At 34.5% G+C, this 72,089-nt stretch overlaps 4 protein-coding genes across 6 annotated transcripts in view; 2 read left to right on the forward strand and 2 right to left on the reverse strand.

Moving 5' to 3' along the window:
- The window catches only part of LOC131640441 (uncharacterized), a 3,247-nt gene extending 1,673 nt beyond the window's left edge, over positions 1–1,574 (reverse strand). The window contains exons 1-4 of one of the 2 annotated variants that reach the window (XM_058910837.1): positions 1,496–1,574; positions 822–1,179; positions 465–692; positions 1–346 (exon numbers count right to left, since the gene is read on the reverse strand). The exon at positions 1–346 is cut by the window's left edge and continues 9 nt beyond it. In XM_058910837.1, coding sequence (XP_058766820.1) covers positions 1–346; positions 465–692; positions 822–1,165 — 918 coding nt within the window. In that variant the 5' untranslated portion in view covers positions 1,166–1,179; positions 1,496–1,574. Of the gene's footprint in view, positions 347–464; positions 693–821; positions 1,180–1,391 lie in introns of both variants that reach the window. The other variant, XM_058910843.1, reaches the window with a different exon arrangement.
- Positions 1,575–12,264: 10,690 nt separating this feature from the next.
- LOC131640458 (folate transporter 1, chloroplastic-like) lies at positions 12,265–17,158 on the forward strand. Of its 2 annotated transcripts, none has more exons than XM_058910852.1 (11): positions 12,265–12,563; positions 12,657–12,733; positions 12,893–12,969; positions 13,490–13,583; positions 13,925–14,018; positions 14,530–14,603; positions 15,690–15,803; positions 16,178–16,249; positions 16,385–16,405; positions 16,505–16,572; positions 16,840–17,158. In XM_058910852.1, the coding sequence occupies exons 1-11, from the start codon at positions 12,440–12,442 to the stop codon at positions 16,970–16,972; spliced, it is 948 nt and encodes a 315-aa protein (XP_058766835.1). In that variant the 5' UTR covers positions 12,265–12,439; the 3' UTR covers positions 16,973–17,158. The 2 variants fall into 2 exon arrangements, with proteins under 2 accessions (XP_058766835.1, XP_058766839.1); XM_058910856.1 differs by having other exon boundaries at positions 15,693–15,803.
- Positions 17,159–23,267: 6,109 nt separating this feature from the next.
- LOC131640474 (folate transporter 1, chloroplastic-like) lies at positions 23,268–30,142 on the forward strand. The gene is made up of 11 exons (XM_058910865.1): positions 23,268–23,451; positions 23,545–23,624; positions 24,112–24,188; positions 25,726–25,813; positions 26,248–26,341; positions 26,820–26,893; positions 28,280–28,390; positions 29,229–29,300; positions 29,428–29,448; positions 29,553–29,620; positions 29,768–30,142. The coding sequence occupies exons 1-11, from the start codon at positions 23,325–23,327 to the stop codon at positions 29,892–29,894; spliced, it is 939 nt and encodes a 312-aa protein (XP_058766848.1). The 5' UTR covers positions 23,268–23,324; the 3' UTR covers positions 29,895–30,142.
- Positions 30,143–41,019: 10,877 nt separating this feature from the next.
- On the reverse strand, positions 41,020–44,648 carry LOC131644725 (probable methyltransferase PMT27). The gene is made up of 8 exons (XM_058915297.1): positions 43,373–44,648; positions 43,129–43,278; positions 42,686–42,956; positions 42,491–42,601; positions 42,227–42,401; positions 41,895–42,152; positions 41,615–41,809; positions 41,020–41,529 (listed from the first exon to the last, which is right to left on the reverse strand). The coding sequence occupies exons 1-8, from the start codon at positions 44,504–44,506 to the stop codon at positions 41,328–41,330; spliced, it is 2,496 nt and encodes an 831-aa protein (XP_058771280.1). The 5' UTR covers positions 44,507–44,648; the 3' UTR covers positions 41,020–41,327.
- Between the last annotated feature and the right edge of the window lie 27,441 nt (positions 44,649–72,089).

The following is a 72,089-nucleotide window of genomic DNA, read 5'->3' on the forward strand; positions in this document are numbered from 1 at the left end:
AAAGTAGAGATTGGAAACAAGGGCAGACTGAAGAATAATGGGCATGTTGGAGGTATAGAAAAGTTTGATTGGATATGAACCCTGCTGCCCTCGGGCATTTTTTGACCTTACAGGCAAGACCACACGGAAACCTTGGAAGTATATCACAATTAGGAAGATCAAGACAGTAGCAAGAAGATTTGTCACATTGGGAAGATTCTGCCGGTAAAATGCTTCACGAAGAGCACGAACCTTGTCTGTCCTAGTAATCAACAAATGGAACAGAGCAATAACAGCACCCTCAAATTCAGCTCCACGTCCACTATTAATGGTGGTGGGACTAAATGCCTTCCATATAATGTTTTCACTGTAAAATAACAAGGGAAATTCTTCTAAGCTTTCTATTAAAGGAAATTGCTATAAGACAGCATAAATTTCATAGACTAGAGCTGGATATATTTTATTAGCAGAGACTCAAAACATACCAGATATTAGTTGCTATGAATAGGGAAATTCCAGAACCAAGACCATATCCTTTTTGAAGAAGCTCGTCTAAACATATCACAATAATACCGGCAAAAAAGAGCTGGATGATGATAAGGATAGCATTTCCTACTCCAAGTTGGCCCACACTACCATACATCCCTGAAAGAACATAGGCAACTGCTTCTCCAACAGCTATCAAAATACCAAGAAGCTTTTGTGCTCCGTTTCTGCCATAAAAGGGGAACTTAACAGTAAACACAAGTGTAATAAACCATAGAGTGATATATACACTGATAATCACAATTGTAAGACCCATTGAAATCACTGACATGAGCCGAGGAAAGTTGTACACTTACAAAAGGGCTCGATCTTCTCGAACATTGTTGTCCACTTCAATGATCTTTGATCCAGCGAGAAGTTGCATAACCAACCCCGAAGTCACAATTGGAGTGATTCCAAGTTCCATGACAGTCCCACGATTAGAAGCAAGGATAACACGCATCCAATAGAACGGATCTGCACCAGTCGTCGAGTGTATCCCATATAGAGGGAGCTGACTACATACAAGGAAAATGAAAAGAGCAATGACAGTATATATAACCTTCTCTCTAAATGGCACTTTCCTGTCAGCAGTCTGAACTTCAGGAAGGAACGAGAGAAACGGCCTTACTAAGTGCAGAACCCTAAACCCACCTCCCATTTTGTCAAATTAACCTGCATCATATATTCAACATTCATAAGCCAAAATCTAAAAAAGCATAGCTACATGCACCGAAAAAATGCAATATAATCAAACCAATCTATCACAGCTTTATTCATGATTAAATTCACAGCATAAATGAAGAAAAAATCATGGAACTAAGCAATAAAATCGCATGCAATATAGGTAGATCTGATTTCATGGATTCAGAAGAAAAAATCCAAACCCTAATTTGCAGAAGAGAGAGCAACGGAGTGGATAGAGAGAAATTGCGAAATAGGAATAGATTAATTAAATTAAAAATGATAAAAATTGAGAAAAAATTAAAACCTAGAAGAAAGCAGAATGGTAAGACGGCGAAACCAGAACGAACGGAGGTGGTGTAAAAGTTGATGTGAAATACTCCCTCCGTCCCAAAATATAAGAGAAAAAAATGTATTTTTCTTGTCCCAAAATATAAGAGAAAAAATCATCTTTCATTTCTTTCAAGGTAAAATTAAATGCAAATTGCATTTAACTTATATTCTCTCTCATCATTTTTAATACCAACAACCAATTAAAAATTTTTTTACATCTTCCAAAGCACTTTATTTCAAGAAAATCATAAGTAAAATAATTGTATTTTTACTTTTCTTAATAAACGTGATTTTGTTTTTTTCTCTTATAATTTGGGACGGAGGGAGTACTATTTTGTATCTTACACACAAATGTGAATTTTTCAATTTTGTAGTCAACTCTTACAACAAAAAAGAAAAATTAAAAGCAAAAATTAAAACTTAAAAATTTTAGAGAATATATGATGAGTAAATTAGAATAATATATTAAAGTTTTCTTTTAAAATTTTAATATATTAATTCAAAAAGACGAATCTCACTGTCCATCAGATGAGGCCGTTTAAAGTCAGAACAAAACTATTAAAGTTAAGTACGAAAAGACATAAATTATATAAAATATTTTAAAAAGAAAATTATTATTAAGTAATTATTTAGGTTTATTAACTAATATTATATATATGGTCAAAATATAACTTTCTTACTTGTATACAAATGTTTTTTTATTTACTTATCTTTTTAAAAGTTCAATGTGATATTAACTATAAATTTATTTATAGTAAAAATTACTTATTAATAAAAATAATAATATTAAATAAAATAATTACTAATTAAAAATATTATGTAAAATATTGGCTAAAATATATTTTTAGTTTCTCTATAATACTTTATTCACAAAATCAGTCCTCCTATTTAATAATTAATATAAATGTTAAAAATAAATTATTTAGGCTTAAGGTCCATCTTTCCATCCCACAAACTTACATTTTTCCATGTTTGTTGATGTGAGATATTGGATCGAACTCTAGTATGGCCGAAGGGTAGCTTCTTGGTTCGACAGGGTTAAGCATGAAGTCGAAGGTTGTTCACATGCTTGTGTTGAAGATGCTAGGGTTGTTAGCATGTTAAATTAGGTTTTAGTGTTTAAACCCTAATTTGTTAAGTTAGCTTGTTTATTAAGTTAGCTTGTGTAATGGGCCTTGTGGAAAAAGCCCATTAGTTAGTATGTTAGGTTTTATTATAAATAGCATACTAGTCTCTCATCATTGCTAAGCTGCAAATCCTAATTTAGGGTGAGAGAGGTTATTTGTTATTCTTGTAAACTTGTAATCTTGTTCTAAGAGAAAGTGAAAGAATAGCAGTTATAACCAATTATTTGTGTTCTCTTCTTCTTATCTTCCCTAATTCCTATTATACTTTGTTCTTGACATCGTTTTTCACAACAAATTGGTGCGGTGAGCGTGGAGAAGATGCCTTCAACAAAGTATGAGATTGAAAAGTTCACCGGAGTGAATGATTTCGGTCTGTGGCGCTTGAAGATGAAAGCCTTACTGGTTCAGCAGGGTTGTTTGGAAGCGTTTAAGGGAGAGGCAGCCATGAATGCAGAATTGACGACAGCGGAGAAGACGAATATGATCGAGAAAGCACACAGCGCAATTTTGTTGAGCCTTGGTGATAAGGTTCTCCGACAGGTATCAAAGGAGACGACGGCATCAGGGTTATGGGTGAAACTTGAAAGTTTGTATATGACCAAATCGCTGGTAAATCGACTCTACCTGAAGCAAGCTTTGTATTCATTCAAGATGATTGAAGACAAAGTATTGGCTGAGCAGTTGGATATGTTCAACAAGCTGATTCTTGATCTTGAAAATATTGATGTGAAGATCGATGATGAAGATCAAGCGTTGTTACTATTGTGTTCTTTGCCTCGATCACATGCTCACTTCAAAGAAACTCTCTTGTATGGAAGGGAGTCCCTGACGTTTGAAGAAGTTCAATCAGCCTTGTACTCTAAGGACTTGAATGAACGAAAGGAGCATAAACCTTCGACTGTTGGGGAAGGTTTGGTCGTTAAAGGAAAACTCTTACGAAAGGATGGTAAGTTCGACAAGAAGAAAGGCAAAAGCCAGTCGAAGTCTTACAGTGGCGAAGCATCTGGCATTCGACCATTGTAAGAAGGAGGGTCACACAAGAAAGGTGTGCCCTGAACGCCTGAAATATCATGGAGGTAAGGATAATGGCAACGCTGCCATTGTTCAAGATGATTTCGAATCATCTGATGTTCTTGTGGTTTCAAGCAATGACTCTAAGAAGGAGTGGATTATGGATTCAGGTTGCACTTGGCACATGACTCCAAACAAAGACTTGTTCGAGGAATTATGTGATCAAGATGGTGGATCAGTATTGCTGGGAAACAACAAGGCTTGCAAGATTGCAGGTGTTGGATCTGTGAGATTCAAGCTCCATGATGAGTCAATAAGGTTGTTGACTGAAGTCAGGTATGTTCCTGATTTGAAGAGAAATTTGGTTTCTCTTGGTGAATTCGACAAGAAAGGATATGTTTTCCAAGGAGAGAAAAGTATCCTAAGAGTCATGAAGGGTTCGAAGGAAGTCTTGAGAGGCGTGAAGAAACAAGGCTTGTATACCCTTGAGGCTGAAGTTATAAGTGGTTCGACAAATGTTGCATCCACGAAACCTTTGTCGAAAACAGAAATCTGGCACATGAGATTGGGCCATGTCAGTGAAAGGGGTCTGGTCGAATTAGGGAAACAAAATCTGCTTGGTGGAGACAAAGTCGAAAAGCTGAAGTTTTGTGAACCCTGTATACTTGGAAAATCTTGCAGAGTGAAGTTCAACAAAGGCAAACAAAGAACACATGTATCCCTTGATTACATCCATGCTGATCTTTGGGGGCCTGTAAGGTGTCCATCACATTCAGGAGCAAGGTATTTTCTATCCATAGTAGATGATTATTCCAGAAAATTATGGGTATTCATCCAGAAGACTAAGGATGAAACTTTTGAGAATTTCAAAAGTTGGAAGACTCTGGTTGAAAATCAGACTGGCAGAAAGGTCAAGAGGTTGAGAACCGACAATGGCCTTGAATTTTGCAATGAGACATTCGACAGTTTTTGTGCTGCCTCTGGTATTGCAAGGCATAGAACCACTGCAGATACTCCACAGCAAAGTGGTTTGGCTAAAAGGTTTAATCGAACTATTTTGGAGAGAGTCAGATGCATGTTGACTAGTGCGGGGTTAACGAAGGTGTTCTGGGCTGAGGCTGTTTCGACAGCAACATATCTGATAAACAGATGTCCTTCGACCGCGTTAGATATGAAGACACCTGAAGAAGTTTGGTCGGGACATCCACCAGATCTCGACAAACTGAGAGTATTTGGCTGCGTAGCCTATGCTCACATTAGGCAAGATAAGGTCGAACCTAGAGCTCTGAAATGCATGTTCATGAGATACCCAGAAGGAGTCAAAGCTTATAGGCTATGGTGCCTAGAGCCAGGTCACAGGAGGTGTATCACCAGTCGAGATATAGTTTTCAATGAAGCTGAAATAGCTTTTAAGAAAACTGATGATGTTGATCAAAGTACAGAAACATCTGACGAAGAGTTGGAACAGGTAGAGATTCCTGTTGAGGTAGAGCATGTTGATGTTGAATTGCATATCCCTGATGAAGTCAAAGAAGAAGCAGAAGATGCTAAGGAAGTTGAGGAAACTGACGATGACTACCTATTGTCGAGAGATAGGTCGAGAAGAGTCATCAAGGCACCTCAGAGACTTGGGTATGCAGATCTTATAGCTTATGCCTTAATCTCTGCAAGTGAGGTTTTAGACGAAGAACCTAGAGACTACAAGGAAGTTATGAGGAGTCGAAATAAGACTGAATGGCTGAAAGCCATGGATGATGAGATGAAATCTCTTCATGATAATCATACTTGGGAACTGATCAAGAAACCTGATGGGGAAAGGTTAGTCAGCTGTAAATGGATTTTCAAAGTTAAGGAAGGAATTGAAGGAGTGACGTCGAAAAGATACAAGGCAAGGTTAGTTGCAAGGGGTTTCACTCAGAAAAAGGTGTCGACTTCAATGATGTGTTTTCTCCTGTTGTGCAGCATAGGTCCATTCGAATGTTGCTTGCCATGGTGGCACAGTTCGATCTTGAACTGGAACAGATGGATGTGAAGACTGCGTTCTTGTATGGTGATCTAGATGAAACGATCCTGATGAGGCAACCTGAAGGGTATGTCGAAAAGGGGAAGGAAGATTATGTGTGCAAGTTAAAGAGATCTTTGTATGGGCTGAAACAATCTCCTCGACAGTGGAATAGGAGATTCGACAAGTTCATGGCACGCGTAAGTTTCATTAGAAGTCAGTTCGACCACTGCGTTTACTTCAGATTTCGACCTGGTAATTCATTTGTTATTTTGTTGCTTTATGTGGATGATATTCTCATAGCAAGCAACAATGTTGAAGATGTGACGAGGGTGAAGGCTGAACTCAATAAAGAGTTCGATATGATGGATCTGGGAGCTGCTTCCAGGATTCTTGGAATTGACATTCGAAGAGATAGAAAGAAGTCGAAGTTATGCTTATCTTAAGAGGCATATCTACGGAAGATTCTCGAAAAGTTTGGTATGTCGAATTCGAAGCCAGTTGTGACTCCAACAAACCCTCAATTCAAGCTGAGTATTGATCAGTGTCCCAGTAGTGATGTCGAAAGAGCCTATATGAATAGCATCCCATATGCTAATATAGTTGGTTCTTTGATGTATGTTATGATCTGTACTAGACCCGACATAGCATATGCAGTAAGTCTTGTAAGCAGGTACATGGCGAACCCTGGAAAGGCTCACTGACAAGCATTGAAGTGGATTTTAAGGTACATAAATGGGTCTCTGAATAGAGTCCTAATTTATGGTGGAGCCTTGGGTGAAGATAGTAAAGCAATAATAGAAGGATATGTCGACTCTGATTATGCAGGTTGTATGGATTCCAGAAAATCTATTTCTGGATATGTTTTCACTATGTTTGGCACTGCAATTAGTTGGAAAGCAACACTTCAGAAGGTTGTTGCTCTATCAACCACTGAAGCGGAGTATATTGCCCTAACTGAAGCTGTGAAAGAAGCATTGTGGCTTGAAGGTTTTGCGAAGGAGCTAAAACTTCAAGGTCGAGGTATCACTGTTAAATGTGATAGTCAAAGTGCAATACACCTGTCGAAGAATTCAGCCTATCATGAGTGAACTAAGCACATTGATGTGAGGCTGAATTTCGTTAGAGGAGTAATCGAGCGTGGAGGAGTCCAAGTGCTGAAGGTTTCGACTGAAGACAATGCTGCTGATATGATCACCAAGACATTGCCGAGTTGTAAGTTTTTCCACTATATGCAGTTGATAAAGCTGCACGAAGAAAGCTAGTTTGTTTCCTTGATGTTGTAGAGTTAGATCCAAGGTGGAGATTTGTGAGATATTGGATCGAACTCTAGTATGGCCGAAGGGTAGCTTCTTGGTTCGACAGGGTTAAGCATGAAGTCGAAGGTTGTTCACATGCTTGTGTCGAAGATGCTAGGGTTGTTAGCATGTTAAATTAGGTTTTAGTGTTTAAACCCTAATTTGTTAAGTTAGATTGTTTATTAAGTTGGCTTGTGTAATGGGCCTTGTGGAAAAAGCCCATTAGTTAGTATGTTAGGTTTTATTATAAATAGCATACTAGTCTCTCATCATTGCTAAGCTGCAAATCCTAATTTAGGGTGAGAGAGGTTATTTGTTATTCTTGTAAACTTGTAATCTTGTTCTAAGAGAAAGTGAAAGAATAGCAGTTATAACCGATTATTTGTGTTCTCTTCTTCTTATCTTCCCTAATTCCTATTATACTTTGTTCTTGACATTGTTTTTCACAACAGTTGATAAGTGTCAAATTGTAGTTATTTTTGTATATAGTTTTGCAACACTTATCGATTATTTTTTCTCAACTTGTGCGTGAATGTCTACGTTTTTGCTATATTTGTACATAGAGTCTGTTTGGTAAAAATAGCGGTTGACTGATAAGCTAGCTGATAGTTTATAGCTTATAACTGATGGCTTATAGCTTATAGCGGATGGTTGAGACTGATAGCTTATAAGCTAGGGGTGTTCGCGGTGCGGTTTGGGCGGTTTTGACGAAAAAAATCATCTGAACCGCAAGAGAAAAAATCGTGCGGTTTGGTTTGGTTCGGTTGGCTTTTAAAAAAAATCCAAACCAAACCAAACTAATGCAGTTTGGTTCGGTTCAGTTGGTTCGGTTTTTTACAAATATTTTATTGAGCCATTCATACATATATAGATGACAACATAATTTTGTATTTAGACATTCATACACTATCAAATAACAACAAAACTCGTCATATTTTGACAATAATTTTCCATTTAATATGTAAAATAATAGCATAAAACAATATAAAATTTATTATAATGAAACAAAAAAATAGAAGAGACGAGATATTAGTGAAGGTGAAAAAGAAAAAAAAAGGTTAAGAGATTAGAGAAGAAGATGTGCGATAAAAACGAAACTGAAATACGAAACATTTACATAAAAATGAGAAGGTGAAAAAGAAAGAATATAAGAGAGTAGAGATTATAGAAGAAGAAGGAAGATGTATGTGGCAAAGAATGTGCGATAATGTTATTAGAGATTTGAGAAGATCGGGACTTAAATTATATATGTAAGGATGAGAAAATTGTTGTAATCATAAGGTTAAGGTATAATAGGTTTAAGTTTGGGTTGAATGTGAGTTAAGTAAAAGTTAGGTTGTAACATAATGCGGTTTGATTCGGTTTGGTTCGGTTTACAAAATACAAACCGCAAACCAAACCAAACCGTGCGGTTTTGTTAAAAGATGGCCCAAACTAATCCGAACCAATGCGATTTTTTGCGGTTTCAGTTCGGTTTGGTTTGGTTTGCGGTTTTCTATTGGGTTGGTTTGGTTTTGAACACCCCTATTATAAGCTAATTGAAATGTTTGGTAAAATTATTGGTTCAATTAACTTATAAATCTAAAATGACATAAAGGTATTTAATGTATAATTATTTTATTTTAAATTAAAATAAAATATAAGGGTTAAAAATGGATATTAATTAAAATAATAAGGATAAAAAAGGAAGAAAAAACAATAAGCTATAAGACATAAGTTAAAACGCTATTTAAAATAGCGTATGGAAAATAAGCTATAACCTAGTAAAATAAGCTATAAGCTCTGATGAAAAGAACGTTATCAAACGGGTCTAAATTATCATATGAGCTTATAAGCCATAAGACATAAGCTATAAGTTTGAAAACACGCCTTACCAAACAGAGCCATAATATATTTTATTTGAGTTTTTGATTCATTTATCTACCGTTTGACCATTTTTCATTCATTTAGTAGGTATTGGAGGATATTGGCGCCTCGAGTAATAAAGTGTCGAAGATACGACTTCAAATATGCAGTTTTGGAGAAAATAAAGACTAGTGGCGCTGAGCCCAATCTCTAGCACACTACCACTTTCCATTCCAGTGGTAGAGTTGAGTTCGCAAGTGCACTTAGCGCGCACTTTTGCAAACCAAGATATTTTCCTCAAGGGCGGCTTGAAGTGTTAATGAAGGAAAGCTCGCTAAGCGCAGTGAGCTCGCTTAGCGCGATTATGAAATTTGGTGTTTATATTTCCATTTCCAGCATTAGTGTTAGGTAATGGTTTTGGCGGGTTTTGTGTCCTAATTCCATTACATGTCAACTTTTGTTAGTTTAGCTTGGAAAACAACAATCGGGTCGTGCATTTGGATGATCGGAAGTGGAATTCTCATCAATCGGAGTAGACAATTCGTGAGATGTTTGGTTTATTTCTCTTCTTCTTTGTATATATTTCTCTTTTGTTGGGTTTTGTTTGTTTATTTACTCTGAACATATGTATATTTGTTGATCATGGTGTTGTATAAAATCTGTTTTACAAATCAATCTTGTTGCCTTCCTTGATCTTTTTGCATTTATGTTTGGATTTAGGATGTTGTAGAAATAGGCATCACATATTCAGTATAAAAAAATATCCTCCTTTGATCACCTTCGTGAGTAGAGTCGTTTATATTATAATTTTCACAAGTACAAGTCGTAAAAAGTTAAATAAACTTATTAGTTAATTCCTAAGTCCTACAACTCACTTAAATTATTAATTAATAACTTAATATCATTACATGCTACTTTTTTTTTTTGTTTTTTTATTATAAACTGATTTAAAAATAAATTCATAACAAATTATTAGTAGTTTTATAATGCCAACGAGTCATTAACGTCATTTTTTAAATTATATTTTCAAGTAATTATTATTCTTTCTTTTAAAAGATATTTGTTGATCATATTCATGGTGGAGTACAGGCAGATTATGTCTCACACATGGATAAAAGTCATTTTCCTCACCATAGTAAACCATAATAACAACCAAGACGCAAAAAGTTTTGAAGAAAGAAAAAAGAAAGAGTGGGATATGATCTCCAAATAGGCTTACTCCAGATGCGGGAAAGTCCCCACACCTTAGAGGCACGCCTTTTTTAGGAATATCATCATGAGGGGCATTAAATGCCACACATACCTCTTCCTTTCCAACACTCAACCTAGCCAAATCAGTTAACATCACATCAATACTAAGACACTTTCCCCAGGCCTGTCAACACGCCTAGGCCACGTAGGGACTCACGAACTCGCGTATTTCGCATTAAGGGACTCGCCCGCCACTTTAATTGCCTTACACTGAGAGACTCGCGGAAAAAGGGGGTTGCCCCATGCAATATTCAATCGTAAAATTCATTTGCAGGGCGATAGACGCCAACGAAAAGAACAATTTTAAAACATTCCGCCCTTTAGCGGAAAAGTCCTGGTACTTGAGGGACCATGTAGTATCCTATTTGGCAAAAGTCCAAGATTAAGGCGCCCATCGCATAAAAAATAAGTCGCCTGGATGAAACCCAATATAGTCGCCCATACAGTCCACCTGACATGGCAGATAAGCAAGAGTAAGTCTTTGTTGACTCCGAAAATATAGTCGGATCGTGATCTCCTTAATAAACGAAATAAATAATACCACGTCCAAAGGGCCATAAACCCTAGTTCTAGGAGAGCCCCTGTAAATACACTATCCCCCAAGAGGATAAGGACAACTCTTAAGTAACACTTACTTACTTACATCAATTCAAACACCACTCAGAGAGCACTCTGCTCTGAGTAACCTTAGCAACATCACTCCAACCGCCTGCAACCTAGCAGCGCTAACCCATGGCAGGATCTCTTACCTCACGTGAGCTGGTCCCTAAAACGACCTAAAAAACCACCATACATGACTACTTGTAACACCCGAGGCCGAAGAAGGCGAGGGGTGGTTGCACCGCATGTAACACCTGAGGTCTAAGAGGGCTAGGGTGGTCGCCACATCGGAATGAGAGGGATCCTGAGGCCGTGCAGGTATGGGACTGCATGGTTAAAGGAAAGCTTATAAGCATTGATGGGTACTACCTATACCAACAAGATGTATCTTCTTTTCGGTAGCCCGTTCCATAAGAACTCCATAGTTAAGCGTGCTTGACTTGGAGCAATTTAGAGATGGGTGACCTTCTGGGAAGTTTTCCGGAAAGCGTGCGAGTGAGGTCAAAGCAGTCTGAAAAGACTCGTGTTAGTTTGTGGGGTCAGTCGATCATCCCGAAAGCAGTATGGGGCGTTACACTACTTGCCGCCATGAGCTAACTCTCACTCCCAAACGTGTAATATGCCTACTAAGACCTCTGAATCTCCATGCCTTTGTAGGAAAAACACGCGCATACTTGTACTTTTTTTGGACAGTACTATATTTATATTCTTTTCCCGGATTTAAAATATTTATTAATTAGTTTCATTGATCAAGTATAAAAAAAACTCTTTCGATCACCTTCGCAAGTAGAGTAATCTTTATTATACTTTTCGCAAGTACAAATCGTATAAAGCTAAATGAATTTATTAGTTAATTCCTAAGTCCTACTTCTCACTTAAATTATCAAATTAGTAACTTAATATCTTTACATGCTACTCTTTCCATTTTTTATTATAAATTGTTTCAAAAATTGATTTATAATAAATTATAAGACATTTTTAATTCCTATGAATCATTAACATCATTTTCTTAATAATACTTTTAAGTAATTATTATTTTTTATTCTTTTAAATTCAATTTTCACATGACAGTTTTATAAAATTATTCATAAGTTTTCTTTTTAATACAACAATGATTATATTTTTTTAATTCATGTAAAAAAACTAAAACAATTTATAATAAAAAATAGAGTGAGAGCAATATTTCATCATTAAGTTGTTCTAATCACTTGATTAATCTACCCATGCCATTTGATTATCCATTAACTTATTGACTAATTAAACTCATGCTAATATTATGGTTAGCACTTGTGCCAAAAGAAAAAAGAAATTATGGTAGCACTTTAGCATATCAGTGTTCCGGATTTCACACAAATTGACCATGAAACTTGAGTTAGTTAGCATACAAAACCCACCATTAGCTTTAATGGATTTCCATATTTAATATAAACAAATTTTTTATAAATATACTATATTTAATATTATTAATTTTATATATTAATTAAAAATCAATTAATTCCAAAAAAAATTCTAGTATCCAAAATTTTTCTAGTTATATTGATTAAAAAAAAAATCAATTAATTGTATATGTATTTTTCTAGTTATCCAAAAAAATTGAGTATCCCAAATTTCAAGTTTCTCTCATCAAATATCGCACGTGACAAATTCCTACTTTGAGAGTCGAGAGAAGTGATCCCAAAAAAGAGAAGAACAAAACCAAATTTTAGCTTCACCTTCGCGTACTCTGAAATTCAAATCTCTTCTTAAACCAAACCAATTCAACTCTGAAATTCAAATCTTCTCTTATGTCAACGGAAGCGCCCAAGCGCGACCACTGGCAATGGGAGAACGCCATCGCCGGTGCCGCCGCCGGATTCGCCACCGTCGCCGTCATGCATCCCCTCGACGTTGTCCGAACTAGGTTTCAAGGTTCCTTCTACTCTTCATCTAAATCAATTTATTTTTTCAATTTTTCCCTACATTGTACTCAATTTTCTTCTGATGCACTATTTGATTCCGCAGTTAACGATGGTCGAGTCTCTCATCTTCCCAGTTACAAGAACACCGCTCACGCAATTTTCACCATTACTCGCTCCGAGGTTTGTGCTCTCACTGCTATATGTGCTATAACTGTTATGTGGCTTTTCAGTATCTAATTTAGATTTCCACCAGTTCTATCAGAGAGAAGCTTATGCTCTAGGTACTTTGTGCATGTCATACTAGAATGTGTTACTAATGTTCCATGATTTGTCTTACAGGGATTAAGAGGGCTATATGCAGGTTTTCTTCCTGGGGTTCTCGGGTCAACTATATCCTGGGGTTTATATTTCTTTTTGTAAGTAGCAATTTCAATCATCAAAGATAATTGTATTGAGTGAAGTTTTAATCTCTCATTTTTAAGTTCGCTTTGAGAGAGGGATACTATATCAGGATTTAGGATGGCAGGCAGACTCTTCATTTTTGCATCTGTTGTTTCTGCATGTAGTATGCATCTTCTCTGGTTAAATTTTAATTTGTTTGAGAGTGATTCTCTCTTCTCTTTCACACACATATCTTATTTTTCTTAATCAGGGCCTAATCAATACATTGTAGTCTACAGTGCGTGGTGATGGAAGATAAATATTATGTTTTTTTGTGTAAAACATTCATGACACTCATTATTCATTATTAATTGTTCATTAATGGATAAGGACTTCTTTTCAGCATTAATGTGTTTATATGACGGAACCTGAAATCGCATTGCTTGTTTTTTATTATGTCAAAGGATTGTCCCTCCTCCCATTTTTTCATTTTCTGGTTGCTTTCCTTGAAGACCAAAATCATCATTCCATCTTTTTTATTTTTTGCAACTGTAGCTATGACAAGGCTAAACAAAGATATGCTAGGAGCAGAGAGGAGAAGTTGAGCCCGGGTCTTCATCTTGCCTCAGCTGCGGAAGCAGGAGCCTTGGTGAGTGTTCAAAAATACAATGTTATAAATGGACATCCATACGTATAATTCATGTTAAGATATTTGCATAGAGAATATGTTGTTCAAACAAACCTGCTAGCATTTTGTCGGATCTAGAGTGACAAGAAATAATACAATGAAGTGCTTTTTGCAAAACTGTATTAGATATATTTCCCAATGATAGTTGTTGCTTGAATAGTATGCGAGTATGGAACTAATATGCTTAACTTTACCACTTTCTTATCTGTGTGCGTATACTTGAGATATTGTTTAGCTTTCATAGTTTGATGTATAGTGCTCCAAAACCTACAGTCATTTTGATTTCCTTCACCTATTGTCAGGTTTGTTTTTGCACAAATCCTGTTTGGCTAGTGAAGACAAGATTGCAGCTTCAGACTCCTCTTCATCAGACACGGCCATACTCTGGGCTATATGGTCTACTCTCCATCTTACATAAACTTTATATTCCGAACTGTTCACTTTGGGTTAATTTTCATTATGTTCATGTCTTTTGTACTTTGGCTCTAGAAATTAGCTATAATTTAATAGCTTAAATATTATATTTTACGTGTAGACTTTCTTAATCTCAATCACCTTAGCCAAACTGAGCTAGAAATTAGTATTTATATGTTGAAAGATAGCTCATTTTCACTGACTGGTTCAATAGAATCACAGTATTTGGTGGGGCGTTTATCCTTATTCATATAAAGGTTGTGAGAAATTTTATATTTATATCAATACTATATGTGTTATCGATATTCAGTAACTAATTTCTACTTGGTATTAAGCATACTCATTCATCCCATTCCTTTCCAATTTCAACTACCTAAAATTAAAAGCTAAACAATGATTGTCACAGTATATTTTGTATATTGTGGTTATATTCACTGTTATGCAAATTGCTAACCAGCCATAACAATTTTTTATCTGTAAAATCAAATATCAGATGCATTTAGGACCATAATGAGGGAAGAAGGATTTAGTGCACTTTACAGAGGGATTGTTCCCGGTTTATTTCTGGTATGTTGCTGCCTCTTGTTATCTTTCCTGTCAATCTTGGCCCTTAAAATTATAATGTGTGGAGTTGAGCTTAAATAAATATTAAAGGTCTTAAAAGGAAAAAGAGATAAAAGATCAATGGATAATTAACACTGAGCCAGTTGCAACTAGTCGCTACGAACTCTTCAATCCAACCTGCCAATTTAACCCATTAACCATCAGAAACCTCACAATAGATTCTTCCAGTTAGTTACTGTCAAGTTACAATCAAATTAGTTTATCATCTGATTTTCACATGGTCATTAACACATGTTAGCATATTTTGTCAATTGCGATGAACTGGTTATTATATTCTATCATATAAACACACTCATCACTATATGATTTGCTAACCATTCATGAAATTTCATCTTTTAAAATTAAAACAGTCATGCATTTAGGTCCATTATGTGGGAAGAAGGATTTAGTGCACTTTACAGAGGGACTGTTCCTGGTCTTTTTCTGGTATGTTGCTTGCTTTTGTTATTTCTCTCGATCTTGGCACTTAAAATTTAATAAAAGATTCAATATAATATGTGGGGTTGTGCATAGATAAAGATGAAAGTCTTTCTTTTTCAATCTTCAGTGAACATAACGTCAGTTGCAACTAGCCATTAGGAACTTGATTATGCCCAATTAAATCCATGGACTATCAAAAACGTCATTCAATTTCTGTTAAATGTTAAAGAATTTATTTGTCATGTTATTGTCTCATGATCACTAACTTATGTCATTGTATGGCTTGGTCTAGTCCTATCATGTCCAGCAATCACTCATATTCCATGTTAGAAATAGATTACAAACTCTTCAAAATATCCCAGTATATTTGTTAACAAGTTTTTGAGAAAAATTAAAAATCATGTGACTGAACTCACGACCTCTATCATTAACCATATCTCATTCCTAACAAGATGTTTAATAATGATAGAGGTTGTTAGCTCGGTCACATGATTTTTAATTTTTTTGAAAAACTTGATGACTGCCGGCTTTATTAAGTATTGACAAAATCACACATGTTATTGTCTTCCTGTTGTTTATAGAGAGCTTGCTTGAATTTGTGCGCTTCAGCAGGTCTCTCATGGAGCTATTCAGTTCACTGCCTACGAAGAGCTGCGTAAAACTATTGTTGATTTTAAGAGCAAGAGAAGTGAAATACAAAATCAAAACCCTGATCAACTCTTGGTAAGTTAGTGGACCTTTGGTCCATTTAAGTCTGATACCTCCCATATACTGGACTATATATTTAAATGATTGAAATATTATAACAACCATTCTTTTAGACGTTAAGGCATTATTAAGTCGTTTAAATGGATATTTTAAATTCTAGGACATTTTAAATGAGAGAAATGTAGCTTTAGGCATATCTTATATTTCATTTGTGACAAGCTCATGGCTTTTTAAGACATATTTTGAGTCTTGTTCCTTTAGTTTCCTGCTATAGTGCTCTTTGATACTTATAAATTATTTCATTTGAATGTTATGTGCAAATGCAATTACTTAAGGTATTTTCCAAGATTTACGGTTGCGATTTTTTGATATTTTTTTTGTGTACCCAGAATTCTGTTGATTATGCTGTTCTTGGAGCAACATCAAAAGTTGCTGCAATACTCCTAACCTATCCATTTCAGGTACAACTCTCTGCCCCCTTATCTTTTGAAGGAGAAAGTTTTAGACTTTAGTTTTCATGAACATAATATATCAATCCTCAAAGAAGTAGCTTTCTCATATGGCATACTCTGCCTTTTTTCCTCCTCTTGTTTCAGGTTATCCGGTCCCGGTTGCAGGTATCAGAGTGTGGTTACAAGGATAAGGATAATACATAGTGCTTATTTTTAATTGTGTATCTTTCTCAAAACTGGACTGAAACTTCTTTCTCTCTGCAGCAACGACCCGGTGGTGATGGGATACCAAGATATATGGACAGCTGGCATGTTGTGAAAGAAACTGCACGGTACATATTAAAACCCTTTTCAGATATATTTTGCATCTTTTCATTGACAAACAAGCAATTGTGAAGTGGGTTAAGAATGATAGTATGATAAATTTTATAGGCAATTGCATTTCTTAGACCTCGGCAACACAATAGCCTGACTCCCGAGTAACCCTGCCAATGTTACTTTGTGCCAATGTTACTTTTGTGCATCCATATTTGATATGCTGTTGAAAATTTAAATTTGATCCAATCTCGTGTATTATTGATTATGTTTTGTTCTTGCAGATTTGAAAGCGTCCGAGGTTTTTACAAGGGAATCACACCAAACCTCTTGAAAAACGTCCCTGCCTCTTCAATAACATTTATTGTTTATGAAAATGCTCTAAAATTACTAAAACTAGCTAGAAAGAATGACTGAGTATTTTCCTTTTACTTTATGATGATGATGATTTATTCTTTCTCTCTTTTAGTTTTTTTGGTGTTAGTCTGCTCTGATTTCATATTTATGGCATTGAATAATCACTAGTTTTTCTCATCACTTTTTAACGATGGGTTGCTACACACTACTATGTAATCCAATAATGTGAATACTTAATTTTATTAACCATTTTTTTTGTACCTTTTTGCTACATGATCTTTTCCTCACATATATCTCATAGGACCTGAAGTTTTAGCATTTATAGGAGAAATATTTCATTCCCTTTTAATCTTAGACGTGAATACTTAAAAACAAGCCAAAATTTTATGAATTCCTGTTCGTTTGACACTTTTCACATGTATTAAAAAAAAATATAATTATTGTAGTATAAAAATAAAAATAAAAATTTCTTTTATAAAATTGTCTTTCAATAATAGTATAGTAAAAAAAATTTAAAAGTATATCTCTAGAAGAGCTGATGAGGATGATGTTTAATGAGACTAACTTTCCTAAATAATTTTGGATCAATGCAGGAAGTTCAATTTGCTATGTAATGAATCGTCTCTTGATAATATCAATTCTAAAGTTTTTTTTTCTGATAAACCATATCAATTCTAAAGTTAACACCTTATGAGTTATATAAAGGAAGAAAGCTGAATATTTTTCACTTACATGTCTTCGGATGCAAATGCTTTCTTCTTAAAAATGAAAAGGATAATCTTGGGAAATTTGACAAATAAGTTAATGAAGGCATATTCCTAGAATATTCCACTTATATTTTTTTTAGAGTATTTAATAAAATAATCGTGACGATAGAAGAATTAGTACATGTTATCTTTGATGAGTCTAACTCCATGTTAGTAGAGGTAGAAGTTGTTGATTGTGCATATATATTGGAGAGACTATCTCTAGAAGATAAAGATTAAGATCAAAAGAAAGATTAAAGTCAAAGTGAAGATATTCAAGCTGAAGAAGCAAATGTAGAACATCAAAATCTTCCCAAATAATGGAGCACCGCCAAAGACCATCCGTTCTAGAATGTTATTGAAGATATTTTTAAGGGCTCACAATTCGACACTCCCATAACAAGATATGTGGCCAAATGGAATTTGTTTTCCAATTTGAGCTAAAGGAAGTTGATAAGGATCTCATTGATGAAAGTTGATCTCTTGCTATTCAGTAAGAGTTAAATCAATTTGAAAGAAACATCGTTTGGAAACTCGTTCCCAAATGCTTCAGTTAATCAAGTGATTCGAACCCACTAAGTCTTTCGCAACAAGGTTGATGAAGCCAAAATTGTTTCCCAAGATACGTGACCAAATGAAATTTGTTTCCCAATTTGAGCTAAAGGAAGTTGATAAGGATCTCATTGATGAAAGTTGATCGCTTGCTATTCAGTAACAGTTAAATCAATTTGAAATAAACATCATTTGGAAACTCGTTCCCAAATGCTTCAGCTAATCAAGTGATTCGAACCCATAATGTCTTTAGCAACAAGGTTGATGAAGCCAAAATTGTTTTAAGAAATAAAGAGAGACTTGTTGTGAAAGGATACAATCAACATGAAGACATATATTTCGATGAAACTTATGCCCATGTAGATTAATTAGAATCCATAGAGATGCTTTTAGATTTATCACACATCATGAATTTTAAACTCTTCCAAATAAACGTAAAGAGTACGTTCTTGAACATTTACATTCAAGAGGAATTTTTGTTGATCAACCTTCAGATTTTGTAAACTCTTCCTTTCCTAATCATTTCCTCAAATTGAAAAAAGGCTCTGTACAACCTGAAACAAGCTCCTAGAGCTTGGTATGACCGTATGAGCAAGTTTCTACTCGAAAATAGTTTTCAAAGAGAGAAGGTTGATAAAACTTTTTTCATAAAAAATATGAGCATGATATCTTATTAGTTTAAATTTATGTCGATGATACCATATTTGATGCTACTAATCGATCCTAGTGTAAGAGGTTTTTTGAGATGATGCATAATGAGTTAGATATGTTTATGATAAAGGAAACTCTGATACTTCCTAGGCCTTCAAATTCATTAATCTAAAGAAGATGCATTTATTAATCAAGCAAAGTACTGCAAAGAACTACTTAAGAAGTTTGACATGGACAAAGCAAAAGCTATCTCCATTTTGATGAGTACCTTATGTAACTTGGATAAAGAGGAGGGAAGAAAGCAAGTTGAAGAAAGAAGATACTGAGGTATGAACACTTCTCTCCTTTATCTCACTGTATCTCATCATGATATAATGTTTTTTGTGTGTCCTTGTGCTCGTTTTCAAGTAAACCCAAAATAATCATATCTTGTTGTGGTAAAATGCATTATAAGAGATCTCACTAGCATACCACTAAGAGGTTTATGGTACCCCAAAGGGGCACATTATTTCTTAGCTGGGCACTCTAACTCTAATTTTTTTGGGTGCAGATTGGATTAGAAAAGTACTAGTGATATGTGTCACTTACTCGGTAACTCACTTGTATCATGGCACATCAAAAAACAAACAAGTGTAGCACTATCCTTTACGGAGAAAGAATACGTTGTTGTAAGTGATTGTGGAGTTGATCTTGGAGCTGTCATGATAAAATGCGACAACACTAACACTATTAGCCTCACGAAAAATCTAGTACTTCACTCTCGGACTAAACACACTGAGGTTAGGCACCATTTCATACGAGATCACGTTGAAAAAGCGGATTGTGTAATTGAGCATGTGTCTTCATCTAACCAAGTGGCTGATATTTTTACTAAACCTTTTACTAAAGAAAGTTTCTTTTTCAAAGAACTGAGCTGGACATAGTAAATTAATCATTAATGGATTAATATGTCCTAGATGCATTTTCTCCTTCTTATTATTTCCTTAACCTATCTATTATACATGATCTATATGTTAGCTTTGTGATATTTCTTGCCATTTTGATTATGAAAAGGGGGAGAAGAATACTCTGTATATTTTCAGGGGGAATTTAAAACTTCAAGCAATTATATATGCTTGAAGATTTGTCCACCTACCCAAGAGACGCAGTGTCATTATCAAAAATAGGGAATATGTTTGCAGGTGCAATTATCTGTAGATGATCTTGATGGCAGATAATCCCGGGGGTTTTGATGATGCAACACCTAATGTCAAGTGACATTCGGTGGAGTCCCTAAAAGGCCATCGTCAAGAAAATTCTAATGATGGTATCTACCAAATAGACTTTATCAAGCCTTATCAGATAGAAAAAGTCAAGTCATATATGAAGTGTTGAATCAATGATAAATCTAGCCAAGAATCTTGAAGTTTCACAGTTCTAAAAGATAGTAAGTGTGAAAGCTCTCTTGGTCTTGTGTCTGAGTAATTAGTTTATTGTAAAAGTATAAGAGTATCTCCCAAGATACTAAGGAATTTATCACAAACATACTAAAATATTTTGAAGCATGTCTCCTTTTTATAAAATTACTCAAAAATATTCTATGCACGTACCTAGTTAGTTACTAGCTTGGTTAAACCTTTAGGAGTGTTCTTTACACTAGATAATCAGCTAACACACTATGTTTAATTGATTATCTCTTTCCTACCACCTCCTAATCATTTAAGAGTACTTCTAATTGATTAGTAATTGTAAATTTGAAAACCTTTCATATTTGACTATATAATCGATTAACCCTAAGTCATAATGGATTATATGCATTAAAAAACTCATGGTTTATTTTCCTTTTTGAGCTACATTTTCTCCTATAAATAGAGTGATTCTCCTCATTCCATAAACACACTAGAATTCATTTTGAATCTCTCTTTCTCACTTTATACTCTTTTCTATTATTTCACTAAGGTTGTCTTAGTGTCTTGTGAGGGAAAAATACTTGTGAGAGTTTGGTTGTACTGTTGTTGGTGCTTATGTGTTCTTCATAAAGAGTATGATTTTCTTGTTTGATTTTTTTGGTTGTTGAGATTGTCTTGATAAATTCTCTATTTGGTTCTTGAGATTTTCATAGTAAAATATTTGTTTGTTTCTTGAAATTAGTGAATAAAATCTCTTTTTGGTTCGTGCACTTAGTTGTCAAAAGCTCCATTTGGTTTGGGGGATAAGCCTGTGCAAAATCTATCATCTGTTGTAATAAGCTTCATGGGAATATCCTTAAAAGTTAAAGACTTTTTATTAGTGGAGATCTCAAAAAGAAATTCTTGGGGGCATTAGTAGGCCACGTGGTTAGGCAAAACATGTGTAAATCCTGGTGCAATTTCTCTATCCTTATCACTTTATTTTCAATCATTGATTTTTATTTCTTCTCTATCTCCTTTCTTTCTATTTTCCAGTGCTTTATCTCTGCGCTTACATAAATTATTTTTAAGGTAAAAGATTTTTTTAAAATTAATCACAAATTTTGAATATCACAATTCACTTCCCTCTTGTCTTTGGAGTCATTTGTTCAACAATTATGTTGAGCAATTTCATAGAATCGATATGAGTCCAAAACATACCTTGAACAATTTTTTAATCGTCACACACTCAGTACATAAATACGCAATGATTATCATCCAATAATTTTAACAATTATTGCATTTTAGATCTTAGATCTCTTATCGCATTGTTGTTTCGGTTTTGAACATTGTATACTTGCCGAATATTTGAGACACTTTTGGGTCTTTTCTTTTTCAAATTTGTGAGTATGTTTTTGGGATGAACTATGTTCAATGTCAGGCCAAAAATAAGTTTCTTCTCTTCATCATTCAGGCGACATACAATCAGATGATCAACTAACTTCTGATCCAAACCATGATTATGTACACCATAAATCATATTAAATGTCCATGTATTATTCACCCTCTGGTGCCCGTAAAAGTAAAAGGACACCCACATTTCCATGTTCCGATGTCATCGCGTTTCAACATCTAAATATGTTCTTTATACTGATCACTTCTTTCGCGTCTCAATATAACAAATGCTTGTCTTTTATCAAAAGCAGAATCTAACCTTCCAATACCAATGCCAAATCTTAACTTGACAATCTCTGTGAGGAACGATTCAAACATATGTTCAAATAAAGTAAATTCCTGTTTATTGGTAAATTATTTTTGAACATTAACGTGGATAACAACATGTTGGAGGTAATTTGAGATTACCATCTTTAGATGCATTAGCTTTAATCACAATACCAGAATGTTTGATCATTCATTAGGGTACACTATAACTACAACCAATAAAAAAATAAGACATGTCTCGAACCAAGAACAACACCTACGACAAAGTCATTTACATCACACATTAGTTAAAATAGTTTGTTTTAGTCCGGGGCAAACACATGTGCTGATGTTAATGTTTTTTTTTTCAAGATTTCAAATGAATTCAAGCACTCATCAATGAAATCAAATGTTTTGTCAAGTTACAATTGACACAGTGGTTTGATTATTTTTTTGAAAAATCATTAATAAACCTCATGTAAAAGCCACAACTACTAAATAAGCTTTTTACTCGTTCCGTTGAGTTAGATGGAGGATAATTTTTAATTACCTTTACTTTAACTCAATCCACTTTTAAGTCTTTATTGGATACTTCACGATAAATTGATATTTCTTCCAAATTAACGTCAAGTTGCTCTCTTCACAACATCTCATATCTCTTATATGTTGTCTTTTAAAATTTTATGTAAAATTTAAAAAAAAAAACTAAAAATAGTAAAAATAATACTCCTCCTTTTTTTATGCATGACAATAATTTATTTTTAAATTATTTATCATTTTTAAAGTTTAATGCAAGACAATATGTCTTTAGTTAGTTATTATAGAGAGAGAATTAGATGAAATTAAATAATAAAGAATTAAAAATATTATAGAAAAAAAATGAAAAAGAGAAATAATAACATTAAAATTAATAAAATTTATTAATTATATAAAAAGTCTAAAAATAAAGTGTAAAAAAGAAATACAGCTTCTATCTCATATATAAATAAATATTTTTTCTTTCAAATTTATTAAATAATAAAGATCAAATTTATCAGTAATTTAATTTTTTTTTATAAATTGAACAGAATACTATTTATTTTTAAGATGTAAAAAGGATATAGTACTTCTTACAAGAAAATGTAAATTGTCCTTTTTCATACAAGTTATTTATTTATGGAAGTGAAATTCTAACAAACTTAAAACCGTAAATAGCAAGAAAGTGACGTAGATTTGAGTTTGTTTAGACAGTTAGAAGGTGTGACCTATTCTACTGGCCTATCCGGTTACCAAGCATTCATAATAGTTACTACTTGTGAGTGAGAGTGAGAGTAGTCTTGATTTCCGCTTCACCGTCGCGTACCTCGTCGTGTTCTCCGTCGCATTCTCCATTTTTCTATTCTCAAACCTTCTCACATGTCAACGGCACCACCGTCCAAACGCGATAAGTTGCAATGGGAATATCCTGTTGCTGGTTTAATATCTGGATTCGCCACCTTAACCGTGAAGTATCCCCTCGACCTTGTCTCAACTAGGCTTCAAGGTTTTTCTCTCTTTTCATCTTTATGATCTTTGATTTCGTTTATATCTTCCATACTCTCTATTCAGAATTTTAAACTATGATTTGATTTCGCAGTTAACGATGGTCGACTCTTCTCTCAATTTCCTAGATACAAGAACACCGCTCACGCCATTTTCACCATTGCTCGCTTCGACGTTTGTGTTTTTCTTAGCTCATTACTTGCAATTACTTTCGTCATTATATTAGCAATTTTCTGTTTGCAGGGTTTTTGAATATGAGTATATATTTTTTTCACACTTGCTCTTACTTTTATGAGAGTAACCTTGTGTCCATAGCTAGGATCATAGGCTTTGTTTCCGCTTATAATTGTGGTGTGAATTAACCACAATTTGTTCTTTTATAATAGCGGTGATGACGGTATCCGCACTTGCCGAAACCGTTTTTTCGTAGACCGTTTTTTAAAACCCTGGCGTGCCGCTATACCCTGTTCTTCATAATATTTTGTATTAAATACCACATCACAGAAAAATAGAAATTTACTCAAATTTCTCTATGCAGTGGGGTTATAGCACCTCTATTTAACAACACTAATTAATATAGGAGAGAGAAACTTCTAGTTTAGGTACTTTGTGCATGTCATACTATGAATGTTCTACTTATACACTATGTTTTATCTTGCAGGGATTGAAAGGCCTATATGCAGGCTTTCTTGCTGGGATTCTTGGGGCAAGTATTTCATCTGGTTTAGCACTCGTTGGGTAAGTAGTTTAAATTTTAACCTTTCATTTTTATATCTGTTGCTTACTTGGAGGGAATGATATTATATTAGGATGGCAACTTTGCATTGTGATGTCTGTGCATGTAGTATATAGTATGCATTTTGGTTAAATTTCAACCTGTTTCAATAAGTACGATTCTCTCATTCTGTCTGTCTCTCTGTATCGCATGCACAACTTATTTCTTAGAGTGAAATCAATATCTTGTAGTTGTCGGTATGTGACGATGGCAGGCAACTCATTATTTATCTATCTAAAACATGAATGACACTCACTATTTATTAGTAGCTAGGACTACTTTTCAGCATCAATGTGTTCGTATGATGGGACCTTGTATAGAACTTGATAGTTTCATTTGGTGCCAAGTTTTTCAGAAAATTGCATTGCTTGTTTTTTATTATGTGAAGGCTTGCCCCCCCTCCCCCCCATTCTTTGACTTCCATATTAGAAATTATAAATTATCCTAGGGAAAGAATTTGAGAGAGATCAGAGATGATTATTCTCTTTTCTGGATTTTCAATTCAATCATCGTCACCATTATAGGTCATAGTGACCTATTTATAGATTCACCACTAAGGGTTTGTTTGGTTGGGAGTTTGGAGGGGAGGTGATGGAACCCGAGAGTTCATAATAGAGAATCTATTTGTATTAAGTATGAAAAGGGAGAAAGGCTCACTTGTAATAATGAATGAAAGAGATTAACATGAGTTCAAGAACGCCTAGCCAGAGCACTATGCTCCTAACTAGAGAGAAACTCTCATAACAACTTTCTAATAAAACAATCCCTATCCCTCTTATCAATGTTCCCATCCTAAACAAATCTTTCCGCATCACTACTTTCTCCATTCAACACACCAACTGGACTAAAGCCCAAATCCATTTTTCTATCACTAACACTCGCTAGATAAATAGTTTTGTCCTCAAGGCTAAGAAAATGACACTAACCTGTTGAATACATCCTATCCTATCTTTTGCAGCTGGTGACATGACCATGGTATGAACAGCTTGCAAGAGATCAAGGAATTTAGGCACAAGCGGCTTCAACAAAATAACTTATGCATTGAACTGTTCAAGAACCCTCTCTGTGTTGTAATTAAGAATTATTGCAAATCACATCCTTTCCCCCAAGAACCTGTTGTTGGTGGAAGCATAATGATCCTGCAAGAGGCGACTGATCATCAATAAACGGATTTTGCTAAAACAAATGCCCTCACTCCATAACCCATCAGACTAATGCCATAATAAGTTTCAGTCTTTGCATATCTTCTAGGAAATATCCTGAAGGACTAAAAAAGGACAATAAAGGGGTTTGTGATAGCGACCAAATAGGGGTCATATGGAAAAAGGAAATATTATGTAATAATGAGTGTGGTAAGGATATATGATAAATAAAGAGTGAGTTTGGATTTCTCGTTGGCAGGTTTGTTATGCCTTAGTAGTATAAAGATACACATTTTTGTGCTTAACATGCTGGTCCATCTTATTGCTTCATTTTCCTTTTTTTCCCTTTCAATTGTAGCTACGCAAGAGCTAAACAAAAACATGCTGAGAGAAAAGAGGAGAAGTTTAGTCCAGGTCTTGCCTCAATTGTGGAAACGGGAGTTTTGGTGAGTGTTCAAATATACAAAATATTATGAAAAGATAACCACATTTATAATCATGGTAAGATATTTGGATAGATTATATGTTGTTCAATCCTGCTAGTGTTTTGTATTTATTAGTTGTTGCAACTTTGAGTAAAGTTTCATAATCTCCCTACGTTTGCATTTTTAGCTTTTACTTCTATTAGGCCCAAATGAGTAGTGAGAAGGGATACAATGAAATATTTTGGTGAAACATTATTAGATGATTTTTATTAACTGAGGAATGAACTAACATACTTTACTACTTTTTTATCTATGTATATACTTGAGAAAAGTACCTAGCTTTTAAATATTTGGATGTTTAGGGCTCCAAAACCAAACCATCATAGTGTGGAACATTCATGAATGGTGTCAAAACTGAATTAACAGTCATTTTGGTTTCCTTCACCTGCTATCAGGTTTGCTTGTGCGCAAATCCTGTTTGGATAGTGAAGACAAGATTGCAGCTTCAGACTCCTCTTCATCAGACACGGCCATACTCTGGGCTCTATGGTATGCTTTCCATCTTAAATTAAACTTATATTCTGAATTTTTCACTTTCAGGTTAATTTTCTTTATGTTCATCTCTTTTATACTCTGGCTCTAGGGGTTAGCATAGATCAATAGCGTAATTATCATCTTTTACACACAGACTCTTTTAATCACAATTAGGATATAGCTCATTTTCACTAACGGGTTCAATTGGAGTCATGATATTTGGTGGAGGTTTGTCCTTCTCACCCTAAACAGGTTGTTGGAAATTTTATATTTAATTATCCACTTTATGTATTCAACTATTCTACATTCAGTCATTAATTACTACTTGGTAATGTATTAAGCACACAGATTCATTCCATTTCTTTCAAGTTTCAACTACCTAAAAGCTAAAACATGATAGTCACAGTATAATTTTCTTATTGTGGTTGTATACATCATTATACCCGTTGCTAACCTGCCATGGCATATTTTTATCTGGATAATCAAATATCAGATGCATTTAGGACCATAGTGAGGGAAGAAGGGTTTAGAGCACTTTTTAGAGGAATTGTTCCTGGTTTATTCCTGGTATGTTGCTGGCTCTTGTTATTTTTCCTGTCAATCTTATGCACTTAAAATTATAGTTAAGCATTGTAGTGTGTGGAATTGAGCTTAAATAAAGATAAATTGACACTTAATGTGGAGCTAGTAGCAACTAACCGTTATGAACTCTTCAATTCAATATACCGATTAAACTCATCAATTATCAAAAGCCTTACATTAGATTCTTCCAACCAATTATTGTCAAGCTACAATTGGAGTTAGTTTATCATGTGATTTTCAGATGGTCACTAGCACATGTTAGCACAATTTGTCTGTGATGAACTAGTTATTAACTTATTACTACCCACATCGTTATATTGTTTTCTATTCACTCACAAAATTTCATTTGTTAAAACTAAACAATCATGCATTTAGGACCATCTTGAGGGAAGAGTGACCTAGTGCACGTAACAGTAACAGAGGGACTTGTTCCTAGTCTTTTTCCGTTATGTTGCTTGCTTTTGTATTTTTCCTGTAAATCTTGCCACTTAAAATTTTAATGGAATATTAAATACAATATGTGCAATTATGCATAGAAAAGGCCTTTCTTTTCCAATCTTCAATGAACATAACCGAATAGAACTAGTTGCAACTGGCCATTAGAAACTTAAATCCACCAATTAAATCCATTACAAACCTCTTAGTGGATTCTTCATTCAATTTCTGTTAAATGTTACCGAATTTATTTGTCATGTTATTGGCACATGACACTAAGACATGTACTAGAATGAATTAGTCATATCGTATTCAACAATCATTCGTATTGCACATTAGAAATAGATTAAAAGCTCTACAAAATATTTCTCGACATATTTGGTAACAAGTTCGTCAAAAGCTAAAAATCATGTGACCTAGCTCCCAACCTCTATCCTTATCAAACACTTTGTTAGAGAAATAAAATCATTTACGACTCCCCACCTAACAGTTTAAGGTTTGGAGAGTTGGTCCATGACATCGTATTAGAGCCTTTGATACTCAACTATTTATATACATGAAAGATATATAATTTAAATCGGAATGTAATCCTATCATAAACCCAAAGGATACTAACAAATCCTAGTATAATAAATATCAATATCTCAACAATAAATATCATAGGACTTTGTAACTTATAAGGACTTAAATAACATGTCTGCAAGTTGATTATTAGGTCTGACAAAGGAAGTCTTGATGATACTAAAGATAATCTTCTCTCTAATGAAATGATATGAAATAATAGTCAATCTTTATGTGTTTAGTCTTCTCGTGAAAGATTGGATTTTAAATCTTGATGGCTACTGGCGATATTAAGAACCGACAAAATCATGATTTTTATTGTCTACTTGTTGTTTATAGAGAGCTTACTTGACTTTGTGGGGGGTGTTTTGGCAGGTCGCTTATGGCGCTATTCATCTCACTGTATACCAGGAGCTTCATAAAACTCTTGCTCATTTGAAGACTAAAGGAAGTAATATACAACATCAAAACCCTGATAAAATTTTGGTAAGTGTTGAACCTTAGACCATTTAACTTTGAATTTTCAATTGTACTGAACTACTTACATTTCATAAATGATTTTTTGGTGATTGGCCTTTTTGGTTACTTGTATGGCACTAAGTTCTTGTTTTATGATAAGATATTCTTGTCACTTGAACTATGCAGTTGGGTTCACCTTGTGGAAAAGACTTTGTTGTTGTTATTGTGTGGTATAATACTTGTGTAGAACATATTGGCTCTTTGGCTCGTGCATCAGACCATATTACAATTTTATTTAATAAGTTCAAATTAATGCATTAAAATATTATACCCGTCACTCCTTCAGATTTTAAGTCTTTGTTAAGTTGTTTAAACTATGTTGAATTCTGACATTTTAAATGAGACAAATATGTGAAAATTGAATAATATATTTCAAGTGTAAAAAATTGTACAAACATTAATCATTTTATATCGACAAACTATTTGAATAAAGGTCTGATTGTGAATTACTACTAACAATAGTAAAAATAACTACAATAAAAATAAATTGTTTATGATACTCTTCCTCAAGTTGGTGAATGAATATCTATCATTCCTAGCTTGGAAACAATCTTTTCAAAGTTATTGTTGTTTAGTTAGAAGATCTACCGTGTAGCTTGGAAAGAAATATATGGAGTGCAAATAAAACCACTATCTAATTTTTCCTTGATGAAGTGTCTATCAACTTTAATATATTTCATATGTAGTTAAAGAGACTCATCTTCTTTACTAGTTTCAATCTCAACTTCCTTTTTAATATTTTGTAGTTGAAGAGACTCATCTTCTTTACATATGCAATGTTTTGATATTTTATTCCTTTCTCTAGAATTCTGTTGATTCTGCTATTCTTGGAGCAACCTCAAAAGCTGCTGCAATACTCCCAGCCTATCCATTTCATGTACAACTCTCTCTCCCCTTGCCTTTTGAAGGAGAAAATTTTGAACTTTACTGTCAAACATAGTATATCAATCATAGAAAAAGTTGCTTTCTCACGATGGATTCTGTTTCCCCTCCTCTTTTTTCAGGTTATACGGACTCGTTTGCAGGTAACAGAGCGCGGTTACAAGAATAGGGATAATACTTAGTGCTTATCTTTTAATTGTGTATCATTTTGAATCTTAGTTGGACTAAAACTTCTTTCTCTCTGCAGCTACGACCTGACAGTGATGGGATATCAAGATATAAGAACAGTTGGCATGTTGTGAAAGAAACAGCACGGTACATATTAAAACCCTTTATGATCTATTTTCCATCTTTTCATTAACATATAAGGAAAGGTGAAACTGGGTTAGGACTTAGGAATGATATAAATGTTTTTTATACTTGAGTTACTTAGAACTTGTTGACTATATTCTGTTCTTGCAGATTTGAAGGTGTTCGTGGTTTTTACAAGGGAATCACTGCAAACCTTTTGAAAAACATTCCTGCTGCTTCAATAACATTTGTTGTTTATGAAAATGTTCTAAAATTACTTAAACAGGAGAAGGAATGACTGAGTAAGACAGTATCTGGATATTCAAGGAGAAATCAAAAAATGATCCTCTACCTCAAACAGAAAACTCAGAATTGAGGACGAATCTCAATGCAAGAAATAACAGTGATAGAGAGAAATAGTTAGTTGTCGGAATATCTTGTGTCTTGCTTCATTTTCCCATCATAGAGCTAATGTACTTTGTTGCAATGAGCACATTACAAGGCTAGCTCATCAACTCTCTTAACATAATTATGAGTGGAATAAAGTGTGACCTCATAAAAGTGAAAACATAAAATGGAAAGATAGAATTAACCAAATCTTGCATTCTCCACTTTGATATCTATTATTTACTCTATGATTTTCTCACTCACCTTGCTAAGCACTCTTTTAAGACTTCATGACTTTCTCTTGGGTATTCTTTTATCCTTTAAAACCTTAACTCTTGGCCATGTCTTCTTTTGACTCAATTATAGTGGTGTTGGGAGTTTTTATTCGACATATTCTCAAGTTTATGTCAAAAATATGTGTTTAAATATCTTGGTCATTTATTCCCCATCCAAAACCATTTTTCCTTCATCCTTTACATTCTAATGTAGGTGATGAGCTAATATTTAATGGATCTTGTATGCGTACTGTCAAGTATAGCCACCTTTCTGTTGTTGAAGATTGTCTCTTCACCAACCAACTGATTATTTAGTGTGGTTTTCTTAAGTGGAGACTACCAAATGCCAACTTTGAAAGAATTGGGATATTGTTGACACAATCATACTCTCTAGGGTAGACATAAAGTTTTATATGGAAAAATTATTTGATATGCTCGACTACTGATATGTAAGTGTAAACTCTTTTATTTTTCCTTGGGGTTATGAGGACCCCCACATTTTCTTGGCGTGGCTTTCGTTCTTGGCTCGCATGTGTCCCTAACCTGTGACACCCTCGTCCCTAAGAGCATCCACATCCACCATCCTCACATGTGTTCTTTAAATGGGACCCATTCAATTTTTTATATTATACTACACTTTCACATTTTTTAAACAACCCAACTACATTTTTTTAAATATTCACCCAACCCATCAAAAACCCTAAAATAGGTCCTACCAAATCTCACAATATACCACACATTTAATTTATGTAGCATTTTAAAAAAAAATAAATAAAAATACAGTTAATAAAACATAAAGAGCGTTGGTTAGTTTGTGACCGTTGTACATGTAAGAAATGTGATAATTGTCAGATATCCAAAACATTATGTAATTTGTTTATTAGAAGCATCTTGTAATACACACTTGTAATCAACATGGTTGATTAGATTCCTTGGGGGACTAAGTGCTAGTCAGAAGCCTTGAGAAGACTGTGGCTGCGGTCATAGTGGTTTCACGATAAGGATCAACTGAACTTGTTAGGGTTGCTAGCAAGGTTGATCATAAGCTTATTATGGTTGTTTTCTTGAGAGACTAGGTGCTAGTAAGGAGTCTCAAGAAGATAGTGGTTGCGGTCATTGTGGTTGTCTGTAGTCAGTTTGGTTATAGTGGATTAATTCCTTATTGAGAAGGCAAAATCACCTTGGCAGGTGGATTGGAGTAATTTAGTTAACAGTGAACCAGGATAAAAATAAATGTATTCATCTATTTTTATTCACTTGAACCATCGGGGTTTTTCTCTTAGTCGTAGGTGTGACTGGATCAGGGTTGTGTTTGGAAGTAATTTCAAGTTCCTGCAAAACATTAAGCATATAGTCAATGGTATCCATGTTTCTTTATTGAGAAAATAAGTACAACACCATAGGAGTTATAACAATACCGTAAGTACATCACATTCATCAATAACGATTGCCTCATCAACACTCTCCTTAATCTATAAAATGTGGAAAAAACCAAGAATTTGAAATGAGTCGCGAGATGTAACATATTCATTACATTTGGAAATGCAATGCAGATGTAGGATAGATAACGGTAATACTGGTTTCCTACAAAATCCAAAAGTAACATTAATAATGTTGCTGCTACGGTAATATTTGTAATGAGTCGCGAGATGTAACATATTTATTGCATACGCTACCCAGAGGGTATAATTAATAATGTTCTTGCTACAAAATGCGAAAGTAACGTTAATGGAATTAAAAAATATCAGGGATGCGTTAAGTGTAAGCTTATTGTGCAGTTGTGAGAAAATATGCATCCCCCCAAGTCTCGCAAGACCAAGTTGACCTGCTGCTTCTTACCACCAATCTGATATTGTATGTACCCTATTTCATCTACCATTCCGATTATATCTGTGAAAATAATGGTAAATATGAATTGGATGAAGATAATACATCAAGATATTCATTGAGGAAAGAAAGAAATAGGGTTACCAATCAGAACATCTTTTTTCCACCTGCTGGTAATAATATCACCTAAAGGAGTTAACTTGATTTCCTTGTCCGGTATTTGATGCTTATTTTACCAATTGTGGTTCCTCCAGTGAATTTTATAAAATAATTGTGGGGTGAAGGTTTGAAAACTAAATCATTCAGTTGAACTTGAAAGTTTGCTATTGTGCAAGTGTCGTTTAAAGGAAATCGAATGTTTGCCTATACATTGCGAGTACAATGACATGTATATCACTCCTCTGTTAATGAAAAGCCAACGAAGATAGTTAGATAACAAAAATGGATATAATATGTCTGAAAGATGTCAACAATATTATTACAAATGTACAAAGTATTGTTAACCAAAAATCTAAACATATAGTCCAAATATAACATAAAGATAAAAAAAAATGTATACAACATTTTTTAACAAACAAAACAGAAATGAAGGAAAATAAGGGAACATACATTTCTCTGTAAAATGAAAGAAAAAGAAAATAAGGAGACAATAATGAATTTATATTGAAATTTAAAAATTGAAATTCACATAAGGATGGTTTGGGTAAATGAAAAAATGAGTTAACTTCCTCTTTTAAGTAGTTAGTTGACTTATGTAAAATGAATAATTTATTTTTAGTAGTACTAACTATCTTTTCAAATGCATTTTTTTTGTAAGTTGCATAAATTTATAAATTTCAGACGAACTAGTATCAAACCCGTGCGTACGCATGAGTTCTAGTCTGGTACGCGCATTTATTTACATGATATATTTATTTTAAATAGAAGGTTAAAAAAGAAAAAATATTTAGATCATTAATATATTTTTTGTATATAAAAATATTTAAATAAATAATACATTTTTCCCGTATATCAATTTTGGATCATAAATACCATCTTTTGTATATAAAAATATTTAGAACAATAATAGATTTTACAAATATTATTTATATTTAGGTATCATTTACAAATCATTGATAGTCTGCTCATACAGTTATACACCAAATCCAAATAAAATAAAAATTAGACAAATTCACATGAATCATCTCAACCAATAATCCAAGAAGGCTTGAAACAGTACCAGCTGAAGAGAGATTGTAAAGAACATGAGTAAACTTCAAAGCACTATTAGTAACAACAATGGTTGGAGTAACATAAACGTGGTGCACATGAGCACCGTCAAAACCGTAATAGTGAATTAGTACCTGACAAAAGTAATATAACTAAATATAATTTGGAAATGACACAGAAGGTGGTGTGAGATATTCCTAAACTGATCCAACATTCAATTGCAAGGCCTTTTAGAAGAATATTGGCACCAAACTGTTATCTAATTAAAAGGAAATGACAATAGAATTTATTAGAGGACAAATAGAATAATTTTTGTGAGGAATAAACACCATGTTTGGTTATTTTGATCAATTGCATTTGCTTAATCATAGAACTTGAACATAAAACAAAACCCCAAAATAATTATATAAAAAAAGGAAAATAAATAAATCACACGTGGAGAAAGCCGCTTACAATGACCACCTTAAGATCTAGAACAGAGTGATAAGTAAAATAGATTAGAATAAAAAACGATGTATCGAGCATTAACGTCAAAAAATAGCATATTCGAAATATACCACGGAAGAGATAACACAAAAGAGATAACAGAAAACACAAAATCTGCGATTCATCATATTATTCAAAGTTTTCAAAAACATAAAAATGAGAAAGATCTACAGAAAAGTGTACGAAACCAATTTTTTTGATGGAAAGCTGTAGTGATTTACAAAACCAGTTAGGTCTGAGCAGAGATTTTTTATAAACAAAATAGCTGTATACGAAACCAAAACTTGGATGCCTTACGTCTCAGCCAAATATTGGTTATCCCAAACACTTTGTGATGTTTTGGTTTTTGAACGATAACATAAAATCGGCAGACTTGAACATTTTCAATATCAAACAATATTCAAAGTAACCAACATGAACTGTTTTAAAAAAACCTAAAAATAAGAAATCTCATCCCAAATTAAAAGTGAAAATACAGTAAAAACGAAATCCCACCTCTTTATCAACCAGAAGAGTTTCAAAGTGCTCTTTAGTCTTCGATACAACTGACCATTTGTGATGGATTTTGACCACAACCTTCCAAAGCTCCTTACTTTCATTGACGTCCTTCACTTTCTCAAAAGGCCTTGCCATGTTGATGTGTAAATCGAACAAAATTTTGGAAGATGAATCAGTTAGGGGTTGAAGCAGAGAAACAGATCTTGAGAGAAATGCTTTCGTTGAAACTGATTGGAGAGAGATGAAAGGCAAAGGTTGGAAGGAACAAAACATATGAAATGATAACATAAGGTTTTGCATCAGGAGCTGTTCATGGTAGCAGGGGGAGTAGGCTTTTTCAAAAAGCAAAATAGGGTTTTCTGATGGAAGAGAAAGAAAAGGTTAAAGTGGAAAACGTAAGTTGCTTTTCAACGATAAAGAAAAGATAGTTGGATTTAAACATCCATAAAAAAGGTAATATAAGTCATCTGCTAAATATGTTTCACGTGTTTCAATTGGTTTCCATGCAAATACCCAAAACCAGAAAAAAAACATTTTTTGTCACAAAAATATTAATTTTGCCTAAGAAAAATAAGGGTATTATTGTGAATTTCAAAACATCAATTTTTCTTATATTATATATTGAATTCGAGGCCGGAGTATCATAATTAGAAAAAACCTCAAAATCAAACAACATTTACAAAATTACTCACTTCTACTTAATATAAATCTATGGTTGTCATGATGACAACCCTAGACAAAAACCCTAGTCTTCGCTTATGTGTCATCCTCACATAGCCTCATGCTTATGTGTCATCCTCACAAAATTCTACAAAATTCTACCAATTAGTAAAACCTCATTTCTAATTTAATACATGAAGAAAATAAATTATAAAAATATTAGATAAAAACTTATATATATATATATATATATTAGATTTATTAAATTAACATTAGATTAATAATTATTAATAATATTAATGATTATTATTATTATTATTATGAGAATAATAATAATAAGAATAAAAAAATATAAATATGTGGTTGTCATGATGACAACCCTAGACAAAAACCCTAGCCTTTTCTTATGTATCATCCTCACATAGCCTCATGCTTATGTGTCATCCTCACATAGCTTCATGCTTATGTGTCATCCTCACATAGCTTCATGCTTATGTGTCATCCTCACAAAATTCTACAAAATTCTACCTACTAATAAAACCTCATTTATAATTTAATACATGAAGAAAATAAATTATAAAAATATTAGATACAAACTTATATATATATATATATATATATATATATATATATATATATATATATATATATTAGATGTATTAAATTAACATTAGATTAATAATTATTAATAATATTAATTATTATTATTATTATTATTATTATTATTATTATTATGAGAATAATAATAATAATAAGGGTAAAAAAAATAAAAATATAATATTGAACCACCATATTAAATATAATAATAATAACAATTCTATTTTCATCTTCTAATTTTTTTTATATATTATACAATTCTATATTATTTTCAAATATAACTTAAATAAATTTTACCTAAAAAAACAGTCAAATAAATTTGCCATTAATTTTTATAATTTATTTAAATAATATATTTTATATAAATAATTTACATATCCTTATAGTTATAATAAAGGCACCATATTAAAATAAAAAATACACAACTCTAAAAAATATTAATATATAAAAATTTATTCTATTAATATAGATCATATATTAATATACCAAATAAATATTTTAACTAATTTTATTTTTCTTTTTTTTAACTCCTATTATATAGTAATAATGAATAGGATAGTTATTTAAAATTACTTTTGTAACTCCTATTATTTAGTAATGAAAAATATAATATTAATGAATTGAAATTAATTAATAACTTTTTTTGACAAGAAATTAATTAACAACTTTAAACCTCCTGAGTCCTGACTAAATACGAAAAAAAACAAATAATAAAGATTGAGAAAGGTCAAATAATTAAAGTAAATATAATATCATATAATTTTTTTGGTATATATTATAAATAACTAAAAAAATATTCTTATAAAAGAAATTCTTCCAAATTACATAAATAATTTTTTTTTGGTATATATTATAAATATTAATTCTATTAATATTAATCATATATTAATATAACAAATAAATATTTGAACTACATTTTTTCTCTATTTTGTATCTCCTATTATATAGTAATAATAAATAGAATAATTATTTGAACTTAGTTTGTAACTCATAATATATAGTAATATATAGTAATGATGAATAAAATAGTAATGAATTGAAATAAATTAATAACTTGAAACCTCCTAAAAATATGAAAAATTAAATAATAAAGATAAAGTAAATATAACATTATAATATTAATAAAATTTTATATAAAAATATTTTTTCTATCAAATAAATTCTTCTAAATTACATAAATATTTTTAATATAAAATTCATACGAGACTAAATTAATAAAAATATTTTTTTATAGTTTATAATGGTAATAATGAATTAAATAGATTTGAACTGAAGTTCATGAAAAACTTTAATCCCTGGAAAATATGAAGAGAAAAATGAATAATAAAGATAGTGAAAGATTAAAAAATTCGAGTAAATATAATATCATAATAATTTGTCCTTCTATTCAAAAAATTAGAACATAATATAATAATAATAATTTAAAAATGTCATTAACATAATTTTAAAAACTATATATCTTCTTCTATTCCAAAACTCTTATTATTTAATTATTATTTATTATTACTATTCATTATTTAATTTTGACTATTCACTCACTTAATATATCAATGTAAATTTAGACTAATAATTGTCTAAATTTAATTAGTTATTATTTTATACTTTTAATTATTGTTCTATGCATAATCACATCACATATATATAAATATATGATACTAATTTATTATCATTTCATTTATATTTTTATATTTTATAGTAAAATATAGTTAAAGGTTAAAAAAATAAGAGGAGATAAAATATCATAAAAATAATAAGTCAAAAATATAATTGATAAAATAAATATATATTAATATACCAAATAAATATTTGAATAATTTTTTTTTTTAATTTTGTAACTCCTATTATTTAATTATGGCAATTCACTCATTTATTATATTGATTGAAATTTTAATCTTTAATTTGATTGCTTATTATTTTTGTTATTTTGTAACTCCTATATATGATATTGAGTTATCATTGTTTCATTCAAACAAATCATTGATGCTCTGGTGGTACTCTTCACAATTTTTATAATTGTTTTTGCTTAACTTTACATATGTCTTGCAATATAATAAAAACTCAACTTATTCTGTTATTGTTAGTCTCCTATCTAACTATTTTTATAATCTTTTGTTAGTTGATGACTTTATTTTATGTGAATTATAAGAAGATCGTGATAAATTGTATTACGTTATTGTTGTTTGAAAAATCTAATATTCGTTCTGGTAAGTAGATGTCTCCTATCTAATTATTTTTGTTATGTGTATGAAAAGAAGAGGATAAAGAAAACTCATATTGTTTCTACTTTTGCATTCTTGCTACTTGAAAATCATGAGAAAAATTGTAGCTCATGTAAATATAATTTTAACAATAATCTTTGAGACAAATGTGTATTTGATTTAAATTATTTATTTAATTGTTTGAGATCTTCCATAAAAATATAATAGTTCGATATGAATCTACTTTTTATGTGAACTCCCTCAATTATTCATGCATTATTATTAATGATTTTTTGGCGGTACAATTCATATTTCACTTGGAACAAAACTTTGGACCATCTAGAGTATCAAAGATATCTTATTTGAAAACACTAAAATTATCCATATCCTCTTTGAAGACAAATTAAATTGTAAATTTCATGGCAAAGCTCACATCTACTAACAACAATCTTTTGATCACAACTCTCTTTCGTTGGGAAGAAATTTATTTTTATGTTTATAGTTTTTTATCTCTCTTTTTTAAGCATCATAACCAATAACATAATTAATTTTTGTTAAACATCATTTTAATAATATTGTCTTTTTATAGGAATAATAGGTATGATTTCTATTTTATTTTATACATCAATTAAATCCTATAAATTATATTATTTTTAAATTATTATTATTGTTATTTTAATTTGTATTAATAAGATACTAATATCAACTATCTTTATATATTCTTTAAAATTAAATAATTATTTACGGAAAGTAAAGTTGTAAAATAAAATTTAGTTGTAAGTTATAATTGATTTAGTTTGAAGTTACTAAATTCTGAATATTATTTAAAAGTTATGTAATGATAAACTATTTGATTTATCATAATATTGAAATAATATGTATTATAAATAATTGATTTATTTTACTAAATGAAAGAGAAATATGAGAAATAATCTAAAATTTTATCATAAAATTATATTTAAGAACCTAAATATTACTATTAATAAAATATTTAACATAGTTTGGCTAAAAAAGTTAATAACTTAAATTAATAAATATTAGAATCATCAATTATAAAATTGAAAAAAAATTATTTTAATTTTCAAAATCATTTTTTCGTTAATTTAATTATTGATGTAAAAATAAATAATTTATTCAGATAATTATATAATGTTTTTCAATTCATTAATGATATTCATTGATCCATGATAAATAATAATTGTATATACCTCATGAAATAACTAATCCATTAATCAAATCACAACATATTTCTTCCACAACAATAAATAAATAAAATCATGAAAATATGAATGAACTTACTAAATTAACATAAGAACTCCAAAAAGATATCAATATGATAAAATATAATATAATTTAAAAAATTAATTTTTTTAGAAAATATAATTAAAAAAATTCTAATCAAAATTTGCTACTAAACCCTAGATAGACTATGGGAGTCAAACACAAACCTTATCTTCCGCACTGGATTTCGAAAATCTAATCTAGCAGTAAATTTTTTTTATGGCAGTTATAAAAGGTTGCCAAATAAAGGTATTTAAAAAAAAAAGCAATAGTAAAAAAAACGAAATCAGGGTTGTATAAAAAGGCCACGAGTGGTTCCTATCCTAACATTCAACAATAGGGTTGTTACAAAGATGATTTGGTGGCGGCGCCATTCATCACCATGAGAACAAGCGCTTACGATTTCACACAAAAACTCTTCCCTCGAAACACCATAGCCACCACCACCACAAACCCTCGCCTTCAAACAACCTCACCCTATTTCTTCCTCCAACCCTATCGCATGGCCGAACCCGTAGGAGCCTCCAATACACCCGCGCCGCACCCGATTCAACCTAAACCTGATTCTAACACCGATAAGAAGGAGATTCCTCCGCCGCCGGAGAAACCAGATCCCGACGATTGTTGTGGTAGCGGTTGCGTTCGTTGTGTTTGGGATGTGTATTATGACCAGCTTGAAGAATATGATAAGCTTTACAAACAAGGGGATCCTAACCCTAAAACCTAATTTAAGAATTTCTTTTTGTAAATCTGTAATAATAATATCTGTTTGTATCTAATTTTTTGTTTAATACTCAATTTTACAATAAATTAATTCATTTTAATTATTATATATAGTTTATTATTTGACAAATTCTAATGCTTTAGATCTGAATTTGTAGTTGTTTTAGCATTGCTTAATTGATTGATCCATGGCTCAGTACATATGGGTTTAGTGGAAGATTTGTCAATGCTTATATAAATCATTAGGAGTTTTTAGTTCCTTAGAACTCTTATATAGTTCTTGGGGTTCGGGAACTCCTACAATTTTTCTCTTATTGTGCTTTATTGAACAAGTTTATGATTTTTCATTTATTAAGTCTTTGTAAGGTTGTATTTTTGTAGGTAGAAACGATTTAGCATTGCTTAATTGATTGATCTCTAGCTCAATTCATGAGTTTAGTGGATGCATTTTGTCAATGCTTATATAAATTATGAGGCGTTTTTAGTTCCTTAGAACTCATATATAGTTCTTGGGGTTCGGGAACTCCTACAAGTTCATTTGAATTTATTGATGAATTTAAAATTTAATAGAATAAGTTTATAATTCTTAAGGCTGTGTAAGTTTATGCTTTTATATGTAGAAACGATTTAGCATTGTTTACTATAATTCTTTGGCTTAATACGTACGGGCCAGTGAATACATCATTCAATGCTTATATAAATGATTGGGAGTTTTTAGTTCCTTAGAACTCAAACATAGTTCTTGGGGTTCGGGAACTCCTACAAGTATTTTCCCCCTTTTAATATTTGCATACTATATAATTCAGCTTGAGATATTCTTCATTACTCAAGAATTTGTGATCTCTATCATGTGAGAGAAAGGAACAAATGATGTGTTTGAAATTTGACCCAAAATCTTTTGTAGGTTTATGCTTTTTATTGGTAGGAATGATTTAGCATTGGTAACTTATTTTCTCTGGCTTAATATATATGGGTCAAGTGAATTTACCTTATGCTTATATCAATTATTAGGAGTTTTTAGTTCCTTAGAACTCATATAGTTCTTGGGGTTCGGGAACTTCTACAATTCTATTATTCATCAGTATAGTGTTCTTCTACAATTCCCTGTTTATTTTGTTATAGCATTGCTCACTTATTTCCCAGCTCAATGCATATGGGTCAAGTGGGATGCACTGGCAATGCTTATATAAATGATTGAGTTTTTAGTTCCTTAGAACTTCTATAGTTCTTGGGGTTCGGGAACTCCTACAAGTATTTTAAGATAAAAAATATTTCTCTCATTATTGTATTGCACAATCTATCACATAATTTTCAAGCGGTTACAAACTCTCTTACAGAGCTATAACATTTTGCCAATGTTTCAATTATTTAACTAAGCGTATTACAGATCATTGGACATTTAAAAATGACAAATTACAAATTCTGCTACTTCTTGACCCTGTATTACATCATCTAATTCTTGGCAATTTGAATGATTAGAAGAGTAGACTGTTCGACTTAACTATTCTGCCATTAAAGGTCAATGACCAAAAAGAACCGCATATTACAGCAAGTGCTTTGTTTGTTTGAAAATGTTAATCTGACTGAACATTACGAATCGGGTCGCCAAAAGCTTTTCTTTGCACAGAGCATCCCCTCTTGGTTTTTGGAAGTTTTGGAGGTTATTTCCCAGTTAATAGATTTGATCAAATTCTCCACTTCATCGACAACACTAAGATCATCCCGGACAACAAAATGACCACCTGGTCTAAGTACTCTATCCACCTCTGCTATAACAGGAATAAGTTTGCACCTGCAAAGCCAAAATATTGTAAGCATACCAAATTAATATGGTGCAAATTCTCAAGCCTACTGAAAAATAGTAGAAAAATGAATACCTGGTCTTTAGATTTGAGAAAAGTTGATCGGCATGCAAAAGATCATAAGTTCTTGGATATGTGCTGAAGGATTCACACCAATCATGGTACATTCCAATAAGACCTCGTTCATAGATGATTGGAAGTGTATCTCCAGCATCTACATTTACCACATTAAATACCCATAGAGGAAGGTCCTTCAAAGCTGCTGCGAATCTACACACACAACATAACTGATAATAACCCTTCATGATCTTAAATCATACTTATAATAGTTAGCTCAAGATGAATGAATACTTACCCTCCATATGTAGCTCTCATGTCCATGACATTTCTCACATTTGGCCAGTCAACACCCATAACTCTAAGCTCGAATACAACGTTTTTCCAACGTACACTATCTGCTGCAAAATTTTGAGTAGATAATTTTTCACCCTCTGCATCATTTAACCAATATGGAGCTTTTTGTAGTCTCTGAGGCCAAACTTCTGGCCATTTAGCCCCTCTTTCTGTCTGGTCAGCAGGCAGCTTATGCATGCAAGCTTGTAGAGGTACATACCTGTCAAAATGACTGAACCGTAACCAATATGACACTTTTCATGTACGTAACAGTTCTTAATGAGAGGGATTTACCAGGCAGCATTTGGATCATCATCATCTTTACACATTGGAGGTTGGCTTTGCTCTCTCTGCTCATAACATTCATTGGAAGAAGTTTTGCGGAAGAAGGCAGCACCAACTTGGTTCAGAGTATCATTTTTTATGGTCACAAGGTCCCAACACATGGACTTGGTTAACGCTTTCATTTCTGAATGAAAATAAAATATGTCAACACCTATAAAAATTCCAATTCATTACTTCATAACAAATATAAGATATGTTATGTATTTATCGTACGCTTCCATATCTCCACATCTTCCTCGAGAGTTTGGTACACAGGTGTAGCAGACCATACAAAATAACCACCTGGTCTAAGAACTCGGTTCAATTCCAAAAGCAGCATACCACCTGCAACATAGAAAAAAAGAGTTGACGCAATTAAGAATTATTGATAAGTTCAAAGAAAGAAAAAAATGTTGTAATGGAAACAACCTTCTTCATGCCAAGGTACTCGACATCGCGCGCAATGTATCAGATCAAATACACGACTTGGGAATTGCAACCTTTGAGTGCCCATGACAGCAGATATGGCTGGTATTCCTCTCTCAAGTCCAAACTGAACTTGTGCCTCATGTTCATCTTTAGGAGCAAAAGACATAGCAATAACATCTCTTTCAAATAAGTAACCTCCAAAACTACCAACTCCACACCCAACGTCCAATATCACCCTTGTATGCTTCCCCCATGCAATGTCTGGTTGAGCCTGCACAATAATAGTTAACTAGTTAACCAATTATTTTCAAGTGAAATGAGTTCAGTAGCATCAACATCTCTGAAAATGTCGGTGTACCCGTCTATGTCAATGTTTCATAGGAAATGAGTACTTCTTTTATATCATATTTGTAATACATACCTAGCTAGAAAATTAATATTACCTGTTGAAGAAAATCAATATAGTGTAGAGCACCGTGAATGAACTGAGTGCCACCTCCAGGGAATGTCAAGAACTCACCCATCAACTTCACCCAATTTTGATGTCCTTTCACCTCAGCTAGCTTAACGTGTGGTACATTGTGGTACCATATCTATGGAAACGTAGAAAAAGGTTGTAATTTTGAGAAACTCATTATCATATATATACCAATAGAGTAAATAGTTGAAGGGTATATATGAGAGAACCTTATCTCTACTACCAGGCCATGGAACATGTATTTTGTATCCTTGAGGAAGTGAGACCAGACAAGTTGGTGCATCCTCAGGGCAATGCCTCTCTCTATGTTCAAAGTGTTTTCTATGTGAAGTCTTCAGATACTTTTCATTATCCAAACATGGAATATAATCAGCACCAGATGTTACATTACAGATAGTCCACTTGAAATCTTTCCCTTCTTGATCAACAACACTACTACTAGTACTACTACTTCCACCTGATTCATTGACGTTTTGTCTCTCCTTTTCACCTCGAGACTCGTCTGCTTGTGTCGACCATTGTTTCTTCAATTCCTTCCTCGACTTCCTCCTCTTCCTCTCGGGTTTCGGCTTCTCTACTGACACCGCTTCCTCATGACTCTCATTTTCTTGTTCTTTTGGTTCGTCGACTTTAGACATCTTGACCTCGCTTTCGCCTTTGTCTTCCTTTAACTGCTGTTCGTTCGCATCATCTTGCGCTTCTTGTTGCTGATCGCCCTTTGCATTCACTTCATCTTTCTCTGTCACAATGATTTTCTGATCATTGTTTGAATTTCTCGGCTCCTGATTTTGAGCGAACGAGCTTTTATCTTCTTGTTTTGTTTGTTCATTGTTGTTTGTATTAACAACATTGTTAGCATCATCGTTTTTGATTGCATCATCCGGTAGATTACCTGGATTGTCTCCAAACACAGTAGTAGTTTCCTTCTGATCTTGGTTCTTTGTGCTACTTTCTGACGTCAAACCATTGTTCGTAGTTTCTGATATCGAATCGTCAATATTATTATTGGCATTGGTTGTTCTTTCAGATGTGGTCGAATCATCTAAGTTATATTTGGCGTTGATTCTCTTTTCAGATGCCAATTCATCCGAGTTATTATTGTTATTGTTGTTGTTATCGTCGTCATTGTTGTTGTTGGCCGTGGTGGTTTGATCATTGGAAGAAAAATCATTGGTGGTGGAAGTATCAACAGCCGAATGTGTTTTCGGCGAAACGACCGAGTTTGAAGTTAGCATCCACACACCTAAGACACATAGTGCAATGAAAACTAATGTTGTTAAGGTTGATGTGTAAGATGATGATGTTGATGATCTTCGATTACGTGACTTGATAGGAGGTGCCATAGATTATTTGTTGTTGATTGTGAAGAAAGTGGAAATGGTGAGTGGTGTGAGAGTGAAATTGAGTTATTTTGAGTGATGTTTGTGGAGGAAAGGAAGTGGAATGTGATGTTCTTAATTTGGAAAGTTGGAAATTATCAATGATCCAAAGGAGACGGAGTAGGGAAGTTGTTTAAGACATAATTGGTTGCTATGTTTGGGAGTATGTAGAAAATACAAAGAAAAAACATATGGTTTATTTTGGTCGCTTCGTCTTCTATTACATCTTTTAATGTCTTCTGTTTTTTTTTTTTTAATTCTTTTTATCAGTCGTCTGCTTCTCAAAGTATATAAAAGAGTGATACAAATAATGTGAGTAACTCTATCTTCTTAGTAATATATTATCCAATTACTTTATTTTTCCTATTTTACTGCATTTATTTTTCATTTCTCTTTTATTTTGTATACTTGAAATAACAATAGTTATAAATTACTCGAATAATAGTCATAATTTGGACTTATAAGTTCATCGATTAAAAACTTCAAAAAAAATTTAACTTGAGTTTTAGATTGATCATCATGTTCATTTATTGAAAGTTATTTATTTTATTGGCAACAAATTGATTAATCTTTGAAATTATCTTCTTTTATGCTATCTACTGATGTGTCATCAAATAAAATTGATGTAGGGAGGTTAAGATTGAAGCATTAACCGACAAATTTGAATAGAAGAATGTAGAACAAGAAATGATTAAACAAATGATGGAGCATTGTGAGCGAATATTTGAAAGTTTTAAGCCTAATATTAATCCAAACTCTTCACTACAACTAGAAGGATAAGACGATGATGAAAATGTTGATACGAGTAAAGATGAAACTTGTCAAAAGAGAAGGTTGGCAGAGTGAAGGTGCTTGTGTTTATGAATCTTTTCATTTCTAAGGAGGTAAATAAGGGCCATTCGGACTATCTTGATCTTCGCGTGTCTTAATGTTGTTTTGTTGGTGGGTGGTCGTACTATTAATCTCATTAGTATTAGTCAACTTTGTGATAAGGAATTAAGTGTCAATTTTACTAGAGAAGAATGCAATGTAACAGACAAACAACACACTCAACTCCTAAATGAAGCTAGATCACAACTGTTACACGTTGTCACCCTCTATTGGAAATCAACTTAAATCCTGTCTAACTCTAAAGCTGAATAAAGTAAGTTGTGGTTCAAGAAGCATGGTTGTCGAAATTTGAGAAGTATGAGGAAGATTAATGTTGAAAAGACTATTGTGGACATACCTGATTTTAAGATTGAAGAAAGGAAAATATATGGAGATTGTATGGTTGGAAGTAAAAGAAGCTTCTTACAAGATTGTGTTTCGTACCCCAATTTTTCCCCAGGGTTTTGCATTCATCTACATCATTGCATCATGACCATTTCATTTGGCCATTGACCTTCATCATCATTCATACATGCATTGTCATTCCAATAGTCCATTTGATGTTCATCTTTTTCTTTGAAATTCAGAGAAGAGACAAGTGACATTTGGCTTAACCTTGAAGCTGGAGTTAGGCTAAGTAATGTTGAAATTCATGTCAAAAGGAAAGTCATTACATGTTTACACATGATCATCTTTGAATATATTTATTTTTTAAAAGTTGGTTGCATTTGGAATTTGATTTCACTTATTTGGATTTTCAAAGAAAATTACTACATGGTCATCACTTGTCCACTTTGCCTTTAGAAATAATTTTTGCAATTGGAATTTGAATTAAAGTTGCATTTGAAACTTGATTTCACTCATTTTGAATTTCAAAGTAAATTGCAACATTGTCTGAATGCACCATCATATACTAACCATGCATATCATTAGGAGTTGTTAATTTAGTGCATTGTTATTAGTAGGTTTTGGTTATTAAAGTGGTTTAACATGATATCTAGACTTATTTGAGCTTTTGATAAGGCAAAGATTGAGAATTTGAGTAATCAAGTCTTGAACAAGATAAAATGTGTTTATTCTTTGAATAAGGGGACTTGATGTTTACGGTGATTTCCGGTAAACAACCGCTAGTCTTCCAAACTATAATAAATATGATTTGGTTACTTGCAGGATCGACTAGATTGATCCTAGGACACATAGTCAAGAAGATTGTTATCAATGTTTATTTGAACCGTATTCATTATTTGTCTTCTTCAATAAGCGTTGTTCGATTAAAGAACAAATAGTCTTGACAATCGCTTTGTTATATATAAATGTGACTTCAATGGAAAGATAAGTAACATAACATAGAAAATTAAAAAGACTATTGAAAAGTAAAGAATCTTAAACTGCAGAAATGTAAAAGACTTTGAAAGTAAATGGCATGAAAGTAATTCGAAAGTAAATGACGTTAAAGTAAAGATACAGAAATGTAAATGGCAAGAAGTAAACGAAATGCAGTAATTCTGGAAGATAAAAACAAAAGATAATACACATGTATTAAAATGGTGGTGTCATACGTACATTTTCTCAGCGAACTCTTTCTCTTAACGCTTGATACTTGAGTAAATATGTGAGTGATTTGTACAAAATGAACACACGGAATCCTAACATTAAGACTCCTATTTATACTAGTTTCGACCTTAACGGTCCTATACTAATCTGCTGCCACGTTTCTCATCAGAACTTCCAGTGAAGCCATCTGTTGTTGAACGGTTACGAAACCGTCTTCGAATTTCAAATCTTCCCGCCTGAGTCTGTCTTCGACGCGTGGCAGTGTATTAAACAAACACTACTAAAAAACACGCTAAGTAGTAATACTTGAATATATTTACAAATTCGTCTAAGTCCCCGAAGACACATACTTTTCACTAGCTTTCAGTATTCATTATCTTCATAGTGAACTTAGAAATATTTACTCTCGAATCATGACCATCAGTAGTCATTCTTTTATTTTTAAGGGATGGCCATCAGTAACCATCTTTCCTTCGATTTTCTACCTCTTCGAAGGATAAATACTTCAAAACGAAATCTTCAGCTAACAAATTGCCCCCAATAAATGCCTGTTTCGAGAGTCAACAGAAATAGGCGTTTCTTGTCATTATAAGATTTCGTTTTTTATTGATCTTTGAGAGTTCCAAGACTGCTGACTAACGTCATAATCACTGATAACACTGTTTCTGAAACGTCTTGTCATTTTCAAAGATGTCTTCTCATAACTTACATTTCCACGTTTTAACCTTACTTCCTGATCATTACTCCTACATACTAGGAGTGAAGCTAACTCATTCGACCGCCGTTGGATTAAATCACCAGCCGCCACGTGTCTCTCGGGTTTTACCCAAAAGATTTAAAAAGGTTTCCGTTAAACCTTTAAATACTTGATCTTGTGCCTCTATACCGCCTTTCATTCATCTTCTTCACCGAAAAATTGAAACATCTTCACTCTTTTTTAGAATCTTGTTCTTTTAATCAAAAATTTCTCCATGGCTTCATCTTCAAATGTTCTTCAACCTGCTCTGAAGCTCCAATCAACAATACGGTCTGGGGAACGAGAGTTCGTTCCAAACCCTAACACTGAAGAAATACGCGCTATTTACGCTTCCCAGGTAATCATTCCCTTTGAACTCTCTGGAAAAACTCTTGCCTTTATGGGTCCGTTACCGAGTGAAAATATCTCATCTCTGAATAAATTCTTCCCTGCTTATTACAAGACTAGACCATTAGTTAGCAAAGTTAAGATAGATGAAGACGGTCGTTCTCCTTTAGGCAAATCTGCTAATGTTGAGGAAACTTCAACTGCAACCCCTTTAGCTTTAACCAAAATTAGGTTAAACTATATGACCAATTCTGTAAAAGTGTTTAGGTCAATCCCTTTAGCCAAAGATCCTGACTTGTACTATGCCTGGCTAGAAAAGGTAGAGAAACAAAAAGGATCCTTCTGGAAAACATTAGGAATATACGATTTGATTCAACTGTCAAGAACGGGTTTAGAATACAACCAACCCATGTTAGTAGCAGCAGTTCATTTTTGGGATGCTTCTCACAACACCTTCCATCTCCCATGTGGAATGGTTACCCCCACGCTTTTCGACGTGGCCGCTATTACAGGACTTCGACCAACTGGTGAAACCTTCAATCCCAATGAAATGGATAATGACACTATTGGTTTTAACGATTCGCAAGTCACTTATACGGCATTCATCCAGAAGCATCATATTACCACTGAAGCGACAGTATCTGATGAAGAGCATATTGCTTTTCTAGCATTATGGCTTTCACGATGTGCCTTCTGTTCAAGGTCTATCCAAGTTGCGAAAAGGTACCTTTGCATGGCTAATCAATTGCATGCTGGAAAAAAGCTCAACCTCAGCCAACTACTTCTAGGGTCTCTTTATGAAAACCTTAGTGAAGCTGCAAACCTTACCAAGAATTTCAAATCTGGTAGTTTACTTTACGCTGGTCCTTTCTGGCTATTGCAACTGTGGCTTAATGCTACATTCGAAACTCATCTTCCCTTTCGAGGAGATGTCAATGAGGAGGATAGCACAATTAAAAATCGAACTATAGAGGGGACCAGGTTAGCTTACCTAACTCCAAAGGAGGAAATGGGAAAGCTTCATGAACATTTCCTGGCGTATTCGATGATGTTTGCTCGGCGTGACCAGTTCGATCCTTCTATGGCCCCATTTGTACACAGAACAATAGGTCCTGAATGGTTTACTCGAAAATTTCCACCAGCTTCTCAAGATCAACAAATTGAATCTATGGAAATTTGGGAAGCCTTTCTGACTCCAAGATTATTTTCCCACCGTCTTCGACCATCAAAGGGTCAATGTATCCTCATGTGTTATCAACCAAATTTGGTCTCGAGACAGTTTGGGCTGGTTCAAATAAAACCCAAGTGCTTATATGAGAAAAGGAACCATATGTGTTTCCACACTTTGTATTTGACTGAAGAAGAATGTGAACAAAAAATCGACAAATACATTGACGTCACCAATCTTTCTCCTATTCCTTTTGAACCTTCTTTTTACTCTACACCAGATTTTCATCAATGGTGGACAGAGTATTATAGCTCTCAAATTTTTGATGCTGATAGCCTTGCTCAGGAACTAACTGCAGCTTTCAATGATGTGCAGGAGAACTTCCAAAAAGGTACTTCCACTCATATTAAAGAAATCCAAGCTTTTCAAAAATTCTTTGAAACTATCTATAGGCCTGATGATCTTAGTCGGACCGTTCGTGAGGCTGCAGTTATTTTGCGCGAAAAGTTTTCCGCCAAACTGGATAAGTTGAAATTGCCCTCGTATGTTCGACCAGAACTACGTTATGAAGTGGCTTTCAAACTTAATCCTCCAAAATTCCCTCCACTACCAAGTGCTGATTTTGGTGTGGCTCTAAGTCCTCCTTTCCCAGACTGGTTCGTGTGTGGGAATGCTCTCAAAATTCTTCAAGAGAGTACCAAAAAACGCGCTGAACGAGTGGTTCCGACTAAGCACACCTTGGATACCTTCAAAGGACATCTTCATATAGATCTTAAACATGTTCGTGTCCTGACCCCAATACCTGAAGGTTTGGATTAAGACAATCTTTTCGACTGACTTTTCTTTTCTTTGCTGATATACTGATTTCAGTTTCAACTACAGCTGTTGCACGAAGGAGGAAGATCAAGGAAGCTTCTGCCCAAAAAGATTCTGGGACATCTCAGAGCAACAAACCAAGTGAAAGTGATTCCATCGTTACTGGCAAGAAGCCCACGGTACATACTCATCTCATACTCTTGATTTTGCACAATCTGTGAGTAGTATCCATCTTACTTATTGTCTATTTGCCAGAGCTCGAAACCCCCAACAGGTTCGAAGCGGAAAGCTTCCCCAACAACTGCCTCAGATGGCGAAGATAAATCTCCTCCCCAAACTAGACAAGGACAAAAGAAGAGACACAAAGCTGTTACCCCTTCAAGAAAAGGGAAAAAGGCAAGCCCTTCCAAAGCTGCTTCCCCTGGTAATAAAGCATCCTCTGAGGAATCTCCTTTGAAGACTGCTAGCAATGCTCTTGTTGTGGAAAGCCATAATTCAAGTCCAGACAACATTCCACCCAAGGTATTTTGGGTTTGTCCCACATATTATCTTGTGATTTTAACTAAATAATTGTACTGACATTTTACCTTGTTATTGCAGGATGATGCTGGCACTGCTACTTCTGGTTTTAAAGACCCTGGCCTCACCATTGATGTTGACAAACTTTACAGTAATTGTCAAACTTTAACTTTCGTTAACTAAACTCCTCAAAGGCTTATCCTTATGACTAACTTTGCTTTGTTTAACATAGGTACCTCTCAAAATCAAACTCATGTTCTTTCGCCAGTCTTTGAAGACGTTAGGCCAATTGCTACCATATTGCCTAATGAACCAGTCGAAGAAAGTCACTCTACTGACGAATCCCCACCTACTCATCAAGGCAAAAATTTGGAAGAGGATCATCCATTCTCAGGCAGCGACAATGTGAACCAGCAATCACATGACAACGAAGATTCTGCGTCGGAGAAAGATGCTATGGAAGAGATTTCTCAACCTGAAAAACCAGTTTCTCAAGGAACTTCGACTCCTGATGCAAAAACCATTCCTGAGACGACTTCGAAACCTACCCCTGCAAAGCTTACTCCTTCAGAGCTTGAACACCTTAAGCAAACTGATCCTCTTAGTTTCTTAAAGGCCATCATGGATGCGAATACTTCTTCGCCTTCGGAGCTTAATGTCTCTCCAGTTGCAACTGTGGAATCTGGTGATAAAGAAGACATTCCTAGCCTCCTCCGACAAATAAAGGAGAGATTCTTTGGGGTCAATCTTGTAGATGTCCTCAACCGGGAACCTATTAAGAGTCACAACTTAAATCAACTTCTAAAGAAGGTAGATTTGCTTCAAGTTTCCACAGAAGTTTCAGAGGTAATTGTTCTGTTAGGCTCTCTACTCGAGCAACTCCAGGCCAACATTCTTCGAAGGCAAAATGTTGAAAAAGAGCTATCTGAGACAAAGGCCTCTCATGACTCTTCATGGAACTCTGCTGTAGACGCAACGAAGCAAGGTGAGGCCCTCAAGCTCAAACATTCAGAAAATCAGAAGGCCTTTGATGATTATGAGAAGAACATTAACTCCTGGAAACAAGAGATAAAGGCACTCGAGGGTAAGATAAAAGAAGCTGAGCGTTGTCAGGCAGCCATACAAAAATCTAACCAACAAGATTTGCTCGAAGTGGTGCAGTCGGGCATTAGACATTTCGAGACTGCACAAAAATTAGTGCCAAAAATCGAAAGTTTGAAGAAACAACGGGCACTAATCGAGCTTCGTATGTCTTCGTGGGAGACTCAATACTTGAAGATCAAAACGGATCTCCCTGAAGATTTTAACTAGATGTTTTTAATCCTGTTACTTGTTGCACCTTTGTTTTGTTATCGAGACTACTGTAGACTCATAATATTTGTATGCTTGACTCCCATCTATATCTATAATGTTTGCCAGCATTTCTTTTTAGCGAATCTAAACATTTCTGCCAAAATATATCTTTAGATCCTCTACAGTGCTTTTTATTTAATTCAACATGTAGAATCCTGAACATCTTTCGCAGCGTTCTTGCCTCTAGACTTGACGTTTCCACTTCTTCTAGCCATAATCATTATTAAAAAGTGACGTCACTTTCTCCAAAACGTCGGTTTTAAGACGTGCGTGCATCAGTTTAATGATTACTTCTCAACTTCCAAGGGCGGGAAACGGCGGAAGCCATAACTTCTTTCTTTGGAAAACCAACCGCAGTCCAATCACTCATTAAAAATTGAAACCCACCCTTCAGTATTCCCAGTCTATATAAAGGGTCAAATATTGGTCTTCATTTCTCCATTCATGCGTTTTCTCTCCAAACCAAAACACAAAACAAAAAGAAAACCCACAACTTTTTCTCTCAATACCACTTTTCCTTGAAATGGCTGGAACTCTCTCTTTCAACGATATCAAAACTCTCATCAAGGGTGAGTTCAGACTCTGTGAGGAAGAACTCGTTCGTCACTTCATTAATCTTGAAACCCTTTTTGCTAACCAGGAACTGAACTTCTACTTTGAGGAAGTCCTGGAGGGTGCCATCTACCCTAATATGGTGGCAGAGTTTTGGATGAATGCGTCTTTACGCATAGACCCTGAAGGTAGAGCCACCATTGATTCATCCATTCGACATGCTCACCTTAGCATCACTCCCACTACTATTGCCAATCTCATAAGATGCAATAACTCCGGAGTAACTTTTGATGATAATGTTTTCAGCATGACCACTCATATCATGTTGAGAACACTCATGGACAATGATCGCTTCAGTGCAAAAACCATCAGGATCTGGCACCAAATGCTCGTAGGCAACTTCCAACCTCGGGTGATCGATGAGAACAATATCATGGTTGAAGATCTGGAGTTCATCCTCTGTGGTCTTCGAGGGAGGAAAATTAACATTCCTTTAATAATCTTCAAAGGTGTAGTGAGGCGGTGTGACTTGTCTTCCCTACGGGAGACTCCTTAGTTACATTTTTCTGAAGAAAGGTGTAGTGAGGCGGATGCGAAGCTCTGGAGCCACGGACATGTTCGAGGCTGAACCTTCTCCTGTGTTGTCTTTGGACAATTTAGACCAAAGGATTAACTAGCAAGTTTTTACCTTAGGTTTAATCTTTTTATATATATATGCCTTCCTTTCTTTTTGTAATCTCAGATCCTATTCTTGGATCTTTTTGTAATGAATGTATTTCTATGTTTGAAATGAAAAGAATATTTTGGTGTCTTCTTTGATTTTTCTTTCCATAATTCTTTCTGATTGTGAAGCCATTTTGATAAATGTGAAGCATATTTTTTGACACATACCTGACCATTTTGGCTTTTCGTAGCACCCTGAGTATCTACGTCTTTGCAATCCTTACTTCGTGCATACTTGGTTTATATCTCTTCAAATATTTCCCGTTTACTCTCAAGATCCTATGATCTTATGCTAATTCTTCAATTTCGTAAGCATTGTTCGAGAATACTTTTAAGATTCGAAAGGGTCCTTCCCAATGTGGGGACCATTTACCAAGTGCCTGATTCTTTCGATCTATAGGTAAAATAACTTTCCAGACTAAGTCATTATTAACAAAAGTTTTACCTTTCACCTTTTTATTATAAGCTCTGGACACTCTTTCCTTTTGCCTTTTTATCATTTCCAGTGCTCGAAGTCTGTCTTCGTCCAAATCTACTAACTCATTCATCATTAACTCCCAGTATACGTTGGGAGGAATGTCTGCTTGTCTTTGTATCCTTACTGATTGCAAACATATCTCAATTGGAAGTACTGCGTCATGTCCAAACGTCAACTGGAAAGGAGTTGTATTTGTAGCTTCTTTTGGAGATGTTCGACAAGCCCAGAGCGCTTGATCTAAAGTCTTATGCCAGTTCTTAGGTTTCTTTCCCACATGTTTCTTAATAAGGCCAATTATTATTTTGTTTGCTGCTTCAACCTGTCCATTTGCTTGGGCGTAATAAGGTGTAGAAGTAAATAACTTGAAACCTATTTCTCTGGCAAAATCTTGCATTTTTCGTCCAGTAAAGACTGATCCCTGATCAGTTGTTATACTTTCTGGGATTCCAAACCTATATATAATGTGTTTCTGAATAAACTCAATCACAGCCTCTTGATCCACATTTACCAGTGGTATTGCTTCGACCCATTTTGTGAAATAGTCTATTCCTACCAAAATGTATCTTTGACCTTTGGATGACTTGGGGTGAATTTCTCCAATCAAATCTAGTGCCCATCCTCTGAAAGGCCATGGTTTTACTATTGTACTTAATTCGTTCGCTGGAGCGTGTTGGATACCTGCATGTTCTTGGCACTCTTGGCACCCTTTCGCAAATTCTATGCAATCCTTTAACATCGAAGGCCAATACATCCCATAACGAAACAAGAGCCATTTCATTTTGTGCCCTGCTTGATGTGCACCACATGCCCCACTATGTACGTTCGACAGAGCCAAATATGCTTCTGCTTCTCCCAAGCATATCAACAATACCCCTTCAGGAGTCTTCTTGAACAATTCATTTCCCATCAGAAAATATGACAGGGCTCTATACTTGATTTTTCTGTCTGTATCCGTCGAAGGATTTTTCAGATAGTTAATAATTGGACTCCTCCAATCTGTGTCTGCCAATGAATCTATATTTAGTACCTCGAATTGTTCTTTGTTGGCATAACCCAATTGTGAATCCTCCAGATCACTTGGCGAAAGTTTAGTAAACATTGCTCTTCCTCTTACTTCAATCAACTCTTCCAACTTTTCTTTTGATACTTTATATCCCGAAGCTAATTGTGCCAAGTCGTTTGCTTCCTGGTTATTCACCCTTGATACGTGTTTTAATTCCACGTATTCGAATTTCTTGAGTAGCCTATTTGCGATGATAAAATACATGATCAAATTCTCTTTGATGCACTTGTACTCCTTTGTCAATTGTTTGATGACCAATTCGGAGTCTCCTTTAATTTCGACTCTGGTTGCCCCCAATTCTAACAAAGCCTCAAGTCCAGCAATTAATGCTTCGTATTCAGCTTCATTGTTGGAGCATAATGGACCTTCGATTTTAAAATTGAGCTTTGTTGGAATTCCATCAGGAGAAATTATCAATATTCCAACCCCAGTACCCTCTCTATGCGCTGAACCATCGAAGTATAACTTCCAAGGTTTTAAGTCTACATAATGCTGATGATTCTCAACCACTGCATGGTCGACAATGAAGTCTGACACAATCTGACCTTTCATTGCCTTGAGAGGCTGAAATATTAATGAATATTCAGTAAGGGCCAAAGCCCATTTGCCAATTCGACTATGTAGTATTGGCTTAGATAACATATGTTTAATAACATCACAATGAGATGAAACGTAAACATCAATTGGCTTTATATAATACTTAAGTTTGATACAGGAGAAATACAAACAAAGGCAGAGTTTTTCTATATCAGTATATCTAGTCTCTGCATCATTGAGTACTCTACTTAAGTAATAAATGGCTCTCTCGATGCCATTCTCATCCTCCTGGGCAAGCATGCTGCCTATTGTTTTATCTGATGCTGAAATGTATAGGCGCATGTGCTTCTTCCCATTTGGGGGAGACAGAATCGGTGGACACGTCAAGTATTGCTTTATCTGATCGAAAGCTTCTTGATGTTCTGTACGCCATTCGAACCTTTCTTGCTTAAGCCGTAGTAAGGGCGAGAAAGCTTGCGTGCGTCCACTTAAGTTAGAGATAAATCTTCTTAAGAAGTTTATCTTGCCCAATAATGATTGTAGTTCTTTCTTCGTGGATGGAGACTTGGTTTCCATAATGGCTTTTGTCTTGTTTTGGTTGATTTCTATCCCTTTTTTGTGGACTACGAAACCCAAGAAATCACCTGCCTGCACAAAAAAGCACATTTAAGGGGATTCATCTTCAAGCCATATTTCCTCATTCTTTCGAATGATTGGCTCAGATGATCGAGATGACTCATACCCGAGGTAGATTTTACCACAATGTCATCTATATATACTTGCATGAATGTTTCTATAAAGTCATGAAATATAGAATTCATTGCTCTTTGATAAGTTGCCCCAGCGTTTTTTAAACCAAAAGGCATCACAACCCATTCGTAAGTGCCTATTGCCCCTGGGCAACGAAATGCTGTTTTGGATACATCATCTTCTGCTATAAAAATTTGATTGTATCCCGAATATCCATCCAACATGCTCAAATACTCAAAACCTGCGGCTGAGTCTACTAGCATTTCCGCTATAGGCATGGGATACTCGTCCTTCGGAGTAGCTGCATTAAGGTCACGAAAGTCTATGCATACTCTTAATGAGCCATTCTTTTTAATTACAGGTACTATATTAGCAATCCACTCAACATACCTTGTAGTTTGAATAAATTTACAACGTAAGAGTCTTTCGACCTCCGCTTTAATCTTCGAGTGAATCTCTGGCGCGAATCTTCTGGGAGTTTGCTTTATTGGCTTCTTCCCTTCTTTTATTGGTAACTTCAATTCGACTAAGTCTCTTCCGAGACCAGGCATCTCATCATAATCCCAAGCAAAACAATCTCTATTGTCTTTCAACATTTTGATGACCGTTGCTTTCAATTCTGGTTCTAGTTTCGCGCTGATATATGTTATTCTCTTTTGATCATTGTCTCCAAGATTTACTTCTTCAAGTGGATCTTGGGCCAACATCTTTATGTTCGACGCCATCGGGTCTTTTTCGAATCCCAAAGGTTCTTCGTCGTATATTGCATCTAACTTTTGACTTGGTTCTTCTCTTATGATCTCTTCAACTGGAACCGTATCTTCAGGGAGTTCGAAACTCGTACGTATTTCCAATTCTGATATTCCTTCTTTGGTTAGAACTGTATCTATCTTTGTACTTGATAGTTCGGCTTCGAGAGCCGTTTTTCTTTTGTTCTCGGCCACATAGGCCGAAATCTTTTCGAAGAACGAAGACTCAGACATGATTAATGTCATCGTCCCAGCCTGTTGGCCGTACTGTCGGATAATTCTCCAATGGTGCTATATCTGGTGGACCATCCATGATCTCTCTATCCCATTGGAATCCATTTGGGTGTAAAGTTAAATAGTACAATGCATTTTTGTTTGGGGTATACATCTCTTCAGCAGCATGACAAGGGCCTATGTTTGCCAAGTTCCTATCGAAGTTGGTTTTATTCACCTGGTTGACTTCAGCCATGTAGTAACTCTGATCACCTTCGATATTCTCTACTATACCATCTTCTCTCCAAATTGTCACCCTCTGATGCATCGTTGAGGGTACAGCTGCTACCCCATGAATCCATTCCCTACCAAGCAAAAGGTTGTAGTTTGCCTTTGCTGGTATAACCATAAACATGGTTGGCCTGGTAACTGAGCCTACTGTCAAATTGACTTGAACTACTCCCAGTGTTTGTCCTATTTTGCCTTCGTAGTTAGATAAAACCATGTTATGTGGCCTTATATCCGTATCGAACATACCAATTCTTTTTAGCATGTATTGAGGCATTAGGTTCACTGCTGCTCCCCCATCAACTAGGACTTTATTTATGCCCACGTTCTCAATCTTAGCCCTGATATAGAGTGGCTTCAAATGATTTCGCATACCCTCATCAGGCCTTTCGAAGAAAGCATTCTGTTCTTCTACTGCACCATTGTTCAGCACATAGTAACACACAAGTTTGTGTTTTGTCATTTCTTCGATATCAGCCTCTTCACAGTCTTCTACTTCAGTTTCCTGATTAAACTCGTGAGGGAGTACGGAAACAACATTGCAATTCAAGTTTATAGATGACACTCCATCAGAATCGAAATCATTTGTCATTCTATCCTCTTCTTTCCAAGAGTTTGAACGCATCTTTTCTTCTTCATCCAAGAGTTTTTCAGCTTCGAATAATCTGCGTTCTACCGGAGGTTTGTTTGACTTTGCCCCCTGGTATGGGACTTGGTTGCTACTAGATTCTCCAGCTTCTCTTGGCCTGTATTCCTTCTGAGCCTTTTTTATTCTCTGATGCCTTCTCCACTGGGACCGAGACATAGGATTTTTTCCTTTATAATTCTCCAATCGATACGCCTCTCGATTTGATCTTTGAAATTGTTTCCTATATGCCATTGCAGTTCTACCACCTTGGTCCCAACTTCGCCATTTGTTGGTTCTTGCATCAGCTTGTACCCACCTATCCCTTGGCGCATCTGCAGGGATTCTGAAAGTTACCCTTCGAGTTCTGGGGTGTGGGCTATCAGGCCTCTTTGTTGGAGTCTGTATGTCGAAACCGTACAGGTTGGGACGTAACCCCTGAGTTTCTTGACTCATGTAGCAATACACACGTTCGAATGATCGTGCTAGCATTTCGTCATAGACTGCCCCACATCTTGGGCAGAGAGCAACTTCAGTGTTTTCTTTGTGGCATCTGACCAAAAATCCTACCAAGCTTTCCTCCATCTTTGGGTACAGTTGTAGTAGGGGATTTGGCTCTCTTCCTGGGTGTTCCCACCTTTCGCGTCGAACCCTTTCGAAGTTGGCTTCGACCCTTCGATTCAGCATGATCGAACACCTTGGACACATCCATTGCTTACCACCATTTTTCTCGTGGCAATTCCAGAGATATTCTTTGAGGCTTTCGGTTCTTGGAGGAACTTCGATGCCCCCATTTTTCCTCGTCAGCCGTGTCTCTAGTTCGCCAAATTCAGACACTGTTCGTCTGGCGCTAACCATGTTAACCGCTGCTGGAGGAACTTCAGAGATCTGGATTTTCTGGAGTTTCATCCTGAGGTCTTTAGTGGCCTCACTGTTTTCTTCAGTTATTTCTGTCTTGGGAGATTCTTCAACAACAATGTTGAAGACTGTTTCACCTTTTAGGCTTTCAGTAGCCTGCTTTCCATTGAACATTGCTTTAGTCTCCACAACTTCGACTTCAGAAACCTCCACCATGTTGATATCTTCTACCTCGCAGAGGCTAGCGTCAGCAATGTTCAGGGGATTGGTATCGACCCTCATATGACTCTTGGTCTTGTCAGCAAACTTCAACCTTCCATCATTGAGAGCATTTTGAATTAGATCCCTGAAAAGAAAACATTGAGAAGTTTTATGGCCTAAAAACCCATGATATTTACAAAAACCTCTTTTCTTCCGTTGTTCCAACGGAGGAGTTTTTGAATTTGGAGGTAGTATCATTTGGCCATCTTTTACCAATAAATCAAATATTTCATCACACTTGGTAATGTCAAATGTATAAGTTTTCTTAGGGAACCTATCATTCTTATCGTTTTCTACTGGATTTTTTCCATTGGCAGGATTTAGCAGTTTGCAGGCGTAAGGTGGCGCTTCTTTCAATTCAGCCAAGTCTATTTCGACTTCTTCAGGGCTATATGAGTCATCGAAAGACTCATCCTCAGCGTCCTCGGCTTCGACGTACGCTACTCTTTCTTTCTTATAACTTTTATTTGCCCTAGCTTTTTCTGCCTTCAGCTGTTCGACTTGTCGAACCCTATCTGCTAATTGGGCCATGTCCCTAAGGTATTGGGTATCTAGTTTCTTTCTTATTGAATAATCTAGACCACCTGCAGCCATTTCAACAAGTTCATGCTCTGGGACAGTTGTAAAACACCTTGATTTCAACAGACGGAACCTATTTAAATAATCATCAATTGTTTCTGTGAATTTTCTTTGAACACTGGCCAATTCTTTCAAACTTATCTTAGTTTGACCCATGTAGAATTGCTCATGAAAAAGTCTTTCCAAGTATGCCCATGCATCTATCGAATTTGGTGGCAAAGTAGTAAACCAAATGAAGGCATTTTTTGTCAGCGAACTAGGGAAATACTTGATCCTTAAATCCTCGTTTCCCGCTAAGTCTCCTGCTTCTGTCAAATATCTAGCAATATGTTCCACCGTTGACTCATTAGTTTCGCCTGAAAATTTTGTAAATTTGGGAACCTTAGTTCCCCTAGGCAATTCTGTCTGCATGATATAGTCTGATATAGGGGACGTATAATTTGGACGTCTAAGTCCAGTACTAAGGCCATTATTAGCCATAACCCTTTCTATCATGGCAGTTAAATTATTTTCTGTGGCCAGATTTTCTCTTCTGACTCTTTGAACAACCTCATCTGGGTGTTCGTTCCTACCCACAATCCTTAATCTGGGTCGCTCCTCCTCCGTTTCTTGTCGAACGGGGACGGTTCTTTGATTCGAAGCTTCTAAGTTAATTATTGGAGTTCCTTCGAACATCTCTGTTCTTCGTGAGGGGCCTACATCCCTAGTAGCTGTTCTGGGTGGCGGGACTATATCTTGTACACGCTCCAAAATAGGCCTCTCTTCTTGATTCATGGGCTGTTTGTCTTTCCTTTTAGGTGGTGGTACTCCCATGAATTCTGCCATTCGATTCATTTGAGATGATATCTTTTGGAAAGTCTCCATGTTTTCTCTATTTGTAGTAGTAACATTTGCCATTAGTGGGCTTAAAACTGAAGTCAATTCTCTGGCCAAAACCCCTACCATATCATGGTTGCTTGCATCCATTTCTTGACGAAATGCTGCTTGGTTATTTGTGGTAAAGTGAGGCATCTGGGTAGAGAAACCAGTGTTATGTGCACTTCGACCCACTGAACTAACATTCGGTGAAAATGTCGCATTGTTAGTTGGGGCATATATAGGTCCTGCCCCTCGTACGCCTGTTCCATATGGGTATGGCATTCCATATGAACTGTTTGGTCTCCATTCGAAAGCAGAATTCGTGCCTTGACCAAACGAATTATTTGCAGCATTTGTCGAGGCAAACAATACGTCCTCTGCGCTTGTGGATGAGGGTGCGGTTGTCGACACTGAAACTGGAATAGTCCCTGAAGGCCCTGTATTATTTTCAGGCAAAGCCTGGGAATTATCTGCAGGTCTCGATCCATTTGGACCCGTTGCATCTCGTGTTTCTTGAGTAGAAGTCGAATTTGCCGCTCCTGATCCTGAACCTTGTGGGGGATCTCGACCATCCCCTGCACTGGCCGTAACGACCATTTTCTTGTTGTACCTTCGTTTGGGAATCAGTTGTGCACTGTTCTTTAATTTACCGTTCCTAAGGTTCATACAAGATCTTGATTTTGTCTAGACAAAAATAAAGCACTTGATTTAGACAATCTGCTTGACACTGTCCCACTGGGCGTGCCAATTTGTTTACGGTGATTTCCGGTAAACAACCGCTAGTCTTCCAAACTATAATAAATATGATTTGGTTACTTGCAGGATCGACTAGATTGATCCTAGGACACATAGTCAAGAAGATTGTTATCAATGTTTATTTGAACCGTATTCATTATTTGTCTTCTTCAATAAGCGTTGTTCGATTAAAGAACAAATAGTCTTGACAATCGCTTTGTTATATATAAATGTGACTTCAATGGAAAGATAAGTAACATAACATAGAAAATTAAAAAGACTATTGAAAAGTAAAGAATCTTAAACTGCAGAAATGTAAAAGACTTTGAAAGTAAATGGCATGAAAGTAATTCGAAAGTAAATGACGTTAAAGTAAAGATACAGAAATGTAAATGGCAAGAAGTAAACGAAATGCAGTAATTCTGGAAGATAAAAACAAAAGATAATACACATGTATTAAAATGGTGGTGTCATACGTACATTTTCTCAGCGAACTCTTTCTCTTAACGCTTGATACTTGAGTAAATATGTGAGTGATTTGTACAAAATGAACACACGGAATCCTAACATTAAGACTCCTATTTATACTAGTTTCGACCTTAACGGTCCTATACTAATCTGCTGCCACGGTTCTCATCAGAACTTCCAGCGAAGCCATCTGTTGTTGAACGGTTACGAAACCGTCTTCGAATTTCAAATCTTCCCGCCTGAGTCTGTCTTCGACGCGTGGCAGTGTATTAAACAAACACTACTAAAAAACACGCTAAGTAGTAATACTTGAATATATTTACAAATTCGTCTAAGTCCCCGAAGACACATACTTTTCACTAGCTTTCAGTATTCATTATCTTCATAGTGAACTTAGAAATATTTACTCTCGAATCATGACCATCAGTAGTCATTCTTTTATTTTTAAGGGATGGCCATCAGTAACCATCTTTCCTTCGATTTTCTACCTCTTCGAAGGATAAATACTTCAAAACGAAATCTTCAGCTAACACTTGAATAAGATAATATGAGTACATGAAAAGTCTTGAATTAAGTCACCATTGAGGGACCACTTAGTTTCTAGAAGATCATTGTTAGTACTATGGTTTTAGGATTGACAACATTTTTTCTAAAATATGGTTCACAATAAGATGTTGGAGAGATGTTCTAATATGTTGGTCAGGTTCATTGAAGACATATGTTCTAAAAGATGTTGTGACATGTTGTACCAGAACATTAATACAAGTTATTTTAATTCTTGACATATTTGATTTGATTTTGTGAGATTCTTTTTGGATATATCTCACTTATTTTTGCAGGTCAAGAATATTTAATCTATAACAAGTGATTTGATATCTAACTGTACATAAGTTTCTAAAATTGGATATTAAGACAATTTAGGAAAGTTAATGTTTTGTTCGAATATTTAAGGATATTTTTCTACATAATTGGTGCAGCTCTCAGCTTGTGGATCAAGTAATATTTGGGTGAAGATTTCAAAGTCCATGGACTGCTAAGTAGTATTTAAAGGGATACATAAACCTAATGTAATCAAGTTTTTCACAATTGTAAAATTAGGGGAAGCTTAGAGTCTTAAGTTTTGAGAGTCTCTTGTGTTTTTATAAGTCACTCATGTATCTTTTGATACAGTGAGGTAGACAGATTGTTACTTGATAGTTTGTCAAGTTATTGTTCTCACTCTTGAAGCTTTTAAGCATAGAGTTGAGGATTGTTCTTAGTAAAAAGCTTTTAAGCAAATCTGATTTGTTTTGTATTGGAAGTGTAATCTTCTGTGTTTAGCTACAATCACTGGGATTGTGACTGGTTTTTGTCACTTGGATTATGACTAGTTTATGTCGGGATTGTGACTGTTTTATCACTGAGGTGATTGTTTGTAGGAAGTGAGAGGGGGATCTCATATCTAGAGGGTTCTAGGTAACAGTTGCACAAGGTAGAGATTAGGAGAGAAGTTGTAAACTGAGACTGTTTAGGCTTTAAACTAAAACTATCATAGTGAATTTCTTTCCTAGCTTGGTAGCTCCTAGAGTAGGGGACGTTGCACCGAACTAGGTTAACAATTGACTGTGTTATTTACTATTCTGAAATTTATTTCTACATATTTTACAGTCTGGTTTATTGTGTTCTGTCACTCAGCAGGTGTCGTAACATCTGTCTTGACATTATGCTCTGATGCTGGGACATCAGTATTGATATTTTTTAAAGTGTCAGAATTTCAATTGGCATCGGAGCAGACATTCTATTCTGTTTATTGGGTGAGCTCCTGGGAGATGATATTCTGGTACTATATGTCTCTTGGAAATCAATGGACAGCAAAATCTTAAAGTTTGTCAAGATGGGAGAATCCTGGTACAAGGATATAGAAGGGAAGAGTATGAATTGTCTCTTTGTAACTCTGAAGCTGTTAATGCCATAATCAATGGTTCTGATAAGCACTTTTTCAGATTCATTAGTACATGTGTTGTGGCCAAAGATACTTGGGAGATTATCAAGTCCACTCAAAAGGCACATCTAGGTGTTTTGGGAGAAAAGAGTTCATAAGAAAGACTGATCAAGATGAATATAATCAGGTCTCTACATTAGAGATTTGGCATGAAAGGGACAACCATTGAAAAAGCCAAAGATATCAACAACATGAAAGTAGTGAACTTGTTGGGTCACTTCAATTTTTGAGTTGCTTTAAAATAACAATTCTAAATAAAAGAACAAGAGCATGCCTTTTGTCTCTAATTTTGTAGGAGTTCATGGCCTGATTTTTGATGAAGGGTTGTTTAATGCTAGTGTGCATTTCAACCAGGTTCTAGAAAAGTGGAGAGAAGGTCAAAGCCAAATGCCAAGAACATTAGTTTTGCCATCAGTAAAGATCTATGATGATTAAAGAAAAGTTGGATCTACAGTAAAAGCATTTAGTGCAATAGATTTGAAGGCTTTGGACTTGTTATGGCTGAATGTGCTACCTACTTTCAAGAAACAACCGAAGGGGATTTCTGTTTCTTCATCTGATCAGGATGGTGATCCTGATATTGAACTTGTCAAGACAAGAAATTGAGGTTCTTTTGTAGACTCATGCAATGAAGAAATAACTCATGATGAGCTAGCTGCTTCCTGCAAATATTTGTGCATCAAGTGAAGAAGTATGCCAACAAGGAGAAAAAAATGTAACTGTTTCTCAACTACATGTTGTAAAAGAAAATTGTTTGTATACTATCTTTAACCTGCAGGATGAGGTGACCTCCAAACTTGAAATCATGATCAAGTATGTGAGGATGATGAACAATTGGTTCCAGTATGTTTGAGAAATTCTTCAAGATTGGAAGATGGCTGAAAACCTAAAAGGGATAGGGTTCAATGTTCAAGGTTTTAAAAGAAAGAAAATCTTAAGTGACACAAATTTGCTTCCATTCAAAGACAGAGCTGATTCAATGATATCAAACAAAATGTCTCAACATCGTGTCAGACATCACAATTACCAAGCTAATGACAGGTGATTGCACTGGAAATGTCACTTTTGTGGTAAAAGATATGCATATCAGGCCACTTTGTTTCGAGTTGTATGGCTACCCCAAGGTACAACTCAGCCCAAGGTTGACCAAGCAGTGGATAAAACTCAAGGAAGGTGATAACTATCTTATTACTCATATTTCTCTTAGAGTTTTTTTTTAGCAAAAGAAGATTGGTATATCTTTTTTGACATTGGCTGTTCCATACACATAACTGGAGTAAAGGAGTTTCCGGTGGACTTTAAGTATCACTCCATCTTCCATGTTATTTTGGTGATAGTTCCAAAAGTGTAGTTAAGGGGATTGAGAAACTGGATGGAACAAGATTTTCTAGTCCTGATAATATTTTTCTTGCTAAAGGACAGATGACCAGTGTGATAAACATAAGCTAGTTGTGTGATCAAGGTCTGAAGATGAGTTTCATTAAAGAATAATGTCTGGTCTCTAATGATATAGATGAAGTCTGGTGAGAAGGTTAGGTCCTAAGGCCTTTTGTTAATTGGTGCTACCACAAGAAACCACTTGCTCATCCACATGCTTAAAGATCAAAGGAAGATAAAGTCCAGATGTCATACCAAAAGTGGTAACATCAGACTGATGACCAAGTTCTAGAACTTCCTATTATGGGACTAATGAGGTCAATATAAGGTGGGAGTCTTGGCAAATAAAGGCTTGTCTATGAAGCTGTTGATGATTTTTCTAAAATGATCTGGATGAGTTATTGCAAAGAAAAATCTAGATCTTTATCAAAATCCTTCAAAGATACCAGAGGGATGTTTCTGATTTACTCTACTGATAGCATAATTTATGTATACTCCAGAACCAAAGTCAACGGTTCAATCATTGAGAAAGGGACTGGTGCCCAAGCAGATGTTGGAACATCATCTAAGCAGATTGACACTTCAAGAATGAGGCTATTTCTACAGAGCTAGTAGGCACTAAATCAGATAACTCTTAAGTCAACAATATTTTCTCTAGAGCTCAGTTAATTTATACAAGAGAATTCATTATTTGGATTTTGTATCAACTATTATTTCAGAGTTGAAATATCTGATTATGGTGAATTTAGTAGTAAAATTATTGGCCAAATCTGATGGAGATAATATTAATGGAGAATGTTTCTTCTTTAGAAAGAAGTTTTGTCCCTTGGATCAACAATGAGCTAATCCTGGTCTTCCACAAAGGCGAAGTATTATGCTGAAGGAAGTTGTTGCCCTCAAATTGTTTTGGATGTTAAAGGAATACAATGTCCAAATGTTATGACAATGTAATGTGAAAAGGTGATTTAAGTCTAGATACACAAGAATGCCAATTTGCATTGCAAGACAAAGCTCATTAATATTGATCATCTCTTTGTTAGGGGCATTGCTACAGACATTAATGTTTCTCCTAAGTAGAAGACAACAACATGTGCATGTTTTTCGGACCAAAGCTTGCTTATTTTTTTAAAAACTAAAAACATATTTAAAACTTAATAATAATAATATAAGTCAGATTATTAAAATAATACATGTCAGGATAAAACTTAATAATATATAAGTCACATCATTAAAATAATAAATGTCATGATAAGATCGCGAAAATAGTTTTTAGACAATTTAAATATTTAAGTTAAAAAAAGGGTCTTGTTAACCAGTGCCCAGGGCAATGGTTAACCATTCCAAAAAAAGAAAATATTATATAGAAAGTTTAATATTTCAATTTTCAAGACATTAAATATGCAGATTATCGAGATAAATTTACTATTTTAGAATGCTTAACCATTGCCCTGAGGGCACTGGTTAGCATTTCCCTTAAAAATTTTTTATCTTAGTTGAACTTTTATCTTAAGTATTGTTTAATTGAACTTTTTAATTTTAAGGCATTTATTCCACTATCCACTACTATAACTATACATGTAGTTTTATTGAAAAATTGGAGATTATCAATCAAAATAAAAAATGCTATTTTAATTGTCTAAATTGGTTTTAATGTGTTCTTTCTCTTTTTTATTGAAACCTTAATTAGTTTTATAATTTTGATAAAAAAAAACTTCTTATCAACAATGATTTGTCATCTTTTGTTAGCTTAAGTGAACATCAATGATAAAAAAAAAAAAAACTCGTGACATAAATTCTCAATAATTTATAATGATCAAAAACTTATTTGATTTAATTCTCTATTCTTCATTAAATTTAATTAAAAACATATTTTGCCGGTGCTCAATGGAGATTTTGGGAGCTTTGACAACAACATGTACACGTTTTGGTATGTAGAAGATGGATAGCTGGATTCAAGTGTTCAACAAATCATTTGGTTTTATGTCTGAAAAGTAGGGCAAAGTAACTGAAATTATGTCGAAGAATTCAAAAAATACGATGAAAATAGCAATAATAGACTGTAGCATGCATATATGGGCAATATTGTTTGTATTGACAATCCAATAGCAATAATAGACTGTAGCATGCTTATATATGAGCATTGTTTGTATTGACAATCCAATTCAAATATGAGAGGATGCGAATGTTTTATTGAGACATATGGAATTGCTTGAATACTTATATGAAAACTTTTATTATCAATAAAAGATTATGGTAACAGAGATTATAATGGTGCTTATATAGAACCATAAACTAATCTAAAAGAATATAGGAAAGCAAACTGAAAATATCTACCTAAGTTACTCTGAAAAGAAAGATTAAGAGGTTATAGTAAAATCATCTTATCAAATAATTAGAAACTAGTTTATATTCACAATACTCTCTTGAAGTTGGACCATGATAGAATTAGAGTTTGACCTAACTCATCCCTATAAAACCGATTTGTAAGATGATGTGTATTATTCTATAAAAATCTTTTGTATGAGCTCTATCTTTAACCAACGTGGAACTTAGGTTTTTTCCAATACATCCCTCACACCCAGCATTATTGGGCTTGGTATACATGGATATAAACGGCGGATGACCCGAATTATCGATATGTGGGATTTAGTTTTTCTAATACACCCCCTTGCTCCAAGCACTATTGGATTTGGTCACAAATAAGAGACCTACTCCTCTCCCCAAGAATTGATACTGAGAGTTTCCATTAAGTACTTGGGAGCTTTTAGTAGGTGAAACTCATGAACCCCCTTATACAAGGAAATGGTGGTTGACTTACAACAATGTGTTTATACAAGACGGAGGAACTGATCGATTGCGTCTTCTCCTTTGAAACGCTGAGACTGAAGTGACCAAGCTTCCTTTCCAATGGTAGATTGAAGCGGTGAAATTTCTCTCTACAAAATATTTGAGCTCAATATGGTTTAACAAGATAACCTAATGCCTATTATGATTTTAACAGGCTGATGAAGGATAGAAAAACACTTAGAAAGGGGGGGGGTTGAATAAGTGTAGTCTAAAAACTTGAACGATAAAAACAAATTGCACAGTTATTTTTATCCTGGTTCGTTGTTAACTAAACTACTCCAGTCCACCCCCTTGGAGTGATTTACCTCACCTGAGGATTTAATCCACTAATCTCAACAGATTACAATGGTTTTCCACTTAGTCCGCGACTAAGTCTTCTAGAGTATCCTGATCACAACCTGATCACTCCATGAACAATTGCTTAGACACAAGCTAAGACTTTCTAGAGTATCCTGACCACCACGTGATCACTCTAGTTACAACTGCTTAGACACAAGCTAAGACTTCCTAGAGTATCCTGATCACACTTGATCACTCTAGTTACTTACAAATTAATGTAATCAATTCTAAGAGTATTACAATGCTTCTGAAAAGCTATAATCACAGCAGTGATATTTCTCTTAAAGTTTAAGCTTAATCTCACTAATATATTACAACAGCAGTGTAGTGAGCTTTGATGAAGATGAAGTTTGTGAGCTTTGATTTGAACAGCGTTTCAGCAAGTTAATTATCAGCAGCGTGGTAACCTTGCTTCTCATCAGAACTTCATATATATAGGCACTTGAGAAGATGACCGTTGGGAGCATTTAATGCTTTGCGTATTCCGTACAGCATTGCATTTAATGTTTCACTCTTTTGTCAACTACCTCGAGCCTTGTTTACGCTGTGTCTACTGACGTTGCCTTTAATAGCTTCTAACGTTCCTTTTGTCAGTCAGCGTAGCCTGCCATCTTGTACTTGCTTCTGATCTGATGTTTGTGTATACAACGTTTGAATATCATCAGAGTCAAACAGCTTGGTGCAGAGCATCTTCTTGTCTTCTGACCTTGAAGTGCTTCTGAGCGTGATACCATGAGAACTTCAGTGCTTCTGCTTTTGATCTCAAGTTCTTCTGATGCTTCCATAGACCCATGTTCTGATTCTGCTTTGACCATCTTCTGATGTCTTGCCAGACCATGTTCTGATGTTGCATGCTGAACCTTCTGAGTCAAAGCTTCTGAGCGCTGATTTGTGCATACTCTTTATATATATTTCCCGAAAGGGAAATTGCAATGTATTAGAGTACCACATTATCTCATCCAAAATTCATATCCTTGTTATCATCAAAACTAAGAATATTGATCAGAACAAATCTTGTTCTAACAGCTGATAATCTAACCCATGATTTTATACAGGCTAACCATGAACCTAATGGTAAGATCATCAATATCGAAGAACTTCATCCTTTGAATGAACAAGGCTTTATAATAGCCTTAAGGGAAGTTCAACCATATTAACGTTCTTCAACCTAACTAAATATTGAGAATTGATCACACAATCTCCAACCAAAGTTTTTAGCGGGTTTAGCTTCTAACACATATTTTTATCCCTAAATTGAATGTGTTCATCCAATGTGCATAAACAACAACCTTGAAGAACTTTATACATTGCTATCCATCCAGAATTACATGAACACCTCACTCACAAAAGAACTTTTCTCACAAAAGCATTTGGCTATAAGAACTAGTGAGAGAAAGTGAAGAACAAAAACTAGAGAGAGAGAGAGAGAGAAAGAGTGTGTGTGTGTCAATACCCAAATGAGTCCTGGATGAAATGAAATGAGAAATGAGGCCTCTATTTATAGGCTTTAAATCCTCTAAAAGAGTAAACCTCATTAAATAAATTTGACCGTTACTAATCAATTGGACCAATCTATTAGATCATTTAAAGGTAGTAGCTATGAGTTCCAAAATAGGTAAGAGTTGATATATAGCCATTGTTAATCGTTTAGGTACATTCAAACAACCTTAATCTTCAAAAACGCGCAAATCTAATCGATTGGCATGATCGATTAGATTAAGTCAAAATATATTTTTGGCTTTTTGAATGTTCCGATTTCTTTCTATGCAACTTCTATATATCTTTCTCGATTCATTTCTTTTAGAAGGACATTTTAAAAAGGTTTTTAGTATGTGTGTGCTTATAGCCACCTACTTCTATGAAGAAATATTTTTGCGTTTACAACAATTTTCACTCACTTACTAAATTGGGATAACTTCCCTAAGCATGTGTCTGATGTATCCATTGTGTTGACATTTTGCTTTGAGATCTCTTGAGGCTTTTGAAGTATTCTGTTTGTTTGCCTTTTTTTGAATAACCTTTGACGTTTGAGGCTTTATCTGAAACTCTGTCAATTCTTTATCAAACCTATGGCTTGCATTATTGACTACTTAGTGCATTGGTTGACTTTCACAATGGTTGCATCTTTATTATGCTGAATGTTATATCGTTTTGATCTTTTATAGTTGAAATTATCTTGCATCTTTATCATGCTAAATATCTTATTATGTTCTCCGTGGTAGACCAGATGTTGATGTGATCTTTTACAATTCTTCCTAGTTGTCTTCACAGTTGTCATCATCAAAACAAAAAAATCTATTACATGCAAAACAAGGTTCTACAACTTGTTCTCTCTAAAATCATAGGGGAAGCGGGTTTCCTCTTCGACTTATTCCTGCAGTAAGTTAATGATTGGACACCTAATCAATTATGCATGGTAAGTGAACATATCGCCTTAAATAGAACAAGCCCAAAAGGGCGGTCTATCGCCCTACTGTTGGGAGACTTCTTTCTCATTCCGGACAACCTATTACCTCGTAGTGAGTGTGTTGAATGTGGTAAAGCGGCAAGCAAAAGATTTGGAAGTATTCCGGGTTTTATTGTATCCACAGGGATCGGTTCGGGGGAAATTATGCCGTTCAACAATCTCAACATTTTTGAGCTTGGGTCGAATGATTTAAACGTATAAGGTAAAAATAGGAAAATAAGTACATTCTTCGGAGGGAATAACTTATCAGGCATGAATATACACTTACTCGTCACAAACTTAAACCTATCAATCAATAGCACTCAATCTACAGTACTCGTCATTATCATCATGTATCTCTCACATCAGTGTCTATTTCTAAAACTCCTATGAGACGCACCATAACCAATGTCATCTCTAACGCAAAGTTGTGAGAACATCCGTATTCTCGCCTCGACGATCTCTCGTGCGCAACAAAAACACAGAAGGATTAAGCTTAGACACACAAGTGATTGTCAGCTCTAAGTCTATCTCTAGAGACCAGAAACTAACAGAAGTCCATCCATAATCATAATCTATGAGGTATATCTCTATAACAACACAAATCCTAACATAAATGCAAAAAGATTAAGGAAGGCAACAACAACGATTCGTAAAGCAAGTTTTATACAACGCCATGGGCGATAAATATACATGAATTCAGAGAAAATATACAAACAAACTCAACACAAGAGAAATACACAAAAAGGAACAGAGATAAACCAAACATCTCGCGGATTGTCAGCTTCGATTGATGAAGAATCCACCTCCGATCATCCAAATGCAAGACAAAGTATTATTTTCTAAGCTAATCTACCAAAAAATGAAATTGATGGAGTTGGGAGCAAAAAATTCTCAAAACCATACCCTAAAAATTCTGAATGAATCTATTTATAAAAAATTGAAAAACACATACCGCGCTAAGCGCACTGCTCTTTATTTATCAAACCTCCTTAGAGCGCGCTAAGCGCATAAATCTCTTTTTAGTTTTAGTTATAGGGCACGCTAAGCGTGCTCTACAACACTTATTTTCTTCCCAAACTCACATCTTGAAGCTTAATTTGATCTCCAACGCTCCATGCTTCAACCATGCGATAAATACCTAGAAAAAGACATGAAAACTATTAATTTATCCAATATTTACACGAAAAACACGATTATACTATTATTCACACAAAAGTCAAAGTTTTACTTATTTATACACAAAAACATAATGATAAGTGCGACGAAATGTAGCTAAAAAACACGACATTTTGGGACTTATCAACTCTCCCCATTTTAAAATGTTGTTTGTCCTCAAACAATGGTAAACAAAACTAAAGAAACAAAAGTAATTACCAATAATCATGAATCAACAAGTTTCAAAAAACAAAAACAAATATACGGTTCACACAAAAACACACAAACAAAGCAATAC

The sequence above is a fragment of the Vicia villosa genome, linkage group LG1 (genome assembly GCF_029867415.1).
Source record: "Vicia villosa cultivar HV-30 ecotype Madison, WI linkage group LG1, Vvil1.0, whole genome shotgun sequence".
Classification (NCBI taxonomy): domain Eukaryota; kingdom Viridiplantae; phylum Streptophyta; class Magnoliopsida; order Fabales; family Fabaceae; genus Vicia; species Vicia villosa.

Bases quoted from the DNA above. Each gene is read 5' to 3' on its own strand.
- LOC131644725 (XM_058915297.1), bottom strand. From the start codon at position 44,506: ATGGCACCTCCTATCAAGTCACGTAATCGAAGATCATCAACATCATCA. The intron at 42,957-43,128 runs GTAATATTAATT...ATTATTGTGCAG, and splicing joins ATATTGATTTTCTTCAACAG to GCTCAACCAGACATTGCATG. The intron at 41,810-41,894 runs GTAAGTATTCAT...TTGTGTGTGTAG, and splicing joins ATGAGAGCTACATATGGAGG to ATTCGCAGCAGCTTTGAAGG.
- LOC131640474 (XM_058910865.1), top strand. From the start codon at position 23,325: ATGTCAACGGCACCACCGTCCAAACGCGATAAGTTGCAATGGGAATAT. The intron at 23,625-24,111 runs GTTTGTGTTTTT...TTTATCTTGCAG, and splicing joins TCACCATTGCTCGCTTCGAC to GGATTGAAAGGCCTATATGC. The intron at 26,342-26,819 runs GTATGCTTTCCA...ATCAAATATCAG, and splicing joins GCCATACTCTGGGCTCTATG to ATGCATTTAGGACCATAGTG.
- LOC131640458 (XM_058910852.1), top strand. From the start codon at position 12,440: ATGTCAACGGAAGCGCCCAAGCGCGACCACTGGCAATGGGAGAACGCC. The intron at 13,584-13,924 runs GTGAGTGTTCAA...ACCTATTGTCAG, and splicing joins CTGCGGAAGCAGGAGCCTTG to GTTTGTTTTTGCACAAATCC. The intron at 15,804-16,177 runs GTAAGTTAGTGG...TTGTGTACCCAG, and splicing joins AAAACCCTGATCAACTCTTG to AATTCTGTTGATTATGCTGT.